At 48.0% G+C, this 60,948-nt stretch overlaps 1 protein-coding gene, 2 long non-coding RNA genes and 1 pseudogene across 7 annotated transcripts; all 4 read left to right on the forward strand.

Moving 5' to 3' along the window:
• The first annotated feature begins 10,419 nt into the window (after positions 1 to 10,419).
• LOC144299561 (uncharacterized) lies at positions 10,420 to 18,706 on the forward strand. Its single transcript, XR_013366252.1, has 3 exons — positions 10,420 to 10,556; positions 11,199 to 11,293; positions 18,416 to 18,706. It is a non-coding gene; the product is annotated as an uncharacterized LOC144299561 (long non-coding RNA).
• Positions 14,753 to 15,737, forward strand: LOC144299560 (peroxisomal trans-2-enoyl-CoA reductase pseudogene; annotated as a pseudogene).
• A 7,275-nt stretch (positions 18,707 to 25,981) lies between the features above and the next one.
• Positions 25,982 to 28,621, forward strand: LOC144299562 (uncharacterized). Of its 2 annotated transcripts, none has more exons than XR_013366253.1 (3): positions 25,982 to 26,085; positions 27,584 to 27,670; positions 27,843 to 28,621. It is a non-coding gene; the product is annotated as an uncharacterized LOC144299562 (long non-coding RNA). The 2 variants fall into 2 exon arrangements; XR_013366254.1 differs by having other exon boundaries at positions 26,007 to 26,993.
• Positions 28,622 to 37,358: 8,737 nt separating this feature from the next.
• On the forward strand, positions 37,359 to 60,336 carry TOP3B (DNA topoisomerase III beta). 4 transcript variants are annotated; one of them, XM_077874563.1, is made up of 18 exons: positions 37,359 to 37,376; positions 43,825 to 44,007; positions 45,123 to 45,254; positions 46,538 to 46,644; positions 47,295 to 47,369; positions 48,690 to 48,886; positions 49,335 to 49,491; positions 50,279 to 50,392; positions 52,086 to 52,176; positions 53,677 to 53,831; positions 53,988 to 54,093; positions 54,789 to 54,935; positions 55,050 to 55,223; positions 56,491 to 56,619; positions 57,102 to 57,251; positions 57,624 to 57,724; positions 58,528 to 58,729; positions 59,773 to 60,336. In XM_077874563.1, exons 2-18 carry the CDS (start codon positions 43,938 to 43,940, stop codon positions 60,252 to 60,254), a joined length of 2,589 nt encoding a protein of 862 aa, XP_077730689.1. In that variant the 5' UTR covers positions 37,359 to 37,376; positions 43,825 to 43,937; the 3' UTR covers positions 60,255 to 60,336. The 4 variants fall into 4 exon arrangements, with proteins under 4 accessions (XP_077730689.1, XP_077730690.1, XP_077730688.1 ...); XM_077874564.1 differs by lacking the exon at positions 37,359 to 37,376 and adding an exon at positions 37,510 to 38,177 and having other exon boundaries at positions 43,828 to 44,007; positions 57,666 to 57,724; XM_077874562.1 differs by lacking the exon at positions 37,359 to 37,376 and adding an exon at positions 37,514 to 38,177 and having other exon boundaries at positions 43,828 to 44,007.
• The last annotated feature ends 612 nt before the right edge of the window (positions 60,337 to 60,948 follow it).

A 60,948-nucleotide genomic window follows, 5' to 3' on the forward strand; every position in this document is an offset into this window, starting at 1 on the left:
GTCCCCGGGGCTGCACAGGTCTCCATCCTTTAACCTGTCTTGGGGACCCCAAGGCCACCAGAGGTAAGCAAAGGCAGGTTCAGAGTGCTGGATTGCCAGTCCTTATGTGCACTCTCCAGATGAACCTTAGGCTAGCAAGGAATCCTGTTTTGGGGGTTTTTTTGTATATTTTTTTATTGTAGTTTGATATGCCAGCATGTAGCATAACACCCAGTGCTCCTCCTAGCAAGTGCCCCCCTCGGCGCTCATCACCCAGTCACCCTGTTCCCCCACCCACCTCCCCTTCCACTACCCCTTGTTCATTTCCCAGAGTTAAGAGTTTCTCATGTGTTGTCACCTTCCCTGATATTTCCCACTCGTTTTCTCTTCCTTCCCCCTATAATGCCTTTCACTATTTTTATAGTCCCCAAACGAATGAGACCATATGATGATTGTCTTTCTCAGATGGACTTCACTTAGCATAATTAATACCCTCCAGTTCTATCCACATCAAAGCGAAGGGTGGGTATTCGTTGTTTCTAATGGCTGAGTAATATTGCATTGTATGTATAGACCACATCTTCTTTATCCATCCATCTTTCGGTGGACACCCAGGTGCAGGTATCCCGCCGTTTCCCTGCATCTGTATCATTGGGGTAAATCCCCAGCACTGCAATTGCTGGGTCGTAGGGCAGGTCTATTTTTAACTCTTTGAGGAACCTCCACACAGTTTTCCGGAGTGGCTGTACCAGTTCACATTCCCACCAACAGGGCAAGAGGGTCCCACTTTCTCCACGTCCTCTCCCACATTTGTTGTTTCCTGTCCTGTTAATTGTCATCATTCTCACTGGTGTGAGGTGGTATTTCATTGTGTGTGTGTGTGTGTGTGTGTGTGTGTTTTAAGAGTTTATTCATTTATTCATGACAGACAGAGAGAGAGAGGCAGAGACACAGGCAGAGGGAGAAGCAGGCTCTATGCCAGAACCAGACATGGGACTCCATCCGGGTCTCCAGGATCACACCCTGGGCAGAAAGTGGCGCTAAACCGCTGAGGCACTGGGGCTGCCCTCATTGGGGTTTTGTTTTGTTTTGTTTTGTTTTTCATTGTGGTTTTGATTTGTATTTCCCTGATGGCCAGTGATGCAGAGCATTTTCTCTCGTGCTTGTTAGCCATGCCTGTGTCTTATTCTGTTAGATTTCTGTTCATGTCTTTTGCCCATTTCATGATTGGATTGTTTTTTTCCTTGGTGTTGAGTTTAAGAAGTTCTTTACAGATTTTGGATACTAGCCCTTTATCTGATACGTCATTTGCAAATATCTTCTCCCACTCCGCGGGTTGTCTTTTAGTTCTGTTGTTTCTTTTGCTGTGCAGAAGGTTTTTATCTTGATGAAGTCCCAATAGTTCATTTTGCCTTTTGTTTCCCTTGCCTTCATAGATGTATCTTACAAGAAGTTGCCGTGGCCAAGTTCAAAAGAGGTGTTGTGTTGCCTGTGTTCTCCTCTAGGATTTTGATAGAATCTTGTCTCACATTTAGATCTTTCATCCATTTTGAGTTCATCTTTGTGTGTGGTGTAAGAGAATGGTCTAGTTTCATTCTTCTGCACGTGGCTGTCCAATTTTCCCAGCACCATTGGGTTGAATAGACTGTCCTTTTTCCAGTGGATTGTCTTTCCTGCTTTGTTGACTATTAGTTGACCCTAGAGTTGAGGGACAATTTCTGGATTCTCTATTCTGTTCCATTGATCTATGTGTCTGTTTTTGTGCCAGTACCACCCAGTCTTGATGATCACAGCTTGGTAGTACAACCTGCAATCTGGCATTGTGATGCCCCCAGCTCTGGTTTTCTTTTTCAATATTCCCCAGGCTATTTGGGGTCTTTTCTGATTCCACACAAATGTCAAGATGATTTTTGCCAACTCTCTGAAGAAAGTCCATGGTATTTTGATAGGGATTCCATTAAATGTGCCAATTGCCCTGGGTATCATTGACATTTTCACAATATTAATTCTTCCAATCAATGAACATGGAATCCTATAAATGACCTTATGTTCCTGGGCTCTCCTACAGGAGACCTCATCCTTTGGTCACATAAATTCACTTGCATCCCTTGCCCCATGGTGCCTGATGAGTCAGGCCGATCATGATTGTTGTGCCCAAGATTGCGAATCCGAGAAACCACCAAGGAGCCAACACCGATGCAAGTACACAAGGGTTTATTTACAAGTTCGAGCGTGGGTCCAAGTATACTCCACACAACAGAGCAGGAGCTTGGACCCTGAAGTGGGTTACAGCTGGGTTTTTCATGGGCTGGTCTAGGGAATTTTCAGAAGGGGTGGAGGAATGTTTTTTTCCCATTCCAATATGAGGGGAAAGGGTGGGGGAGTTTCTTAAGATCTGATAAGGGATTCTCTGAGCTCTGTAGTCTTTCTGATATGGGACTTCCTGCCAAGGGCGTTCTGAGCTTTGTTCTCATTCTAATATGGGGCTTAACTGAAGGAAGGTAAAGTTCAGCTCTTCTTCACAGGGCCTGAGATGGCTGTATTTGTGCTAATGCTGAACTTGAGGTGAATGGCCTTAATTTTCTCGGACTCCACAATGATCAGTTGCAGTTAAGTTTCCTGCCTCACCCTTGCTTCTCTCTGTTCCAGTACCTGGGGCCCCGTTTGCAAGCATGACCCCACAATAAGCGAAGGCCCTCAGGCGGGGGGAAAAGCCAATGCAGAAAGCCAGAAAACAGAAAGTGGAGCTGGTTAGGCTTAGGCCAACATTCCCTTCCTTTAGGGAAGGGGGATTGAGCAAACCTTTCTCCAGAAGCCTGTCAACCTGAGTCTTTAAGACCAGCAGCCTCGCTATCTGCCTTTAACTGGCTGACAAGTACCTGGTTTTGCTTTCTGTTACAAGAAGCGGTTACCGAAGGGAGAGATGTCACCCAGGAAAGAAAGGATAGAATCCACATTTACTCACCCTTTAAGGGGAGTGGCCCCCGGTTTGGGCACCAAAATGATACAGGAGAGCTTGGTTCTTGTCTCAAGGAGTCAAGGAATGAATCTAGAACAGACGACACAGAGTGAGCAAAGTGATAGAAGTTTTTTAAGCAGACATGCAGAGAAAGTTCTCAGAATTGAGACGGCCCCCCTGACAGGGGTGCCACTGAGGGCTTTTTATGGTCTTTTATAGGAAACTGCTCAGGGAACTTGGTAAATTTCTTGTCAGTATCTGGATGGATATTTAGAACAAAAGTGGTGGATTTGTAACTATCGTAATAACAAGATGTTCTTATAAATATCATGAGCAAGGTGTTCCTTTGTCTCTGGTTGATCCCTCCTCCATAATATTTCTCTACATCTGGGATATCTGTGAGCCTGGTCAGGTAGCCCATGAGCTTGCGATTCTTGTGATGTCTTGGTTTGAGCAGGGACTGTATTGAAAACATCTTAATGACCTATTTCTTTTTAGTCTGGTGAGTTTCTGTGATTACTTAGTAGCCATGCAAGGGGGGATAGTCCCTAGCATTTTGGAGTTAGGGAGCCACGTTTATTTCTTCTGTTTTTGCTGTCTTATGTCTGTTTTCTTGGGATGGGTAGGAGCCTGACTCTGGGGCCTTTCCTTGATCTTTCCCTGCTTAGGCCCCCATCTGCCACTAATTCGTTCCTACATCAATTCCATGGAGGTCAATTTGCAAATAACAGCATCAATCAAATTGAGTAAAATTAGTAAATAGGGAATATGTTGCCTTTGAGAACCCAAAAAGACAAAAAGATTTTCGACTTCTGTGCTGAGAAGGTTAACAACTGTTTCTTGACAGTGTCAGGGACGGTTTACCAAATAATTTTCAGGTACTTTAACTGAAAATGATGTGGTGGGACTTGCATTGTGTATGGAACATTGAGGACCCATCCTCCTTTTGTGAGCTCTGGGATTCATATCTTCATAACGAGTGTGTCAGAAGACTCTCTTTGGAGGAGGTATGTCATCAATATAATGTCATACCTGTGCGTGTCAAGAAAGTTGGGTCCAGTTAAGGGCTTGCCCTCAAAGATTGTATGTGATGGATCCCAAAGCTGTTGAGGTACCCATGAGGTACCCCCATGGGTAAAGGTGTATTGTATCCCTTGGGAGGTGAAGACAAACTATGGCTGAGAGGCATTGAAATAGACAACGAACAGAATTTATTAGCCAAATCTGTAATCTCAGAATATTTCTTTGTTACTGATGGGATGGACTTGGAAATTTCAATAATGTTTGGTAATGGAGCCTTAGGGAATGGGACCTCAGAATTAAGGTTGCAGTAGTCCACCATGAGGTGCCTGCCTTCTTTCCAAGTTTATTAACAGGCAAAGTTTAATAGGCAAATTTAACTTTTTAAACGGAGCAGTAGTAGGGGTAATCACTTCTTCAATCATTAGGTTTTCCCAAAGTTTCAATCATTGAAGGAAGGCGTAATACCAGCCTTGGACCCAGAACCCTGAGACCAAAACCTGAGCTGAGATAACAGTCGGACCCTGAACTGACTGAGCCACCCAGGTGCCCGAAGGAAGTCCTATTTTATTTTTAATTTTTATTTTGCACTGGGCTATATTAACTGTTTTAATAGATGAGGGGCATCCATGGGGATTCACTTTTGTCAAGCCAATTTGTTACTACCAAAGTCTTTTTTTATTATTATTATTTTTAAGGTAAGCTCCATGCCCAGCATCAGGCCCGAACTCATGACCTTGAGATCAAGAGTCACATACATGCTCTACCAAGTGAGCCAACCAGGTGCCCCTGTAATTACCAAAGTCTTTTATTTATTTTTAAGATTTTTAAAATTTATTTTTTCATGACAGACACAGAGAGAGAGAGACAGAGAGAGAGCAGTAGAGACACAGGCAGAGGGAGAAGCAGGCTCCGTGCAGGGAGCCCGATGTGTGACTCCATCCCAGGTCTCCAGGATCATGCCCTGGGTCCAATGCGGTGCAAAACCACTGAGCCACCGGGCTGCCCCCAAAGTCTTAATTTTAATTTATTACTCACTTGGGCAGAGCTTTCTCACCCAATGTGGGATATTTTGAGGCAATGGGTGCTATGACTGTGAAGATTTACGCAGGACAGTAATAGTTTGGATGATTAAGGTAAAACTTACCTATTTGTCCTCCACTTCATATTCAGTAACTCTACTAAAGGGTTATAATGAGTACCTTGGTTAAATTTTTGGGGTCTCCAGATACAACTATAACTTGAGCCTCAGGATTAAGGCTGTGAAGCTTTACCAACTGACACATTTAAGGCAAATATTAAAGAATCAAAAAAAAAAAAAAAAGAATCTGTGTTAATAGCGGCACAAAGCCAATGTGTGTCTTTTTGTTATTGTGCCCAAGATGGCGTATCCGAGAAACCACCTAGAAGCCAACACTGATGCAAGCGCATGAGGGTTTATTTGCAAACTAGAGCTTGGGCCAAGTATACCCGACACAGTGGAGCAGGGACTTGTACCCCGAGGGTAAGAGGCGTAGCAGTTTTATAGGGGCCAGTGGCCAATGGGATTGTAACACACACAGACTTGCACAGTCATGTCGGTCCACACGCAGGTGGCCAATTGAATTACAGTTTACCCTACAGTGACCATTTGAACTAGCCTATCACTCTGGTCAGAATTGGCGCGCGGGATTGGCAAGCAAAAGGCGGGGTTTACATTCTTTGCGGTTTAGGGGTTCCGCATTCCTATATGAGCCCGTTTCCAGTAAGGGTGTGCTCAGTGGCTTTACTAGGGTGGGGGGAGTGCAATAAGTAGGTCTTGTGGGGGTCATACATGAGATGGCGGATGTAGCACAAAATGGAGTTAGCCCTGCTCTGCTTGTCCAGGGGTAGGGGATTTTTGTTAAATTCCTTGGGTCCCACAGTTATCATATGAAATTTTTAGTAGATTTTGAATTTCCAATTGGATCAAGTGGTGGATCCTTATTTTAGCTTTGCTTCAGTTCCTCACTGTCAGGTTTCTTCCTTCCTCTAGACACTCAGTATACACTTCAGTGATTCTCCTACATTTCTTCTCATCTGTATAAATTTATTTCTCCAAAAATTTTCCAGTTAGCACCCTCAGGGTTAGGAGCCTCCCTCATGGTATGATGGCTTTATAGTGCTTAAGGACCCTGGGCTTCCAATTAGTTTGAATCAACCCCTTCACTGTGCTACAGGCATGCCATAAGTGTTTTTTCCCTATAGCCCCGACAATAGGGATCTTTGTTACAACAGAGGAAAAGGTAGCAGAAGGGTGCTGGACCCCTAACCCAATGGTCAGTGGATCAAGACCATCCTGTGCTACAATCCTGCTTTTTCTGCCAATGCCATTTTTTCTTCTCTTTTCTCTTTGTACAAAGATTATGTTGGGTTTCTGGCCACATAAAGTCATAGCTTTCAGTTTCTGTCTCTGTCCAGTCATTCCTACTGCAACTCTTCTGGGTAGTTATGGGAAAAGTTCAGGAACCCAGTAGCCAGGCTCATAGGTGGGTGTCTATTCCTCAAGAGAAGGCTAGTCAATCTCCCACAGAATGGAGTTCACATCCAGTAAGGTCATTTTGTCTATGGTATATTTATTACCTAAGCACTTATCTCTTAATTTCTTTCTAAGCACTGCTGTAGCTGTGCCCCGCAGCAGGGCTCTTGAACAACATGTTTGAACTGCAAAGGTCCACTTAACGCAAGGGTGGATTTTCTCTTTTTGGACAGATACAGTACAATAGTATAAATGTGATTTTTCTTAATGATTTTATTTTCTCTAGCTCTATTTTAACAATACAGTATATAATACTTGTAACATACCAAATGTGTGTTAATCGACTATTAGGTTATTAGTAGTTACATTTTGGGAAATCCAAATGTATATGTAGATTTTTGCCTGTGTGAAGGTTTGGTGATGAGAGGGTTAAATTTTTCAGCCTCATCCCTAACCTTCTAGGAGGGGAGAGGCATCAGAGATTGAGCTCAATCACCATGGCCACTGATTCAGCCAGTCACGCCTGTGTAATGAAACCTCCATAAAACCCCTCAAAACAAGTTCTAGAGAGTTTCTGGTTGGTGGGCACATGGATGTGTTGGTAGGGTGGCACCCTGGAGGAGCCCTGGAAGTTCTGTGGCACCCACCCTCTACAGTGTCCTATGCATCACTTCCCTTTGGCTGTGTCTGAGGTAGATCCTTTATAACCAGTCATTGTAAGTCAAGTGCATTCCTAAGGTGAGTCGTAATCATACCTGAGGGGTCAGGGGAGCCCCCACATTTGCAGTTGGCAGAAGCACAGGTAGCCTGAGCACCCCCCCCCATTCCTATCTGGCATCTGAAGTGCACATAGTCTTGTGGGACTGAGCCATTTAACCTGTGTGGAATGTGATGGTAACTCCAGCTAGGCGGTGTCATTAAATTGAATTTTTAGATACCCAGTTAGTGTCAGAATTGGTTGGTGTGGAAAACAACACATATTTGGTATCCGAGGAAAAAAACCACATTCTTCTCATCTTACTATTTTTATTCTGTTTGTTCCTTCCATTTTTCTATTCCTGTTTTCCCTTTCCTGCTGTCTTTTCCTTTCCTGGGTTCACTGTTAGAGGCGCCACTTGCCCAGGATGGGGAAGGGGCAGGAGGAGTGAGCTGGCTGAGGTCTCAGGCAACAGAGATGCTGACTTCCGGTTCTCCTGTCTCCCCCAGGACCTTGGAACCCTTCCCCCCATGGTGCCGCACATCAGAGGCTATTTTGTTGAGTTCCTCAGACTTTCTGACTCTGTGAGCCTTTTCGATCTGAACAATAGGCTTTTCTTCTCCCTGACAGGTGCTATTAAATTCAGTTTCTAGAAAGTACTTCTACCCCTGCCTAAACGAATTTAACAAACATTTTTAAGGACCTGAGCGATAGGTGGCCATCTCCCCGTGATATGCAGGGAGTGTTAAGTCCGCAGAGACCTGCTCCCAGCACCACTGAAGACAGACGACCCTGCTGTGAGTCCTGTTGGTCTTTGTTGGTGCCACCAATTCTTCTACCTACTGCTCACTTATACAAAAGATCTCTATCTTAAAGGGTTAATAGAAAAAGAAACTGAGGGACACCTGGGTGGCTCAGTCAGTTAAGTGCCCTCCTCTTGATTTTGGCTCAGGTCATGACCTCAGGGTCATGAGATCAGATCTTATGTTAGTTAGGCACCGAGCTGGGTGTGGTGCCTGCTTGGGATTCTCTGCCTCTCCCTCTCCCTCTGCCCTTCACCCTCTGGTCATGCTGTCTCTCTCAAAAAAATAAAAAATAAAATAAAATAAAGATTTTTTTAAAAAAGATCAAAACAAACTGAGGGCAGACCCCTCCTATTTGGATTGGTGGAGTTATTTTAAGTTTCATTCCAATCTCCTGATAGTGACCAACCCCTGCGTTTTATGGAATATAGGCTATTTATGGGAGTTGTGAAGTAGGCCACTGTATAGACAGGCCTCAGCTCCTGTGACATCATGGAATAGCATGAACTTTGAACCAGGTTTTGGATGCTGTCACTTACCACCTTCGTGCCAGGAGCATCTTGAGGTCAGCACATTCCCCTAAAGGGACTGCATAGATCCAGAGCAGCAGGGAACTGCACAGAACAGGATGCAGAAGAAAGCAGAAGTAGAACTATGAAAAGACGGGACAATCCGGTGAAAACGATGGACATGTATTTAGCCACCCAGGATCAATCAGGGTGATGTCCAGAGTAAAAGAGTCTGTGGCTAGGAGTACGCAGTGGACTTGGTGGATAAGAGGTTTACGTGTGCATTGCAGGTCATTGTTACCTGAACTAGGATAGTCAGTGACCTGGCTTGTGAATTCAGTCATTTGAGAAGTAGTTCAAGTGATCTTATAAAACCAACTTGAAGAATCAGTTCCCCTCACTTTTATGAGGAGAAGACAATAACAAGTGGCTCTCAGAAAACAGCTGGAAAAAAAAAAAGAAAACAGCTGGAGCCTGGATACACAGTGCCATCGTGCCCCGACAAAGCTGAACAGAGTGTCTGCTACTTTGGCACCCCAGTCCTGCATGAGACCCCCAGGACACCACAACATTCTATGATGGGATCAGGGTCTTCAAGGTCCACACCATCCCTATTCCTCTTGCACCTGAACTCTTCTGGTCCCAAGCTTCTCAGAAGGCTTCCCTTCAAAGTCACCGGAGGAATGGTCCCCTGAGTCCACATAAAGCACTACTGGAATGCCAGGCGCTGCAGCCTCTCAGGCGGGGAGCCTGCTTCTCCCTCTCCCTCCCGTCTCCTCTACCCCCCACTCCTGTGTGCAGATACTCTCCCTCTCAAATAAATAAGATCTTAAAAAAAAAAAGAAAAATGACTGGAGGACTCTATTTCAGGGTGGTCTTGGGAGTTAGCCTTTTGAGTTCTCAAACATATTTAATGGGAATATGGGAGGGGAACAGTCGATGAGCATTAAGCACAAACTCAGTATCCATTGCTGTTCCCCAAAATTAGTACCATAATAACTTGTAAGTTATTTTAACAACCAAGAAGGATCACAGTTCTCAATCTACATATCTCAGTCCTTCTTTGTTGCAGGGAGGAGATCATTGGGCCACAACAGGTTAGAGTTAGATATAAGCAGATGCCCATATCTTTAGGTCCAGAACACCAACTAGGGACCCAGAGCCTTAGGGGTCCTTGAACCTGAAGAAAGGAATAAGAGAAACTGGGAGGCTCCGTGGTTTCTGCTTATACCAGAAGCTGTGGCTCAGGGTGCAAGTGAGTGTGGCAAGTCGATCCCAGGGCTTTGGAGGGCAGCTGAGAGAGCAGACACACAGATCACTGGGCTGGGCCAGGTTCCACCTGCTCTGGGGTCTGAGTCCGAGGGGGCCGACCCATCTCTGAGGACTGTCCCTAAACTCAGTTCAGTGACAGGGCAACTATTTCCTGTTGAGGGAAAGAAGCTTAAGTTGACTTGCATCTAACTTGGGTTTACAACCTCCAGATGACATTAATTCATTCAAGCATATATTGAGTTCCTGCTATGTGTCAAGCTCTGTTCTAGAAGTTAGGGATATGGCAGTGAACAAACATCAGAGAACCTGCCATTCTAATGGAGGAAGGCAGACAATCTAGGAGGAAGTAAGATAATTTTAGGTAGTGATAACTGCTACCAGAAAACAAAACACATAATAGGGGAGAGATTTGGGGAGGAAGAACTCTGGTTAGGGAGATTCCCTAACTCTGGTTAGGGAAGTGATTTCCAATGGACCACCTGTGAGCAAGAATTTGTTCTCATTGCTAGGACAATAAGGGGATAGAATAGCCCCTTCTAGGAGAGGTATGTCTCTAATTATATATACACAATTGATAATATGATTTAAAGATTATTTATTTGGTTAGTTTGGTTCATTTTAATAATTTCCAAGAGCCTCAGTAATTTTCCATAGACTGACTAAGTTGAGTTTCTGGACTGCAAGTGTTGAAAGTCAGACTCCAGAATGGAGTACCCATCCCAAAGTGCTGCCGATGGACTCCTGACCAGAACATTGTCCAGCAACTAGGATGGCCCTATTACCTATTACAACATCATCCTGACCCACAATTTCACAAATGGTGAGTTAAAATTTGAACTGTGAGTACTTCTGTATTCCTAGTCTTAACCCTTTATTAATTTATAATCACAAAGTTGGAGATATTCTCACTTGTGTGCTATATGATCTTGAAGTACAGGAATTGAATAAAACGGTTGGAAAACCTATACATAGGACCCAGATATGCACAATTAATAACTTAATTGTTTTATTTGTATTAATATAATTTAATATTAAATAGTAATGATTCAATACTAATGGCGATCATATAATGACTACTTACTCCATGGCAGGCAGGAGGCTAAGGAAACAATGTGCCTCAGCACATCTAATCCTCAGAACTGCCCTTTGAGTTCAGTAGCATCCCCAGGGTGAAAAGAGTATGCAATGTTAAGAACCCCTAGCTCCAATTACTAGCTGCATGACCTCAAGCAGAGCATTCCTCAGCTCTGAAATGGGAATTAAGATGCTATATACCACATAAATTGTATGTGTGTGAAGATTAAATGAGATAATGGTTATAAACTAATATTGAACGTGCTTAATGGGAGCTTTTAGAGTTACTGTTGTAAGTCTAAAATGTTCTGTACTGAGTAGAAATTTGGTAGTCATTCAGTTCCATTTTCTTTTTGCTCTCCATGTTTTTATATGACCAATCTGGAAGGCTTCTGGCTGAATGTATGCCTGCTTACAATTTATCACAAAAAGAGCCTCGTGTGCACTTCCAGCCATTCCCCCAATCCCTGAAGCCGAAGGGAAGTAAGTATACGTAAGCCAGCTGGAAGGACTGTGTGAGCTAATGAGAATGTTTATAGCAGTGTGTGAAGAGTGAAAACAATAACATTTTGCTGTTTTTTCTTTAAGGTTTGTTTGGAGCATATATATCTGTTTTAAAAAGATTATTTATTTATCTATCTATTTATCTATCAATCAGAGAAAGAATAGTAGGGGGAGCAGCAGGCAGGCCCAACACGGGACTTGATCCCAGGACCCTGGCATAATGACCTGAGCCAAAGGCAAACATTTTAATTGACAGCTTCCCAGATGCCCCTGGAGCATATATATCTTAATAGATTCAAACACACTACAGAGAGAAAAAAATTTTTTGCTACACATAACTTTATTTTTCCTTTGGGTTAAGAAGCTTTATTACAAATTTGACAGCATGACCAAAACAAATAACACATGGATAATTACCATAAAGCTTTATGGATCTAAAAATATTTGCCATGAAAAATAAGTCATTGTGTATCTCTCGTTTTAAGAATCACAATGAGGAGCACCTGGGTGTCTCGGTTGAGCATCCAACTCTTGATTTTGACTCAGAGCATGATCTCAGGGTCATGAGGTCAAATCCCACATCAGGCTCCACATTCAGTGCAGAGACTGCTTGTCCCTCTCCCTCCTCAACTTGTGTTCTCTCTCTCTAAAAGAAATAAGTAAACTCTTTAAAAAAGAAAAAATCATAATGATACCACAATTTAGATTTATTGCCCACCTTTACAATTAAATATTAAAACCTTTTGGGGGATCCATGGGTGGCGCAGCGGTTTGGCGCCTGCCTTTGGCCCAGGGCGCGATCCTGGAGACCCGGGATCGAATCCCACATCGGGCTCCCGGTGCATGGAGCCTGCTTCTCCCTCTGCCTGTGTCTCTGCCTCTCTCTCTCTCTCTCTCTCTCTCTCTCTCTCTCTCTGTGTCTCTCATGAATAAAGAAATAAGATCTTAAAAAATATATATCCAGCAATTTTACTTCTGGGTATATACCCCAAAGAATTGAAAGGAGGGTCTTGAAGAATTTGTACAGCTGTATTCATAAGCACATTTATTCACAATAGTTAAGAGGCGGAAGGAACTCAAGTGTCCATCAATGGATGAACGGATAAACACGATGTAATATATAAGTACAGCAGAATTTTATTTCAGTCTTTAAAAGGAAGGTAATTCCTAACACATTGTAAGCATGGATGAACCTTGGGGACATTATGCTAAATGAAATAAGCTAGTCACTGAAGGACAAATACTATATGATTCCACTTGTATGGATCCACTTATACCCCTTGAGTTGGAGCAAGGTTATTTTAAACTGAAGTCATTTATGACACAGCAAATGCAGAAGCCTTTCTGGGTCTCATGTATCTGACTAAAGGCTTATCCTTCTGAGAGAGAAGCTGCCATAAATCCCTCTTTGGGGTAGTTTCACTCTCAGCCTGGACCACTTGCATCTGAGAAGTGGCAAACATGACAATATCATACTTTCCATTTGTTTTCCTAAAAGCTCCTTAGTCTTTTCCAGAGAAGCTCTTTCTTTGCTTTCCATCGCTTTCCCCTGTTCAGTTGGTATATAAACGTCTATCTCCAGCTCTTTAGGGAGCCTCTTCATCTGAATGTTCCTGCGTGAGTGTGTAAATTAATCTTGTCTTTTCTCCTGTAAATCTGTCAGTTAAATTTTTTTTTAATTTTTTTATTTATTTATGATAGGCACACAGTGAGAGAGATAGACGCAGAGACACAGGCAGAGGGAGAAGCAGGCTCCATGCACCGGGAGCCTGATGTGGGATTCGATCCCGGGTCTCCAGGATCGCGCCCTGGGCCAAAGGCAGGCGCCAAACCGCTGCGCCACCCAGGGATCCCAAATCTGTCAGTTAATTAATAGTCTCTAGATCACTGCATCTGAATTGGTAGGAAGTGTTTCCTCCTAGCACACTTACAAAGATATGTAGAGCGGTCCAATTTATAAAGACAGAAAGTTGAAGGGTGGTTTCCCAGGAGCTTAGGTGATAGAGGAATGGAGGGTTATTATTTACTGGGTACAATTTCAATTTAGTAGGATGAAAGAGTTCTGGGGATGGATGGTGGTGATGGGTGCACAATAATGTGCTTAATGCCACTGACCCGCATATTTTAAAAAATGGTTAAGATGGCAATTTTATGTATATTTTACATAAATATACATAATATAAATATATTTTTACAATAAAAATAGATTATTTAAAAATGATAAAATCATGACTCATGCAGATACAAAAACGAACAAGTGTTAAAGATTTATTTAACCGGCTAGTGAGGAGAAGTCAATTGAATAGGACAGAATGTACATGTCCAGAGACAAGAATTATTTTGCATTGCTATCACTTGTCTTCTGAAGTAGCTTAAAAACCATGAAAGACTAGGAAATAGTGAAGACTAGACTGAACAAGTAAGATATGAGCAATGCATAGTTTTTCACGGAAGTATCCTCTTTCCACCTATCACAGGATAGGGTCTGTCATTCAGCCAGCTCATTCACCCCAGACCACACTAGATTCAAGTCAAAGTCCAACACAGATCAAAATTGACAGAGCTATTTCACTAAAAAAAAAAATCCCAAACACAAATTCACAAAACGGTCTCTAAAAGAAAATTACAGACGAATCTCATTGATAAATACTGGTGCAATGGCATTGATAGTCATAATAGCATGTGACTAAGTGAGAAATACTAGAAATGCAAGGATAGTCGAATATGAGGAAATCTTTTAATAAAACTCACCATATTGGGGATCTCTGGGTGGCTCAGCAGTTTAGCGCCTGCCTTCGGCCCAGGGCTTGATCCTGGAGACCCAGGATCGAACCCGCATCGGGCTCCCTGCATGGAGCCTGCTTTTCCCTCCGCCTGTCACTCTCTCTCTCTCTCTCTCTCTCTCTGACATGAATAAATAAAGTCTTTAAAAAAGACAAAACCAAACCTCACCATATTGACACAAAAGAGAGGAAGAGATCCCACATGATCATCTCCATAAAGGAGAAAAAGATGTAAAGGAAGCATATACTCAATAACCTGAAATTTGGATAAAGGCATTTAACAAAATTTATTTCTGGGTTATTTATAGTTTGAAATTCAAAATAACTGTCAATAAGAGACTTCTGACGGAATATCAGTATTTAAAATGATAATCTATTTTTAATAAAATGAGATAATTTAGACAGGCTATTGATTTTTTTTAAACATAAAAATTTTCCTGTAGGGACACCCGGATGGCTCAGGAGTGGAGTGTCTTCTGCCTTCGGGTCACGGCATGATCCCGGGGTCAGAGATGGAGTCCCACATTGGGTTCCTTACAGGAAGCCTGCTTCTCCCTCTGCCTATGTCTCTGCCTCTCGGTGTATGTGTCTCTCAAGAATAAATAAAGTAAAAAATATTATTATTATTATTATTATTATTTTTTACCATGTAAGTGACTTTAGCACTCCTAAGACTCAGATGCTTGGTGGAGATGGGCACTTGGGACAAGGGCAAGAGCTGGCTGGTTGCTGGCTTGCTGCAAGACCAACTGGCCATCATCACCAGAGGGGACACAGGTATCAGAAAGGCCATCATGACCAAGATCTTGCAGCTGGGGTGTAATGTGGTCATTGCGTCACGTAACTTTGATTGACTAAAATCTACTGCAGATGAACTGAGCCCACCAGGCTCAGGTCACTCCCATAAAATGCAACATCTGCAAAGAAAAGGCGGTGAACAATTTGGTCAAATCCACCTTAGATATTTATGGTAAGATCAATTTTTTGTAAACAATGGAGGAGGTCAGTTCAGGTCTCCTGCAAAACACATCAGTGCAAAGGGATGGCATGCTGTGATCGAAACCAAATTGATGAGCACCTTCTACATGTGGAGAGCAGTTTACAACTCCTGGATGAAAGAGCATGGAGGATCCATTCTGAATAATATTATCCTTGTTTAAAATGGATTTCCAGGACTTGTGTATAGTGCAGCTGCCAGAGCAGGTGTTTACAATCTCACCAAATCCTTGGCTGTAGAATAGGCCAGAACGGAGTAAGGAGCAACTGTGTTGCCCCTGGCGTCATTTATTCCCTGACTGCTATTGACAACTATGGCTCTTTGGCAAAAGACGTATTTGGACGGTTAAGAAAATTCCAGCGAAGCAAATTGGAGTTCCTGAGAGATCTCCCTATTGGTCTGCTTCCTGCTGTCTCCTGTAGCTTCTCTTATCACTGGAAAATTGGTGGATGGGGATGGGGCCAGTCTTTGTATATGGGAGTGTTTGATATACAACTGGCCTTAGCGAGCGGGGGATATTTCTGTTGTCAAAAGGATGAGGGAGTCTTTCAGGAATAAAGCCAAGCTATGGAAACTACATATGTTTTTTATCCCCAAATGTCTTAGTATCTCCAGAATGCCCTTTGGTACTTTAGAGTTATAATAATTTGTACGGAAAAATCACTTTCTGCCTTTTTAATGTTATCAGTTATGCCCAAGCAGAAACTATTCCTGAAATAAATGCATTCTTAAGCCCCAACCAATGTTGTTTAGCCTGTGTTTAAAGACTTTTTTATGAATGAAATTAACATACTTTATTTATTATTTTTTAAAGACTTTATTTATTTATTCATGAGAGACACACAGAGAGAGAGGCAGAGACACAGGCAGAGGGAGAAGCAGGCTCCATGCCGGGAGCCCAATGTGGGACTCGAACCAAGGATTCCAGGATCACGCCCTGGGCCGAAGGCAGGCACTCAACGGCTGAGCCACCCAGGTGTCCCTCTAGAAAATTATTTTTTCACGCTATACGTCCACCTACCAAAAAGTCCTATTCATTGTGCATCATGGATACATCAGGGATTGGCATCTCAGTAATCAGTATGGGCCTTACCCTCACTGGGTGTTTTATTGGTAGTGGATTTTTTTCTTTCCTATGTGATGCATCTTACAAATTCTTTTTTTTTAAAGATTTTATTTATTTATTCATAGACACAGAGAGAGAGGCAGAGACACAGGCAGAGGGAGAGGGAGAAGCAGGCTCCATGCAGGGTGCCTGACGCGGGACTCGATCCCGGGCTTCCAGGATCACACCCCAGGCTGCAGGCGGCGCCAAACCGCTGCGCCACCGGGGCTGCCCGCATCTTACAAATTCATCTCTCTCAAAGCTATCCGATGTTTGTGAAGAGAGGAGCATTTTATTTTAAAGATTTTATTTATTCATGAGAGACACGGGGTGGGGGGGGAGAGAGAGAGGCAGAGACACAGGCAGAGGGAGAAGCAGGCTCCATGCAGGGAGCCCGACGTGGGACTCGATCCGGGGAATCCGGGATCATGCCCTGGGCCCAAGGCAGGCGCTCAACCCCTGAGCCACCCAGTTGTCCCTGAGACAGGGAAGCATTGCGGAGGGTTTGTTGCTGCTGGATTTGTGGGAAAGCTCTGAGAGTGGAGGTTGGAGGACGAAGAGTTAGCTGCCAGATTCTCCTGCTGCCTAAACCTTAACTGTGACAGGCAGTTTCCCTCACTTTGCTGAGCCACCTTTCAGTGGAATCTTCTCCAAAGAAGCTCGTCTTTTTGTCTTAGCTATCTGTAGTCAACAATCTGGATACTGAAGACTAGATCCTTCTTTTTTTTAAGATTTTATTTATTTATTCATGATAGACAGAGAGAGAGGCAGAGACACAGGCAGAGGGAGAAGCATGCTCTATGCAGGGAGCCCGATGCGGGACCCGATCCTGGGACTCCAGGATGGCGCCCTGGGCTGAAGGTAGGCGCCAAACCCCTGAGCCATGCAGGGATCCCCTGAAGACTAGATCCTTCAATAATACAGTGAGCTCTTGGGAGAGCTTCCTTTATTTATGTTCATCAGTTGGTTTTTGTTCTTGGGTCAATATTACTTTATGCAAATATCTGGTAAAGTTAGTATCTTTTAGCATTCTCTTATTTTGTTGTTTCTTCTAGATTAAAGTTATAATTATTTAGACAGATTACCAAAAATATTCTGATTATAACAATAAGTTAAGAATTTATATCTTTTCAATATTTGCTTTCTGCCCTTTGACAAGTCTTTAGTTTTGTTAATTTTATTCCATTACATCAATAATTTGCTATTCTTAATTTTATTTCACATATTTATTATTAATGTCATCCCTAGTGATAGCCTGGTTAGGGTGTGGTTTCTTTCATGTGTCTAAGTTACTTTGCCATTGTACATTTACTATTCAGTTCTTGCTGGATATACTCAACATTCCCATCCAGTCACATCAATAAAAATATTCTTATTATATTAGCCTTTAAAATTTTTTTTTCTTTTAGCTTTCTATTGGTAAAAAAGGTAGAATCATGACTCTCATATAGAGTTATAAAGTGAATATGTGAGGCAGATGTTATAGCCAATTCAAAAGAAGAATCCAAACAGTGCAGTTATATGACATAAAGGGATGGTGAGATGAATTATGAATAAAGATAAAACTGCTTTTCCACAGGTGGAAATTAGCGGAAAGTCACTACCAGGCTAGATAGAATTATATATCTATCAGTTACCTACAACATACAAGGAGTTACAAAATCGCACAAAGATAATGAACAGGAATCTGAGCTGATAATCTAGAATCTGATAATCTAAAAGGGTATACATTATAAAGGATGCATAGTTTTCCACTGAAATACATGGGTTTTTTTCTATCTCTTTTTCTTTTAATTGCTATTGAGAGCACCAGCATTACATGTCATATTGCATTGGCCACAGCTTTCCCAATGTTGATAGTGTGTATGCTTGTCCTAATTCAAACATCAACAAAATACTGATAGTGCTGCTCGTTCTGTCTTTGTTTCTCTTGGTTCTCATGATATGATCCGTGTCCATAGGTATAGTCACTTTGCCATTTCTAATTCTGATTAGTTCTTTTTCTCTTCTTTACAGTCTGCCTATTTTTCTCCTAATGCTGTTTTTCTGCTAATTATTTTATCTTCAAGTGCTCGTAATTATGCCCTTTGTTCTGCTGCCTTTGTGGTTGATTTTATTCTTATTAAATGAATTGTAGAGTTTATATGTTCAGTGTTCTTTAGTAATTGAAGAATCTGACTATGAATTTGCCTCTAACTAAAACCTTTACTTTACAGCAATGTCCACAATAGCCAAACTGTGGCAGGAGCCTCGGTGTCCATCGACAGACGAATGGATAAAGAAGACGTGGTCTATGTATACAATGGAATATTACTCAGCCATTAGAAACAATGAATACTCACCATTTGCTTCAACATGAATAGAACTGGAGGGTATTACACTGAGTGAAGTAAGTCATTTGGAGAAGGACAAACGTTATATGGTTTCATTCATTCGGGAAATATAAAAAATAGTGAAAGGGATTATAGGGGAAAGGAGAGAAAATGAGTGGGAAATATCATAGAGGGTGACAGCATATGAGAGACACCTAACTCTGGGAAACAAACAAGGGGTAGTGGAAGGGGCGGGGGGACGGGGGGACTGGGTGATGGGCACAGAGGGGGGCGCTTGACGGGATGAGCACTGGATGTTATACTATATGTTGGCAAATTGAACTCCAATTACAAAATATACAAAACAAATAACTTTGCTTTAGTCTCAAGAACTTTGATGTGTCCCTCGTGCCAAAAGGGAAAGAACACTTTCTTCCCCTGCTTTTCTTTCCAGCATTTCCTTTTGAAAATTTGTGATCCTAATCTTCTTTGTTCTTTTCACACATATGTAATCTTTTAAAAAGCTGAACAAGCCTTTTGCCAGTTTTGCATTCTAGGTGTGTCTTTCTGGAGCCACCTCTGTGAAAGGTGAACACAGAGGAGTGTGGGGTTCTGTCTCCCTAACTCTGTGGAAGTTTTGTCCAAGCACTTGGCTCCAAGTTTTAATTTTTCCTTTGGACTAAGACAGTTGTATGTATGTAATGGATTGTTTCTGCCTAGCTATCTAAAAGGGTGAGATTTCTTTATCATTCCAATTTCTTTAGCTGAATGCCTGTGATATGCATCATGGTCTGGTTTAATGCTTAATAACAAAACTTTCATTCTTGTCTACATTTTGTGAAGGGGTTGTACTGGGTTGACAGGAGATTTTTTTTAAAGAGTTATTTATTTATGATAGACAGAGAGAGAGAGAGAGAGGCAGAGACACAGGAGGAGGGAGAAGCAGGCTCCATGCTGGGAACCTGATGTGGGACTCGATCCCGGGACTCCAGGATCCCGCCCTGGGCCAAAGGCAGGTGCTAAACCGCTGAGCCACCCAGGGATCCCCTGACAGGAGATTTTATTTAATTATTTCTCCCCCCCCAAAAAAAAATTATTTCTCCCAACAGTGTACTTTTTTAATTACTTTATTTATTTATTTATTTATTTATTTATTTATTTATTTATGAGAGCCCAAGAGGGTGGTGGGGAGGGGCAGAAGAAGAGGGAAAGAGGGTCTCAAGCAAACTATATGCAGAGCGCAGAGCCTGGAGCCCTCTGCAGGGCTCAATCCCACAACCCCTGGGAGAAACCAAGAGTTGGACGCTCAACTGACTGCACCACCATGCAGCCCCCCAGCAGTGTCCTTTTGCTGTCTTAACAATCTGTGTGTTATGGTTGTTATTATCTAAAACTTATAAGAAAGTTAAAAGTCAATTTAAGTGATTGTCACGTTATATATACTCTGGTCCAAAATTTTGAAATCTTTTAAAGACATCTTGAGAAACATTTGTTGCTTTTATTTATTTATTTATTTATTTATTTATTTATTTATTTATTTATTTTGTTGTTGTTGTTGTTGTTGTTGTTGCTTTTATTAAGGACCATCTAGTACACTTGTGATTGGGACCTTATAATCATGACGATTACATTTTTCCAATGGTTGTTACTGATACATACTAGCACCACTGATGTCTATATGTCAATCTTATGTGACACAACCTGGCTGAACTCTATTATTCTGTAGGTTTGTCTAGGATTGTCTTGGATTTCCTGTGTAAAGAGTCATATGATCTACATTTATTAGCACTTTTGTTTCTTCTTTTCCTGTTCTCATACAACCTTTTTCCTTGTAAAAGTGTGACAGGATGTCCAGTACAGTGTTGAATAGAAGCGGCGATATGACATCTGAGTTAGTCCAGGCCCCACAGGAACCAGATGCTAAGATAGGAAAATGTGCAAGGATTTTACTAGGGGAGTTGTCTATGAAGGAAAATGAGGAAGGAGCCAAGGAAGGCTTGGAGAGCTACAGATGGACATAGGCGATGAGGCAATTAAGGAGGCAAGGTGAGGTGGAAGTGTGCCAGATCCACCAGGCACTCTCAAGCAGGTTCAGCAAAGTCCTTGGCAAGTCCTCAAACCAAAGTGTCTCCCAGGAGCTAGTCTGTTGCACGCAGTCCTTGGTGCAGAGCAACACATGTGAGGTGTGGCCCTTGCTCCAGGCTGCCAGGGATTCTTGTGGGCAACAGGGTGGGCCCTGGATCAGTGACACTCCCTGAATTGGACGTGCAGGGTGCATCAGGTGTGCAGGATGTGAATGGTGGCTCTTATTTGACTTTAAAGGCAGTGTATATAGAACACCACTACTAAATATCAGGTTCAGGAATTTTCTTCCTATCCCTTACTTGATTTTCCTGTCGCCATTGACACAGTTAAATAATTAATGACATTAACCCTTCTTGCATTCCTGGTATCAATCATACATGATCATCTTTTTAAGAGAACGATTTGTCAGTGTTTCATTGTTTAGGACTTTTACATCCAGCTTCAAAAGTGAGGGGATCCCTGGGTGGCTCAGCGGTTTGGCAACTGCCTTTGGCCCAGGGCGTGATCCTGGAGTCCTGGGATTGAGTCCCGTGTCGGGCTCCTGGCATGGAGCCTGCTTCTGCGCCTCTCTCTCTCTCTCTCTCTCTCTGTCTCTCATGAATGAATGAATGAATGAATGAATGAATAAATAAATAAATATCTTTATAAAAAAGTGAGATTGGCCAATAATTGCCAATATTCACTGTTCCTTAAAAAGGGATATATTATATTTCTCAGTTTTCTTGCCAACGCCATAATAGCATCATAGGAGTGGATTTCATAGCTTGGTGAGATTACGAATGAATGTTTCCTGTCTCTGACTTCTATAGATTCTAGTTTTGTACTGTCCAAAAATGTAGCATGTAGCTACATGTAGCTATTAATTGAAATTAATTGAAATTAAATAAAACTAAAAATTGAGTTAGTCCCATGAGCCACATTTCAAGTGGTCTGTTGTCACATGTGTCTCATGGCTTTCACATCAGACAGCACGGGTCTAGAAAATCTCTGTCACAGCACAAAGATCTGCTCTGTAGCCTGGGTGGCCTTGGAGGGTAATGGGATGGGGCTACACTTCCCTAGGAAGTGTAGGAAGAAAGCCTAGGAAGCCTAGGAAGAAAGGAGGGTTTAGGCCGTGGAAAGAGTATAAGTGACCTGAAATTAACCTGATGCTTCATGAGTGAAGAAAGAAAACCTCCGGTTAAGGACCATCCTGCTAAAAGATAAAAGGGTCAACCAGGAAATTAAGGAAGAATTAAAAAGATTCATGGAAACTAATGAGAATGAAGATACAACCGTTCAAAATCTTTGGGATGCAGCAAAAGCAGTCCTAAGGGGGAAATACATCGCAATACAAGCATCCATTCAAAAACTGGAAAGAACTCAAATACAAAAGCTAACCTTACACATAAAGGAGCTAGAGAAAAAACAGCAAATAGATCCTACACCCAAGAGAAGAAGGGAGTTAATAAAGATTCGAGCAGAACTCAACGAAATCGAGACCAGAAGAACTGTGGAACAGATCAACAAAACCAGGAGTTGGTTCTTTGAAAGAATTAACAAGATAGATAAACCATTAGCCAGCCTTATTAAAAAGAAGAGAGAGAAGACTCAAATTAATAAAATCATGAATGAGAAAGGAGAGATCACTACCAACACCAAGGAAATACAAACGATTTTAAAAACATATTATGAACAGCTATACGCCAATAAATTAGGCAATCTAGAAGAAATGGACGCATTCCTGGAAAGCCACAAACTACCAAAACTGGAACAGGAAGAAATAGAAAACCTGAACAGGCCAATAACCAGGGAGGAAATTGAAGCAGTCATCAGAAACCTCCCAAGACACAAGAGTCCAGGGCCAGATGGCTTCCCAGGGGAATTTTATCAAACGTTTAAAGAAGAAACCATACCTATTCTCCTAAAGCTGTTTGGAAAGATAGAAAGAGATGGAGTACTTCCAAATTCGTTCTATGAAGCCAGCATCACCTTAATTCCAAAACCAGACAAAGACCCCACCAAAAAGGAGAATTACAGACCAATATCCCTGATGAACATGGATGCAAAAATTCTCAACAAGATACTGGCCAATAGGATCCAACAGTACATTAAAAAAATTATTCACCATGACCAAGTAGGATTTATCCCTGGGACACAAGACTGGTTCAACACCCGTAAAACAGTCAATGTGATTCATCATATCAGCAAGAGAAAAACCAAGAACCATATGATCCTCTCATTGGATGCAGAGAAAGCATTTGACAAAATACAGCATCCATTCCTGATCAAAACTCTTCAGAGTGTAGGGATAGAGGGAACATTCCTCGACATCTTAAAAGCCATCTATGAAAAGCCCACAGCAAATATCATTCTCAATGGGGAAGCACTGGGAGCCTTTCCCCTAAGATCAGGAACAAGACAGGGATGTCCACTCTCACCACTGCTGTTCAACATAGTACTGGAAGTCCTAGCCTCAGCAGTCAGACAACAAAAAGACATTAAAGGCATTCAAATTGGCAAAGAAGAAGTCAAACTCTCCCTCTTCGCCGATGACATGATACTCTACATAGAAAACCCAAAAGTCTCCCCCCCCAAGATTGCTAGAACTCATACAGCAATTCGGTAGCGTGGCAGGATACAAAATCAATGCCCAGAAGTCAGTGGCATTTCTATACACTAACAATGAGACTGAAGAAAGAGAAATTAAGGAGTCAATCCCATTTACAATTGCACCCAAAAGCATAAGATACCTAGGAATAAACCTAACCAAAGAGGTAAAGGATCCATACCCTAAAAACTATAGAACACTTCTGAAAGAAATTGAGGAAGACACAAAGAGATGGAAAAATATTCCATGCTCATGGATTGGCAGAATTAATATTGTGAAAATGTCAATGTTACCCAGGGCAATATACACGTTTAATGCAATCCCTATCAAAATACCATGGACTTTCTTCAGAGAGTTAGAACAAATTATTTTAAGATTTGTGTGGAATCAGAAAAGACCCCGAATAGCCAGGGGAATTTTAAAAAAGAAAACCATATCTGGGGGCATCACAATGCCAGATTTCAGGTTGTACTACAAAGCTGTGGTCATCAAGACAGTGTGGTACTGGCACAAAAACAGACACATAGATCAGTGGAACAGAATAGAGAATCCAGAAGTGGACCCTGAACTTTATGGGCAACTAATATTCGATAAAGGAGGAAAGACTATCCACTGGAAGAAAGACAGTCTCTTCAATAAATGGTGCTGGGAAAATTGGACATCCACATGCAGAAGAACAAAACTAGACCACTCCCTTGCACCATACACAAAGATAAACTCAAAATGGATGAGAGATCTAAATGTGAGACATGATTCCATCAAAATCCTAGAGAAGAACACAGGCAACACCCTTTTTGAACTCGGCCATAGTAACTTCTTGCAAGATACATCCACGAAGGCAAAAGAAACAAAAGCAAAAATGAACTATTGGGACTTCATCAAGATAAGAAGCTTTTGCACAGCAAAGGATACAGTCAACAAAACTCAAAGACAACCTACAGAATGGGAGAAGATATTTGCAAATGACATATCAGATAAAGGGCTAGTTTCCAAGATCTATAAAGAACTTCTTAAACTCAACACCAAAGAAACAAACAATCCAATCATGAAATGGGCAAAAGACATGAACAGAAATCTCACAGAGGAAGACATAGACATGGCCAACATGCATATGAGAAAATGCTCTGCATCACTTGCCATCTGGGAAATACAAATCAAAACCACAATGAGATACCACCTCACACCAGTGAGAATGGGGAAAATTAACAAGGCAGGAAACCACAAATGTTGGAGAGGATGTGGAGAAAAGGGAACCCTCATACACTGTTGGTGGGAATGTGAACTGGTGCAGCCACTCTGGAAAACTGTGTGGAGGTTCCTCAAACAGTTAAAAATAGACCTGCCCTACGACCCAGCAATTGCACTGTTGGGGATTTACCCCAAAGATACAGATGCAGTGAAACGCCGGGACACCTGCACCCCGATGTTTATAGCAGCAATGGCCACGATAGCCAAACTGTGGAAGGAGCCTCGGTGTCCAACGAAAGATGAATGGATAAAGAAGATGTGGTTTATGTATACAATGGAATATTACTCAGCTATTAGAAATGACAAATACCCACCATTTGCTTCAACGTGGATGGAACTGGAGGGTATTATGCTGAGTGAAGTAAGCCAGTTGGAGAAGGACAAACATTATATGTTCTCATTCATTTGGGGAATATAAATAATAGTGAAAGGGAATATAAGGGAAGGGGGAAGAAATGTGTGGGAAATATCAGATAGGGAGACAGAACGTAAAGACTGCTAACTCTGGGAAACGAACTAGGGGTGTTGGAAGGGGAGGTGGGCGGGGGGTGGGAGTGAATGGGTGACGGGCACTGGGGGTTATTCTGTATGTTAGTAAATTGAACACCAATAAAAAATAAATAAATAAATAAATAAAAGAAAGAAAACCTCCATCCTCCGTCACCCTAAGCTCAATCAGTGGGATTGTGGTGAGCTTACAATGTGCAGACTTGCTCTTGTAATGCACTTAAAATATGCCTCAGTTGCCTATTATATGTTGGTCCCTCAGACTACAGCAATGATAAGAGCAGACACCTCTTTTATTTCATGGAGCTTACAGTTTAACAGAGATAGACAAGAAGCAATGATACGTGTGTGTGTGTGTGTGTGTGTGTGTGTGTGTGTGTGTGTGTGTGTTTGAACGAGTGGGTGGTAGGGTAGAAGTGGTAGTACAAGAGCTATGAAGCAGAGTAGGATAGAGTCATCATTAAGGGACGGGAGTGTTATCCTATGTGAGTGTTCAGTGTTCAGGGAAGACTTCTCAAACAAGGGGAAATATAAGCAGAGACTGAAAGAGAATAAAGTGAGGGAGCCAGCCAAGTGGATTTCTAGGAGAAATCTTCCAGGCAGAGAGAAGAGTAAATGTAAAGGCCCTGAGATAGTTCTGGGCCCTGTGCCACCAGTGCCTGGGGTGGGGGGTTGGGGGAGACAGTCACAGAGTCAGGTTTGCAAGACCCAAACTCTGGATGTGGAGTCATGAATGGAGGGTGGAGGGAGGTCTCCAGTTCCTTGGCTAACATCTGTCCTGCGATGGACATGAAGGACTTGGAGCCTCCGTGCTGACTTGGGGGGATGCTGAGGCAACAAGTCTCCTGACTCTTCACCAGGGCCATGGAGATGAGCAATCCTGCACCACCCAAGATCCTGGAACTTGCAGCCCACAACCTCCTGAGCAATGAGGCTTCACCCATACCTGCCTTGGAAGAGTTCACAGTCAAGTACTTCCCACCACTGCTCATGGCTGCTTTTGCCAAAAGGTGGCGGCTCTGAAGGCACTGGTGCAGGTCTGGTCCTTCCCTTTTCTCCACCTGGGCTCCCTGATTGTACAGTGGCCCAACCAAGACAGCCTGCAAGCTGCGCTTGCCTGCCCTGCCCAGAGGACTTGTCCCAGGTAAGGGGGTTGCTGGACTGAAGTATGGGTGCTGAAAGAGCTCTGAGTTGGAGGTAGAGCTGGGAAGGAAGGGAGGGAGTACTGGAATCTGCTAGGGCTGTGAGTGAGGATCTCTGCGTGAAGTGGTTGATGGTGTAGCTGAAGAGCATTAAGGGGTGTGCTTTTTACCTTCTAGGGATTGTGGTAGAGGTTGTGTGAGGAATAGGGACTGGAAAGTAGGAAGGGAAAAACCCATTAGAGAGGAGAGGACTAGGGGGGCACCTAGGAAGGGCTGATGCTGAGACTGGGGACTTAGACTCCACAGTGGCCCAGGGCTGCTGCTGCTGCTGCTGCTGCTGCTGCTGCTGCTCTGCTTACCCTGGGCCCTGATGGGCTCCCCAGATGTCAGCATCTCCTCACACCGCTCTCATCTCCACAGGAGGTCAGAACTGAGGGTGCTGGATTTGACCTTGGACTCCGAACAGGTCCAAGGTAAAGGCGCCTCTGAGGCCCTGGCCAGGTTCCCTTTTTGGTTACCATTCACAGTGATGCCCCCGGCCAGGGCCAAGCCCAAGCCAGCAGAGTCTGCAAGAACTAGTGGAATTACACATGGATCTTTTCCTATGAAGGCCCCTCAAGTTAGATACATTCCTCTCTGGCCTCCTGAATAAAGTGGAAGGGAGCTGTGGGTCCCTGCCTCTCTGCAGTAGAAAGTTGCATATTAAAGAAATGCCTTTTAATAGCCTTATAGGGATCCTGAAAATCCTGAACCTAGATTTCATTCAGGAGCTGGAGGTGTTTGACTGGTTCTGGGCACTGTCTGAGCAGAGCCTGTTTGCCACCCAGCTGGGCAGGATCTGCAACCAGCAAGGCCTCAAGCTGGCCTGCTACCACTGGGCCTTCTCCTCTGAGCCTGAGCAGCCCTCCAGGTACTTCCTGTCATAGCTCAGCAAGCTGGGTCACCTTCAGAAGCTCTACTCTTACTCCTACCTGTCAGGCAACCTGCATCAAGTGCTCAGGTGAAGGGGTGGGCAGGGTCCTCTAAAAAGTACCCAGGATGCCCCCTCAAGTCAAGTCAGGGCAGAGGGTAAGACAGGAAGTGGTGGCTCTCCTTACTTGCTCATGGCATCGCAGGCAGTCTGGGAACTTGGGCTTCCCCTGTAGCCAGTGGCTGGGATCTCCTTAGGAAGAGAAATTTAATGGGGAAAGATGCATGCAGCGATTTCCTCAACAATACTTTTGGGCTCTGCTGAGTGCCTGGCATTGTGCTGGGCCCTGAGGAAAGAACTAGAGACAACACAGATCAGTCCTGGTATTTGTGCTGCCCTGGAGAGGAGTGTGCACGGCTCCCAGGATGATTATGGGAGGGAAACATCTGCTCTGTGCTGCCTCCCAGAAATTTCTGGGTGGAGGCCTTCTGCACACCCCAGCCAAGCTAAGCTCCCCCAAACCCAAACCTGTATAAAAAACAAGCTTATGCTATGGATTCTTTATGGTCATATAATCTCTTTCCAAACAGCTCCTGTCAGCAGTCCTACCAGGTACTAATGTGGTCTCCATTTCACCAGAGAAACTGTGTCGGGGGCGTTGGAAGAGAACCTAGGAGGTAGGTCTGTTGAGACTGGGCCAATCCTTGGTACACCAAAGGACATACTCCTAAATCTATCGGTAAATGGCAGCCCAGGTGAGGTGCTTGCCGCAGGACTGGCCCCGACAGGGACAGGCAGGTGTTTGCCGGCCCGGCCCTCCCCTGACAGAGCCGCACCCTCTCTCCTCAGTCACCTGCAGGAGCCACTGCACTCCCTGGAGATCCGCTCCTGTACGTGGGCATCACCTACTTGTCTCAGAACTTTTCACACCGCCTCCCTGAAGAAGCTGGATCTGAGTGGTGACAACCTGTCGTACATGGTCCCTGGGCCCTTGGAGACTCTGCTGGAGGAGGTCTCGGGGACACCGCAGCACCTGTACCTGAAGCACTGCCAGCTGAAGGACGCCGACCAGGCTGCAGAAGCTGTTGGAGACCATGCAGTGGAGCTGCCCGTGTGGCTACTGCAGCTCCAGAGGGGCGGTTCGGGGGTGGAGGGGTCTGGAAGCTCGCCTGGGGCCCCAGGCTTCCTGGGGGGTTCTGTGCTCTCCTTCCTTTTTTTTATTTTTATTTTTCATTTTTTATTTTGTGTGTGTGTGTGTGTGTGTTTGTGTGTGTGTGTTTTTTTGTGTGTGTGTGGTTTTCTTTTTTTGTGCTCTCCTTCCTCAGCTGCAAGCCTCAGCCCGGTTCCGACACCCATTTGTTCCCGTCTCCTGGGCATGTGACAGAGATTCCAGGAGCCCAGCCCTCGGGGAGCTCTTCTTTTCCTCAGCATGCCCCTCTGGACACTCGTTGGTTTTTTTCTTCTTGTCTTTGCTTCTGGGTAGAAGGAAATTGGGGGGATCCCTGGGTGGCTCAGAGGTTTAGCGCCTGCCTTCGGTCCAGGGCGTGATCCTGGAGACCCGGGATCGAGTCCCATGTCGGGCTCCCTGCATGGAGCCTGTTTCTCCCTCTGCCTGTGTTTCTGCCTCTCTCTGTGTCTCTCATGAATAAATAAACAAAATCTTAAAAAAAAAAAGTTTTCTTATCTGTAAACATGGGCTATTATTTATTCGTTTTTTAAACTTATTTTTTAAAGTTTTATAAGTATCCCCATATAGGTTTTCAAAAACTTTTATAGATTTTCACTAGATATCTTATAATTTTTTGGTGTGGTATATAGTTTTTATTATTAAATTTTCTGCTTATTACTGGTATATAGAAATGTGATTGGCTTTCATGTATTGATTGTATAAGTCACCTTGTAAACCTCTCCTGTAATTTCTGTTAATTTTTCAATTGATTTTTCTCAGTATTCTAAGTAGAAGATCATATTATTGGCAAGTAATTATGCTTCATTTCTTCCTTTCCAAACCTTATGCTTTTAATCTCTTATTTCTTCTCCTACTAAATTTTACCAAATGCTTTTTCTACCTCTATTGAGATGATAGTATTTTTTTTCTTTCATTTATTTTTGACCAAACCTAATTTCATTTACTTCAGCCTATGGGTTTTCTAGTATTAAAATGCATTGCTGGAGTGAATATAACCTGATTATGACATGTCCTTTTAATATTCTGTTGGATTTGGTTTGCTAAATATTAGTTTTGGATTTTGTATATGTCTTTTTTTTTAAAAGATTTTATTTATTTATTCATGATAGTCACAGAGAGAGAGAGAGAGAGAGGCAGAGACACAGGCAGAGGGAGAAGCAGGCTCCATGCACCAGGAGCCCGATGTGGGATTCGATCCCGGGTCTCCAGGATCGCGCCCTGGGCCAAAGGCAGGCGCCAAACCGCTGCGCCACCCAGGGATCCCTGTATATGTCTTCATTAGGTGATAACAGCTAATTGACACAGCTGTACTAATCACCCACCATATAGGGGTTTATTAACTCCTCCCTGTAGTTTTATCAATTTCTGTTTTATATATTTTGAGAATATTTTATCATGTGCATACATGTTTAGAATTATTACATCGTCTTGATAAATTGATCTTCCCCTCCTAGATAGTTCTATTCTAAGGGTCACAAAGCAGTTATTCCTGCATGCCTGGGGGAAGAGGGCCAGAGACTGAATGACTCTCCTCTACCCTGTCCTACCCACGTCTTGAGGATTTGGTCTGTTTCTAGTAGGGATCAATCTCAGTACTGGGGTGGGAACTCCACCTGGTTCCTGGAAGCCCAAAGTATTGGGATGGTCCTATTCCCCAAGAGGGGGCCTTGCCTCTTGGCTCCTACCTGATGATCGAAGGCAAGACATCTACCAAAGGAAGCCAGTCAGAAGCCTTTCCCAGACCATAGCTCATGTTGCCCAGGGGGCCCGAATCAGCTTCACTTCTTCCTATGTGTGCCTCAGCTAAGTCTGCCCAGTGAGGGCTCTTCTAGCCTCACATGCCCAAGCTTGGCATCTTCAATTTTCCTGAAATTATACAGAACACATTTTCTGGGGTTCTTGTATTGTGGGGCTCTATCACTAGGCAGAGGCAGAGTTGAGGATTTCAGGTTCTAATGCAGAGTTAGACCAAGGTTAGCACAGCTCTGGCTTCTCCAGAAGCAGCTTCTGAAGAGTATGAGTAGAGGCTTGAGTTTTCCTTCCCTGTCTTATGAGGGACAACATGCCTTGTAAATGTGCTCTCTAGAATTCTGTTTTACCCTGCAACAAATTCCATCCTGGCAAGGAACCCAGCCCCTTCCATGCACTTGGTACGTGCGATCTGGAACATGCTGGGAGGCAAAGCCTCAGCTCTTAGCCACCTGGAAGAGTTCCCCAAGAGCCTCTTCTCACCTCTGATTCTTGCTGCTTTTTCTAGTTGACCAAAGAGGCAGTGAAGGCCATGGTGCAAGTCTTACCCTTCCTCAAGATGGAGCTTGTTTCCATAACATTAGGGTTGAAGGCAAGTAGAGAAGGAGAGTCAGAGAGTTAGAGCCATGTGAGAAAGGAGAGGCTGAGATGGTACAAAGCTGATTGGGCCAAGGTTGATCAAGATGAGATTGATTAGTGAGAGCTATATACCTCCTATAGGTGGTAATATGGATGAGTACTAGGGATGGGAATGAGGGAATATCTGAGAGGGAAGAAGGATGGATGAGGTAGAGGAGGGACAGGCTGGCAACAGGGACATAGGCCTAAGGAAAAGGAATCTGGCCCTTGCTCGAGGTCTCCAACCTCTGCTGGGTTTATTGTGTGGGGGTACACTGTCCTAAAAGGCAGCCTCTCAGGCCAACCTCTCCCATCCCCACAGAAGGTCAAAGCTGAAGAATTTGACCTGATTCAAGACTTAGAACAGGATCCCTAGAACACATAATCATCTGTTCCCAAACAACAGCCATAATTGTGCAGTCCAGCCAGTGGCCCAGCCAGAGAGGAGGCGAGCCCAAGGCAGGGGAAGCACAAAGCAATAGAAAAATGCACAGATCTTGTATTGAGCTGTTTATGCAAGATGGATGAGTCATAGGTGCCTGGGTGGCTCAGTCAGTTAAGCATCCAACTCTTAATTTTGGCTTGAGTCATGATCTCAAGGTCGTGAGATCGAGCCCTGCGTTGGGCTCTGTGCTGAGTATGACACCTGCTTGAGATTCTCTCTCTCCCTCTCCCTCCCCACTTGCTCTCACACTCTCTCTCAAATAAGTAAATCTTAAAAAAACAAAACAAAAGATGGACAAGTCCTCTATCTCCTAAAAAAGATCAAACTAAGCCTTGGCCCTCTACTCCTCTGCTGCCAGACTGTGTGGTCAAGATAGCATCAGAATCTTCATCAAGATGGTGTTGTGGGTGTTGGACTGGACCCAGACTTCCTCCAGAAGGCAGAGATGCTGGAGCGGGACTTTCACCCTTTTGCTATGAGAAGGCTTTGCCAGGCATGGCACCCGTGACCAAACTGAACAGGGCCACGATTCCACTAGCATCTCTCTGGGAAAAAGGGGTAGGACAAGATCTCAGCAACCTTGTTGTCCACCTTAGGAGTCTGGGCTACTTTGAAGCAAGGATTTTTTTCTCAGGTGAGCAGGGAACAAGTGGAAGTATCCTTTTAGACACAAAGGCCATGAACCCCTTGAATACTCTGAAGTATTCCCCCCGCCAAGCCAGGTGGGGACTATTCAGACACTCATCATAACTGGGAAGTTGCTGTCCTGGACTAGTTGGGGGTAGTAACCCAAGGGGAGGAGAAAGTTATGTCTGAAAAGCAACAGTCCATTCATTATTCTTCCAGTGAACATCTCTTCCAGAGACCATGCTAAGCATGAAGATTTCAGGGGTGCTGGTGGCAGCCTTGCCTTTCTGGAGGATCCAGTCTCCCCAAGGAAGGTGAGGGAACAAATAGCTAAATGGCAGAAGCCCTGCCTTATCAGTAATTGCTTTAAATGTAAATAGATTAGGGATACCTGGGTGGCTCAGTGGTTGGGCAACTGCCTTTGACTCAGGGCATGATTCTGCAGTTCTGGGATCGAGTCCTACATCGGGCTCCCTGCATGGAGCCTGCTTCTCCCTCTGCCCATGTCTCTGCCTCTCTCTTTGTGTCTCTCATAAATAAAAAAAAATCTTTTAAAAAATGTAAATAGATTAAATTTTCTACAAATGGCAGAGATAGGCAAAATGCATTTAAAAAATTATTCATAGATATGGTTCATTTGAGATATAAAGACTCACGAGATACAGAGACACAGAGTTGAGATAAAAGAGTGGAAAAATATATTCCATACAAATAGTAACCAAAGACTGAAGTAGCTTATGTAGCTCTGCCAATATCAGAAAAAGTGCATATTAAGTCAAAAACAGTCTCGAGGGGATCCCTGGGTGGCGCAGCAGTTTGGCGCCTGCCTTTGGCCCAGGACGCGATCCTGGAGACCCGGGATCGAATCCCACGTCAGGCTCCCGGTGCATGGAGCCTGCTTCTCCCTCTGCCTGTGTCTCTGCCTCTCTCTCTCTCTCTTTCTCTCTCTGTGTGACTATCATAAATAAAAAAAAAATTTAAAAAAAGTCTCAAGACAAAAGTGGACATTATATCTTGACAACAGAGTCCAAAATGTATGAAACAAACATTGACAGAATTGAAGGGAGAAATAGTTCTACAATAATGGAGACTTAGTTATACCTTTTTCAATAATGAATAAAACATCTAGACAGAAGATCAACAAGGAAATTGAGGACATGAAGAACACTGTAAGCCAATTCAACCTAATAAACATCTATAGAACATGCCACCCAACAACAGAAGAATACTCATTCTTCTCAAGTGCACATGGGACATTCTCCAGGTTGACCATATGTTAGGCCACAAAACAAGTCTTCATAGATTTTCAAAGACTGAGGTCACCCAAAATATCTTTTCTTATCACAAAGGAACGAAGCCATAAGTCAGTAACAAAAAGAAAAATTTACAAGTGTGTGGAAATCAAACACTCCTAAAAAGTCAGTGGGTCAAAGAAAAAAGCTACAAGCGCAAGGAGAAAATAGTGGAGAGGAATGAAAAAGGAAACACATAATGGCAAAACTTATTTTTTAAAAGATTTTATTTATGCATGAGAGACACAGAGAAGGGCAGAGACACAGGCAGAGGGAGAAGCAGGCTCCGTGGAGGAGGCCCGACTCAGGACTCGATCTCAGAATTCCAGGATCGCGCCCTGGGCTGAAAGCAGGCACTAAACCGCTGAGCCACCCAGTCGTCCCCATCATGCCAAAACTTATGGGATGCAACAAACACATCACCCAGAGTCAAATGGAGAGCTGTGAGTGCCTATATTAAAAAAGAAGAAAGATCTCAGATCAGTAACCTAACTTTATCTTGAGTACCCAGGAAAAGAAGAGCATCTAAATATAAAGCTAGCAGAAGGGCAGCCCTGGTGGCTCAGCGGTTTAGCGCCGCCTTCCCTGGGCATAATCCTGAAGACCGGGGATCAAGTCCCATGTCGGGCTCCCTCCACGGAGCCTGCTTCTCCCTCTGCCTCCCTCTGCCTCTGTCTGTCTCTGTCTGCCTCTCTCTGTCTCTGTCTCTGTCTCTCTCTCTTTCTCTGTGTGCCTCTAATAAATAAAATCTTAAAAAAAAAAAAGCTAGCAGAAGAAAGTACCTACCTAAGCCCTGTCTTGGGTCCCACAGGCCCCCCACTTCTACGGTGCGACTCCACCCTTCCCTCCCCAGCACCCTGGGAGAAAGTCATCCTTTCTGCACAATGGTGCCCCTCCCCTGATCCTTTTCATCCCCACCCCACCCCACCGGCTGGGACATGGCCCCAGGGACCCTTAGCAGAGGTTGGCATGCAGGAAACCAGGGGCCTGATTGCCCCACTGTGAGTGGACCCCAGGGACAGCCCCATGAGCCCCTGCTGCTTCAGGGCCTAGGCCCTGACTCTACCCCTAAAGAACACTCTTGTCCCCACCCCCAAAGAATAATGCCAAGTGATATCCACAGAGAGAAATGAAATTGGAGTGGAAATGGGAAAAGATGGAGAACAACGCAGTCTTGGAGAGGGAGGAGCTTAAAAGAATAATGTAAGTAAATTCATGTCCATAAAATTGACAACCAAATGAAATAGACAAATTCCTTGAAAACAGATTTCAAAAGGTAACAGAATACACATAGAAAATCTAAAATGTCCTATATCTGCTAAAAAAATAGAATCTCTGATTTTAAATTTTCTCACAAAGAAAACGTATGCCTAGATGGTTTCCCTAGTGAATTTTTCTAAGCATTTAAAGACCTAATACTAACCCTATCTCCAAGGCCCCACAGCTGGAGATGAGCAGTCCACCATCTCTCCTATTCTCCCAGTGAGGCAGGGAGATTCTCTTTGTGCAGATCAGCTCCCCTCCTTAGCACTGTGCTCTATAGGGAGGTGGTCCTGTGAAGGGTGGCCTGGGTAGGGGCTGGAAGACAGCTCTGGACTCCAGGGAGCACTGAGCACCCACGGAGTCAGAGTTGGCGTCCTATTGCCAACACCCTGGGCATCTATCAAGGACATGCCCACAGCATCCCCAAGAAGAGATTACAGGCCCTGCTTCCTCAGTGGAGCCTGAATCCACACTGAACACACATGTATACACACACACACACAGAGCACAGGGCAAATTCAACCTTTACCAGCAGAATATGAGGGAGTACTGACTGGGCAGCCACTAAGAGTCCCTTTTGGGGTGTTGGAAATTTTCTTTGTCTTCATCTGGAAGGTGGTAACACAGGTGTTTGCATACAAATGGAATCATCATGTGTACATTAATGATGACTGCCTTTGCTGTCTACAAATTTTACATTAACTTTTTTTAGTCCATGGAAATGGAAGTTTACTTGTTTCCAGCACCACTTATTGAAAGGACTTTGCTTTCTCCTATTGAATTGCTCTGGTGCTTTTGTGAAAAATCAATTGATATTACATATGTTCATCCTTGACTGGCAGCTGTATTACATTTCATTGAGCTGTCTTTGTCTTCTCCTTATGCCCGCACCATGCTGGTATAAGGAGACTTGCTGGTTTTCTTTGTGAGAAAATTTGATGACTGCCTTATAGAAGGGTTGAGGACAGGTTATGTAAGTTCCCACCTGTGTTCTTCTCATTCAAGTATGTAAAATAAGCAGACTGACAAAATAAATTTGAGAAAAAAGTTACAAGTTTAGAAGATAGGTGCATACACACACAGATACACACACACAAGGAGCCAACACCTGTATAATATAGGAGACTCTGAAAAGAAACAAGAGGATAGTACAAAGTCAAGTACAAATAGTACAGATTTGAGAGACCTTTCCTTAAATTAGAAAAAACATCTTTGAAACCATATATTCCAAGGGAAACTGTAAACCTGAGAAAACTGATCCAAGTGACCGACACCAGGATGTATTCTAGCAAAAATCAATAAACTTAAAAAGAAACTTGGAGCATTGAGGCAAAAAAAAAAAAATCACAAGAGAAAGAAAAATCAGATTATCAGACTTCTTGAGAGCAACATTTTATACCAGAAGAAACTAGAGTGATATATTTAAGATATTCAGGGAAGGAAAACATGAGTGAAGGATTTTAGGTCCAGCTACACTGACTTCCAAGGATAAAGACCACAGTTACCAATACGCCACCAGCAGCCAGGAAGGCAGAGATGCACGTGGAGCCAGCATACGTAAGGTGTGAACACTAAAACCACAAAAATGCCAGAATTGACTTAAAATCATCATGGTGACAAGAAAGTAAGATTTACCCAGCAGATGTCATGAATGTGCTAGAAGAGCTAAAAGGTTTGTGTGTGTCACTTACTCTGGGGTCTGGAACTCTGAGCCATGCAGGCTCAACTGAGGCGTCATAGGATTGACAGTAGTAACTAGCTTTGTCCTCAGCTGAGAGCCCAGCAATAGTCAGAGGGACTGTGGTGCCCAAATTGGAACCAGAGAATGAGTCAGGAATCCTAAGGACTGGTTGTTGTTCTTGTAGATGAGGACTTCGGGGACCTGGCAGTTGCTGATGTGGCTTAAGATAACACATCCTGCAATGTTGCTGCCCCTTCTTGTGGAGGATACAGTGACCTTGTCTCTCAGGGATCTGACCTTGAGGCCAGCTGAGTCAGCATTGACTGGGCTTTGGCAAGAACGCTCTTGAGATCCCCCAGAACTGAGCACGCCGTGCCCCCTGCTGGGTCCAGGCCTCAGATCTTACCTCCTGGTGGGCAGAATGATCCCCAAATGGAATTAAAGAATAAAGGGGCTCTGGTGCTGCCTCTCTGCCAACTGGTCTCACCCTTTAAATCCAGTCTTAGACCTGACCGCTAGAATAGTGTGGGAAACAGACCATAGTGCGCAGAGTGGAGACTAGGAGACCAGGAGGGAGATGGGCTTGGGTCAGGATGGTGGCCGTGGAAGCAGGGAGGATTGATTGCATCTCAGATATATTTTGAAGACAGGGATGGCAGGATTTTCAGATGAGAAATAAGCGAGAAAAAGAGAGGAATCCAGGACGCTGTCAGACACTGGACTTAAGCAACCAGGAAGATGAAGCTGCCATTTTGGAGACGGAGACCTTGCCAAGGAGTGGGTTTGGAATCAGTTCCGTTTTGAAAATGAGTCTCATTATGACTTTTAATTCTTGGCATTTCTCGCCCTTAATTTGACCATAAGATGTTTCTTTGTCCAGAGCATCTTTCAGGGCTCCTACTCAAAAAAGGCAGATTGGAGAAAAAGCCTACAGGGAGCAGGGGAAATGTGTGTCTGCTATTACTTAAAACATATTTAGGGACACCATAAAAGATATTGAAATAAGGCCATGAAAAGTTTTTTAAGCCTTCCATAATCCTAATGCTTTAACACACAAAAAAAGTTGTTTTTATTGCCCAATTCATCTTCCAGATGGATTTTTTTTCAGATAGATTTTCTATTCATTCATTCGTTCATTCCACAGTCACAGCATTAAAAAGAGTCGGCTATACGCTCATCTGCGAATTTGATTATTTTAATTATGAACAGCATATATATTTTCATATTTATCATTCCGTTTTTACGACCATTGTAACAGCTGCCTTTCTTGCTTTCCCGGTGGCGGAGAAGAGTAAGGTGGGGGGTTTGGGGAGGCCGCGGGGAGGGGTCAGGAGGCAGGGCCGGTACCCGCGAGCCACGGAACCCGCGGACGCGGACGTGCGCGCCCCGGAGGACAGGCGAGGGGACGCCAGCCGCGGGGACGCCCGCCGCGGCCGGACCGGAAGTGGAGGCTGCCGAGTCCGCCCCCCGAGCGGAAGCTGCGGCGGGAGCCCCGGCGGGAGCCGCGGCGGGGCTGCGGGTGAGCGGCGGGCGGCGGGAAGCGCCGGGGAGGTGGGCCCCCAGCCCCGGGGCGTGGGAGAGGAGGCGGCGCCTCGCTTTCCCGCGCCCTGCTTCCCGGCGGGGGCGCCCGCACCCCGGGGCTGGCGGTGGGGGTGCCGGGAGGTGGTGAGGGGCGACCTCCATCGACCCTCCCGCGGGGCTCTGAGGTGCGGGCTGCGGCCACAGGTGGGGAGACGGAGGTGCGGGGGGCCGCCTGCCGCCCCGGGCCCGGCCCGGCCTTGAGGGCTCCGGGTGTGTTTCTCCGAGTTGTTGGTGGACAGACTCGCCGGATTCAGTTCTCGCAGGTGAAAGGGAGGACTGGCCTTATCCTGCCTCTTTGCCACTCAGCCTTCGGGAGAGGACGTGGGAAGGTCCGCCCAGAGTGGGCTTGATGGCCGCGGAGCCCCGAGGTGCCCCTAGAGCCGCGGCAAAGGTCGCCTGGGCCTCGGCCGCATTGTTCTGAGCCTCGGTCCGCTCGCAGTCAGAAAACTGCCCAGGCCAGCCTCGAGGCGTGACGGGCCAGGCTGGAGAGAGCGGCGGCGTGCGGAGCGGGCTTGCGTGCAGAGGAGGGGCTTGCTCTCCGGACCCCGCGGCACCGGCTTAAGTGGCCAAGGTGGAGATCCTGCTCTCGGTGCTGTCTGCGCCACCGCTGGGCCTCCACCCCCAAGCCGAGTTCCGTTGTTCGTAAGACGGACAGGGGAGGACTTGGTGTACCGCGACCCCCGAGGGCACCCACCGTTGCTGATCCTGCTGCCGAGAGGAGAGTCCCGACCGGCAGTAAGTGCCCACCTGACGCTCTCACTTTACAGTTCCAGTGTGTGTTGTTTGCTGTCAACACGCCCTCAGCACTGGCTGATTCTCCCTTTTGAAATGAGAGAACCAACTTCAGATGCAGCTTTAGCAGGCGACGAGATCAAATGTGATGAACCACATAGGTTATGGAAAAGAAGGCGATCACATTTCCCTTTAAAAATAACAGACATTTAAGATTTTATTTATTTATTCATGAAAGAGAGAGAGAGGCAGAGACACAGGCAGAGGGAGAAGCAGGCTCCATGCGGGGAGCCCACGTGGGACTCGATCCCGGAGCTCCGGGGTCCCGCCCTGGGCTGAAGGCAGAGCTAAACCGCTGAGCCACCGGGGCTGCCTTAAGATTTTTTTTTTTTTTTAAGATTTTTTTTAAAATTTTTTTATTGATTTATGATAGTCACAGAGAGAGAGAGAGGCAGAGACACAGGCAGAGGGAGAAGCAGGCTCCATGCGGGGAGCCGATGTGGGACTCGATCCAGGACCCCAGGATCACGTCCTGAGCGGAAGGCAGGCGCACTTAACTGCTCAGCCACCCAGGTGTTCCAAGGAGAGAGAGAATCTCAAGCAGACTTCCCACTGAGTACAGAGCCGGATGGATGGATACCAGACTTGATCCCAGGTCCCAGGACCTGAGCCAAAGTCAGACACTTAACCTGAGCCACCCAGGCGCCCCTCTTCCGTACTTCTAAATCGTAGTTCTTTTTGACCACTTATGTGTGTCTACTGCACTAAATGTAACAAGTAAAAAAGGAAGTATGGTTAGCAGAAGGCCCCCCCAGGTCCAGCTTCCAGACCCTAACCCCACTCTTGCCCCCAGGTGGTTGCTTTGCCATTTCTTGAGTGTGTGTGTGCACGCATCCATAGATGGCAGTGCTTTGTACAGTCACACACTTCACTTCTTCATGTAATTTCTCTGAAACTCAATTCACATTAGTATTTACGGAGCAGATGCACTTCTTTCTCATTGCTGCTTGGTGTTCCATTGTCTGCCACACTTTATTTAACAGTTCCTTGTTGGCATACCCTAGAACGTTTCTAATGTCTTCTGACTGATAATGCTGCAGGGGATTCCCCGGCGGTGTGTTACCCGCTGTGTCCTGCCTCAGGAACCCAGTGTCCACGTGGACAGTCTTGCCAGCGCCCACTGCTTACTTCTGCAGTCTCCTGTCCCCCTGCGGCCTCATCCCCCACGCCATTCAGGCCCCCACACCAAGTGCCCAGGCACCTTGCCCTCTGACTTTTTTTCTTCTTCTTCCACCCCTGCTCCCCACTCTAGCACATAAAGATTTTAGACCCCACCAGCGCATGCCCTGCGTGGACCTTCCCACGTCCTCCCCTCCTCCTTGCCCATCCTAGAGTATCTTTCCCCTCACCCTCTCACTCCTACTCACCTGGCACATCCCATCCCTGCTAAATCTAGCCCTTCCCCTGCTGGCAGCCTGCCCCCAGTGCCATCTCCTGTCCTCACTGCTGACCTGCTGACATTTGTACTTCTTAGAGGGGCCCTCTGGCCAAGGACAGCCACTGCTTCCCACCCAGAGACATCACTCCAGCAATTCCCCCCTCACCTCCTGCATCTTGTCTTTTCCCTCTACTCTACTACTTCTATCCTCCTTACAAACATGCTGGTTTATCTTCCATCTTAAAATGTAAAAACCTACTCACTGTTCCTCTTCCCTCCTTCCAGGTCCTCTTGAGCTCACCCCCCTCAGGCTTTTCCCTTTGGCACTCCTGCATGAAACAGCTCCCATCAAGGTCACCTGGCGCCTGTAGGTCTCCAGACCCCAATGTCAGGTCTCCATTATCACCTCCCCCAGGCTGCAAGTATCTGTAGCCTTCGATGTGTGATGTGCAATGACTTCCTGCCTCCCCTCCCGCCCTCCTCACCCCCGCCACCAACCCAAGTGCCTCTTCTCTGGCCTTTGAGGATCTCCCCTCTCCTGAGTCACCTTATCTCCCCAGCCCCCAACTTGGGCTCCTTTCCCTGCTCCACATGCCACCACATGCCACCGCCTCCTCCATGGCCCAGCTGGCTATTAGGCAGCTCACATTTAACATACCTGACAGCTCCTGCATCTTTGTGCCAAACTGCTCCTTCCTCCTAACTTCCCATCTCAACAAATGGGAATCCCATCCTTTAGCTCCCTAGGCCAAAGGCACTGGAGTCATTCTGCACTTGCCTCACTTCCCCTTCTCAGTCCTGTTTGGCTCTGCCTTGGGAATCAGCCCCAGACCCCAACTTTCCCTCAGCACCTCCATCGCTGCCCCCAAGGCCCAGTGACTCCCTTCTTAGAGCCAGAGGGATCTCTTGAACACTTGAAGTCAGGTCATCAGGCTCCTGTGCTACCTCCCAGTTCCCTCAAAGCAAACCCAAAGTCTGAAACTGCCCTCCCCACTGTCCCCCAATCCTCTGTGGGTCTTAATGCCTGGACTTTGTCCCACGTGGCACATAGCAACACATACTGAGCATGTAGTATGTGCTCAATAAATTCTGGTGGGGTGATTGAATTCATTCCCAGGGGTGGGATTGCTGGGGATGTGCACTTGTAGTTTTGAGAGAGATCGTCTAATTGCTCCGCACAGAGGTTGGTCCAGTTTTACTTCAGCCACCTACCTTCGTAGTTTGCCTGTCACCAGACCCTCCTCCACGTGTGCTCATCCTGTGATCATTGCTAGTGAGATAAGCATGAGCTCATTTTACTTCTAATTTGCCATTACAAGTGTTGTTGGCCATCATATCACAAAGGGCTAATTTCCTCATTATATAAAACAATTACTAAAAATGAGAAAACAGCAGTCTGGCTGGGGAGAGAAAGGGTAAAGAAATAGGAATAGACCATTCACAGAAAAAGAAAGCAAATGCTTTCAAACATGAGATATGTTTCTGAGCTTCTGAAATCCTTATGTGTCTTTCCTTCATACCAAAGTTTATGTTTTCTTCTAGTATTTTTCTAGTTTTTTTTTTTTTTTTTAAGATTTTATTTATTTGAAAGAGTGATGGAGGGCAGCCCCAGTGGCTCAGTGGTTTAGCGCCACCTACAGCCCAGGGCGTGGTCCTGGAGACCCGGGATCGAGTCTCACGTCGGGCTCCCTGCATGGAGCCTGCTTCTCCCTCTGCCTGTGTCTCTGCCTCTCTCTCTCTCTCTCTCTCTCTCTCTCTCTCTCCCTCCTCTCTCTCCCCCCTCTCTGTGTATTCTCATGAATAAATAAATAAAATCTTTAAAAAAAAAAACCCTTTAAAAAAACAAAAGAAAGAGCGTGATGGAGAAAGAGCACAAGTGGTGAGAGGGGCAGAGGGAGAGGAAGAAACAGGCTCCCCACTGAGCAGGGAGCTCGATCCTGGGACCACAGGATCATGACCTGAGCCAATGACAGACACTTCACTGACTGAGCCACCCAGGCACCCCTAGTATTTTTTCTAGTTTGATCTTTTTGCGTAAATTTCTGCCAGGTCTGGAATCTGTTTTGGTGGCAATTCTAAAGTAGGAGTCTAGGGCAGCCCCGGTGGCTCAGCGGTTTAGTACCACCTTTGGTCCAGGGCATGATCCTGGAGACCCGGGATCAAGTCCCACGTTAGGCTCCCTGCATGGAGCCTGCTTCTCCCTCTGCCTGTGTCTGCCTCTGTGTGTGTGTGTGTGTGTGTGTGTGTGTGTGTGTGTGTGTGTCTCTCATGAATAAATAAATGATATCTTAGATAAATAAATAAAGTAGGAATCTAGCTTTAACCCTCCCAGCCCACCCAGAAGGTTGCCCAGTTGTTTAAGTAGCAGTCATGTTGTTGGGTTGGTTTTTTTTTAATACAGTGTCATATTTGTCAATGTTAAGGCCATATATATAGTGATCAAAAAGACAGCAGGAAGAAAAAAAAAAAGCAGGAATTAAATGTCCTGTAGCAATCATGGAACCAGTTGTCACAGTGGCCGGCAGTGATCCAGACCTCAGGCAACTCGTGCTGGTGTAGAATGAGACAGTAACTAACCGTGGCGTGGTGCGGTCTATTGTAACGGACTTGGGGCAGCAGGAAATGCTTTGTCCCGCCCCAGGGTGTTGGGAGAGCTCTTTAACCAAGAGTTGGCACTAGAGCCAGGCCTTCAGACAGTCAAGCTGCATTCTCTGGGCTTGGTGGTACATTCCGAGCAAGGGAACAGAGGCTTAAGAATATGTTTTTCTTTAGATATGGTGTCCAGTTTAATTGGCCAGAGCATGATCTGCAATGCTAGAGATTGTGAAAGGCAGGCAGGAAGGTAGATTGGAGCCCATTGGAAAGGGGCTGTCGAGTACTACTGGGGTCTGGACTCCATTGTCCAATGGGTCTCAGGCCTATTTTGGATCAGAAAGATCTAGGGAACATGGCCTGGCATCTGCATTTTATAAAATGTCCCAGGGTGGGGCGCCTGGGTGGCTCAGTCAGTTGAGTGTATGAGGACTCTTGATTTCAGCTGGAGTCATGATCTCAGGGTCCTGGGATCACGAGCCCTGAGTTAGGCTCCCTGTTCAATGGGGAGTCTGCTTCTCTCCCTCTGCCCCTCCCCCGCCTGTGTACGATCTCTCTTTCTCTCTCAAATAAATCTTAAACAAAACCAGAAAATGTCCCGGGGCATCCCGATTCTCCGCTGAGGTGGAGGTACTGCTCTCAGCCCTGGGGAGCAAACAGAAGTGTGCCCTGGGTGGAGGGCTGGCCCTCTGCGCTACCCCAGCCTGTCAGTCCAGATCCAAAGGCCCCCAAGTTATCCTAGCACGGATTTGGTGACATGACTGACCTGAGGTCAGGGAGCCACATCAACTTCTGCCAAAGGAACCCAAATTCCCAAGGTGTTCGTTTCTAAGCCAGTTCCATTGCCCTGGTTTATCCCATGTCTTTTTTTTTCTTTTTCTTCAGGTTTGTTTGTTTAAGTAAACTCTACACCCAGTGTGGGGCTTGAACTCACAACCCTGAGATCAAGAGTTGCATTCTTTACTGACTGAGACAGCCAGAAACCCCTATGTGTGGAGTTTGGGTTTTGGGGGGGGGTTGTTTTTTTTAAGTAGGCTCCATGCCCAACGCGGAGCCCAACACAGAGCTTGAAAACTCACAACCCTGAGATCAAGACCTCAACTGATATCAAGAGTCAGATGCTTAACTGACTGAGCCACCCAGGAATCCCAAAGAAATTGTGTCTACTTGTGTTTTGCTTTTTGGGTTTTTTAAAAAGATTTATTTGTTGGGCACCCGGGTGGCTCTTTTGGGTCCTGGGATTGAGCTCCTGTTCAGCGGGAGCCTGCTTTTTCCTCTCCCTCTGCTGCTACCCCTGCTTATTCTTTCTCTTTCATAAATAAATTAAAAATCTTTTTTAAACATTTAAAAAATATTTATTTACTCGACAGAGAGAGGGAGCATGTATGAGCAGGGGTAGAGACAGGGAGAGAGAAACCCAAGCAGACTCCCCACTGAGCATGGAAACTGAGGCAAGGCTCCATCTCACTACCTTTAGGTCAAACTTGAACTGAAACCAAGAGTCTGATGCTCAACCAACTGCACCACCCAGGCACCGCTGGTTTTTGTTTTTTAAAATGAGTTTCCTTCTTGGTAGAGTTTCCATTAGAAGCATTTGTTTTCTGTGTGTCTTTCTTCTCTTTAGGAGTCAGCTTTGATGGTAGTGTTGAGCTGCAGAAGAACAGTTTCTGAACTTCATCTCCATCCCTCTGAAACTGGAGTGTGAAGGGCCAAAGCCCCGGGCAGCTTTCAGACAAGATGAAGACCGTGCTCATGGTTGCAGAAAAGCCATCCTTGGCCCAGTCCATTGCTAAAATCCTCTCTCGGGGTAGGAAAGACAAACCGGCGGGTTTGTGGGAGGACTCACTAAACATGGTCATTTCTTTTTTTCTGGAGTGTGACTCCAGCCCTCTGGAATTGACTTGGTTCAGGACAGTGGGTGTTACTGAAGCATCTCAGTATTAGTTTTTGTGGGTGCATTTACTGCTACATTCAGTGTGCGGTCCAGGACTCCCAAAAGGTACAGACACCATTCACAGCGTAGCACCGGGCAGTCCACTGTTGCTCATAAAGCAGCACCCAGCCCTGGTAACTTACACAGAAAGAGAATTCACTAGAAGGAAGAATACAGAGCCAAGATCTCGCCCTGGTCTAAGTCTGAGGCCATGCCACAGACCGTATCGCCACAGGAGCTTTGCCACTGCCCTCAACCACTATAGCTGCAGCCTGTGTGCCTCATGTCACTCAAGAGCATCATTAGGCTGGCCCTGGTATATAGCCCTACTGAGACACCAGGGCACTAAGAAAGGGGACATCTGTCCCTTAACTCCATCCTGGCCACTGGGGTAGTTGGTGGGGTGCTCCTTTCCTTCCTATCTCTGACTTCCCTCCAGATAGGAAGGGTGCTTGGGTGCTCTGGGTACCTAGAAATGGCCTATGTCCACCGTGACCTCCCCTGGGTCAGGACAGTGGGATGGTGTCTCTTTGAAGGGGAGGGGAGAGCTGAGAAGTGCCCGATCCACAGAAGCTAAGAAAGTTCAGCTGAGAGGCTGTCAGTGGGGAGCGGGAGCATGAGAAGACGTCCAGGGACCTGGTAATGAGGAGGTCCATGGAGACCTAGTGAAGTTTGAAAGAAGTGGGGCAGAAATGAGAGGAAGGGCCCAAGTGTCTGCTGTGGAGAGCCTTCAGAGAGGGTGCTCCTGGCCTTCAGCTGGCCCAGGGCCCTGCGTGGTGAGCATACCGTGCTGGTTGGTTAGCAATGAGTGGTGTTCCCCGGAGGACCACGACATTCGTCAGCACTGTTACACGCAGTGGCCTGAGGAACGCTGCCACTGACTGCTCTGGGGAAGGGGGACTCTGGCCCTGTGAGTGGTGGCTTCTGGGTCTGGGGCCTCTGTGGTGGCTGTGGCCTGCTGGAGCAGCCATCACTGTGCTTCTCTGCAGGAAACATGTCCTCCCACAAAGGGCTGAACGGAACATGCTCCGTGCATGAGTACAGCGGGACCTTTGCTGGCCAGCCCGTCCGCTTCAAGATGACATCCGTCTGTGGTCATGTGATGACCTTGGATTTCCTGGGTGAGCCCCCTGCACCCTGCCCAACCCCTATCCCACTGAGGGAAGCCCGGCAAAGTGCTGCCCCAAGTCTAGATGGAGCCAGGGAGGGCTCCAGGCAGACAAATTAGTGCAGAACCCATGAGTCCTGAGGCCAGCAGGTCCTGGGTCATCTAGAACCCAGGTTTTAGAGCTCAATGCCCGTGGGTCCCCATCCCAGAGGCACCCCTTAGTCACTGCATGCCCTATGCTCCTTCCTGTGCTTCCTAGAGGTGGTGGATGCCCACCTCAGAGGGGCTGGCCCATGCAGGCATTTGGGAGGTGAATGTGACTGTTGCCCAGTGGTCGTTTGGTGGCTGTCATTGTCATCTTTGTTATCTGTTACCTTGGAAGGGCCAGCATTAGTGACCCAGCAGAGCCACATGCAGGGCCCTGTGGTTGATGAGAGACTCCAGCCTAGGCTCTGTCTCATGCTCTACAGGCTCATGGGCTGGGACTGGAGCCTCTAGAAATTTCTGTTCCAAAAAAAAAAAAAAGAAATTTCTGTTCCACATGTGTGATGTGAGTCTTACGATAGTGCCATCCACTTCCTAGGATTGAGGACTCAGTGTGACGGTGAAGGAAGAGAGCTTAGTGCACAGCAAAGTCTCAATACTTCTTGTTGCCCAGTGACAACAAGGACATTGATTCAGTCGTGTGGCCAAGCATTTGGACTCTTGAGTTTTATCACCAGCCAGCAGGTGGGGAGCTGGGATTTGAACTTGACTCTGTATGACCCCGTTCTCCCAGGCTGTACGAAATGGGGACAAAAAGAAAGCCAGAGGGCTAAGCTTGCAAGCACTGAGCACTGAGTAGAGAAGTAGGTGGATGTACCAGACACGAAGCCCAAGAGACTGATTCCCCATGGGGTTCCCCTGAGCACCTGTCATGTGTGCAGTCAAGTGCTGGGTAGGGGGAGAGTTGCAGCTATTCAGGCTGGAAGAGAAGACAGAGGTAGGAGGGGTGTGGTTCAGTGCTCTGGCAAAGTGAGCCAGCCCAGGAATGGCGCTCCAGCCACAGGGCATGTCCTGAAGTGAGGCTGGAGCAGCAGCAGCCCTGCCCAGCGGTGGCTCCTGGAGGTGACCAAGGTGTGGTGTCACCTCAGCAGCCCAGGGGAATGAAAGCCCAGCTCTGCCTCCAATTGTGGGGTTCCCTGGGCAAATTGTTCTCCAAGCCTCCCTCTCCTCCTGGGCCTATGACAATTGGAGAGATCAAGCTTGGTGAGCCAAGAAGTATGATTCAGCTGTCACTGTGGCTATGGTTTGTAGGAAAGTACAACAAATGGGACAAGGTGGACCCCGCAGAGCTGTTCAGCCAAGCCCCGACAGAGAAGAAGGAGGCTAACCCCAAGCTGAACATGGTGAAGTTCCTGCAGGTGTGTGGGCGTGCTAGGGCATGGGCACCTGAGAAGCCTCTACTCTGGGCCCTCTGCACTGCAGGTGGTCTCCAGAGTCCTCTCTTTCATGAACTGGAGGCCTTTGCTGGAAGCCCTGGGTGGGCCTCGCAGCCCTTTCTGCGAGCTCCCCCTGCTGGCCCACGAGGCACCTTTCAGACTGTTCTCACAACCATCCACTGGCCCACCTGGGCAGCCGGGTCACTCAGCCCTGGAGAGCAGAAATTCTGCTTTTTAAACTGTTTGTTGGTGGTGGCGGTTTTTCTAATCTTAAATGCACACACATTATGGAAAATATTAAAAAGTAGAAGGAAGAAAAAATATATAATCACACTACCTAAGACAACCACCATTAACATTTAAGCTTATTTCATTTCAGCCCTCTTCCCATGCAGTTTTGGGGGTTAAGATCATTTTGCATTTATAATTTCTTTGTGTCCAAAAAACAAAGTCCTGAGTGAAGTTCTCTGAGTGGCTAAGGCAGCCTAACTGCGTCTAGCGCCGCTGCTCAGCCCGGGCCCAGTCTGGGTGGCAGTCCTGCTCCATGGGGCTCAGGGTGTGGTTGGGAGCACCGTCGGTGGGCACTACGGGCCGGGCCACGGAGGGGCCAGTCACTGTGTACTCTGTGGCAGGTGGAGGGCAAAGGCTGCGACTATATTGTGCTATGGCTGGACTGCGACAAGGAGGGAGAGAACATCTGTTTTGAGGTAAGAGGGGGCCTACTGCTGTCCTTAGTTCGAGCCTTCCCACTGACCTGTCCTCGCATTTGCGCCATGCCGGGGGTGCGGCTGGGAATCTGCTGCGTTGCCTTAGAAATGCCTTTTTTCCTCCTTTAGTTTGGAAATTGCATAGACACTTTGAAATGTATGGACTCTGCCAAGGGCAGAGGGGTATTACCTATTCCCCTACTCGGGTGCACTGTGTGAGCAAACATACAGACAGAGGGCAGAATTTTCTCAGTGGATAGGAAGGTTTTCAGGCCTTCTGGGCACCTCTCAGGGACCTATGGCCAAGGCTGGTTGCCACTTAGCTACCTTTCTTCCTGCTTTTCTCACTTCCAGCCTTCACCGTCCCCTCCAAGATGCCATCAAGCCTCCCCCTCCCGTCTTGTTTCCACCCTCCCTGCAAGGACACAGGTGTCTGCCTCTCTTGTGGCTTGACGCCCTCACGCAGCTCCTGACTGCAGGTGTCCCCTGGTGCAGCTCACGCTCCTGCCTCTTGCACCCCCAGTTCTCACCCGGAGCCTGTTACACTTTGGGGCTTAGGAAATGCTTCCTGTGTGGCCAGGGAGCTCAGGACACCCCAAGTTCCAACACAGCACCCTCAGTCAACATGATCACGCTTTGTCCCTTCCTAGGCACTCTTGTCCCGGCCCCACCCCTATGGGACTGCTCCTTCCCTGGGGGCGGAAGCTCGGGGGCTTTCTCCCCTCAGCAACAAAGGCACCCCCCACCAAAGAATCTACATGGCCAGGGTCCAGTGTGACTCCCCTCCCACTGCACAGCCTTCATAGTGAGTCTGGCTCCAGGCCCCCTGCTGGGCTTAGCCCTCAGTCCCTAAGGTGGGGGTCCCCTGTGCCCTCCCTGCTCCTGCCCTTTGTCTTTTCCTCTTCATTCTGTTTTCCCTCCCTGGCTTTTCTTCAGCTTCTTAAGAGTTCCACCCACCCCTCCTTGCACTCTGCCCTCTAAAAAGAAGGGAAATGGGTCAAGTGGGGTGGATTGCATGACTGAGTTTCCCTGTGTCGTGGCATTAGCATTTCCTGGTTTGGCAAGGGTGAAAGCAGATAAGAGAAAGGATGGTAGTAAGGGGGGGTGTTTGAACAAGTTTGTCAGTGGAAGGAAAAGAAGCCATGTAGCAGGAGTGATGTGGAGAGACAGACTTCTGGACAGGCAAGGAGGTGGAGGAGGGTCTGGCAGGATGGAGAGGAAGTCACACCAGCAAGGTTCAGCCCCAGAGAGGAGCCCTCACACGAGAGGCGTGGAGGCAGAGATTTGGAAGGTGAGTGACAGCTGGGCTGCCTCCCCCAGGTCCTGGACGCTGTGCTGCCCGTCATGAATCCAACCCATAGTGGCGAAAAGACCGTGTTCCGGGCCAGGTTCAGCTCCATCACAGACACGGACATCTGTGCTGCCATGGCCCGCCTGGGCGAGCCAGACCACAACGAGGCGCTGTCGGTGGACGCCAGGCAAGAGCTGGACCTGCGCATCGGCTGTGCGTTCACCAGGTGCCGGCTGCCCTCCCTTTGGCCAGGGCTCCTGCCTCATGGGTCCCCATTTGCTGCCCCTGGGCCTGGTTAGTACTAGGCCAGTGTCCATATTCTAAAAACCCTGAAGGCAACTGTCTCTCTGGCAGGGTGTTTGCCTCACTGCATGGGTCTTGAGGAGAGGGTGGAGGGCATAGAATAGAATAGAAGGGTTTCCCAGCCCCAGGATGGGGGAAACTCTTCTCTCTTGCCTTCCGTGCCATGTGTGCAAACACATGATTCCTCTCTACCCACACACACCTTTCCCGGCCCCTGTGCTGAGCCACGTTCTTACTCTGTCCCCTGTCTTCTGAGCAGGGGCACTGCCGCCAGCTGGCCCCATGCTGGACTCAACGTGGGTGATTAACGATGGTGGCTTTGAGTGCATACGTGACCAGAATATCTTTCTCTACCCCATGCCTCCTTGTAGATTTCAAACTAAGTACTTCCAGGGAAAATATGGCAATCTAGACAGCTCCCTCATCTCCTTTGGGCCATGTCAAACCCCTACCCTGGGCTTCTGCGTGGAGAGACATGATAAAATCCAGTCCTTCAAACCGGAGACGTACTGGGTGCTGCAGGCCAAGGTTTGCTTTCCCTTCCCTACACACGCTGGGTCTTTCCAGGTTCGGGCTGTGGACTCTGAGGGTCTTCTGTCATCATCCGGCCCATTAAACCCCCGAGGCCAAGGGCACAGGAGGGACGCCAGAGTGGTCTGTGGGGTGCTCAGGGAAGGGATCCCAGCCTTCATAGGCTTGAATGCATTGAATTTAGAGAGGCAAGAATGAACTCAGCCTTGAGGGGGAGGGGGCCGGGTAGATCATGCCTCAGAACAGTCAGCTGTGATGGTCAGGTCCGAGGTTTGGACCAAGGGCCATAAGCCACTGACTTTCAGACTTTTTGAAGTCTTAGAACCATTTCTCCAAATAATGCCGTCCGTGTAAGCTTCTTACAAGATTTAAAGCAATACAGAGCTGGTCTGGTTGACATAGGGCTGGGGGCCCCTGTAAGGACTACACCTAGTGCTGGCCAGGTGTCAGAGGGTGGGCAGGGATGGCATTTGTGACGGAGGTTCCAACACCCTTAAGGATACAGCAGCCTTGGCTCTGGGCTCCCCTTACGAGACTACTTGCCGAATCTCAGGGGAGAGGCCTGGAGTCAGGGCAGCCTTTCCTTGGGACAGGGCTGGGTCTCAGCCTACATATCTGTGCACCTCTGCACACCTGTATAGGTATGGCTGTGAGACCTTAGAGCCGGGACCATTTTCTTCCCAGAGGAGGACCAGCTTCATCTACCTCGATTCTCTTCCCTGGCAGTGTGTGCTCACCTGGACATTTTCTTTCCCGTCTTCTGCCTTTGTACTTTTTCCTATAGGTCAATGCCGATAAAGACAGATCTCTTCTTTTGGACTGGGACCGAGTACGAGTGTTCGACCGGGAGATCGCACAGATGTTTTTAAACATGACAAAGCTGGAGAAGGAAGCCCAGGTGGGCCTGCCCCACGTGTATCTGTCACGTTTGCTCGGGGCAGGGGTAGACCTTGGATGCCTCTGGCTAGAAGAGTAGCTCGTGACCTAGGGTCCCATCTTTCTTTCCTTTCTGGAAATAGACATCTTGTAGAAAGATGGACAGTTATTGATGCAAGCGGTAACTGTGTGCTACATCCCTGCTCTGTACCAGGCATTGCCCCACATCCACGACCTGCAGCCCCTATCCATGTGACCCCAGGGGCATTATCTCTTTTTGGCAGGACTCCATTTCACACCAATGTGCCTTTTCTGTGATACGGACGCTAACAACTCTAGAGGGACCTGTGTGCATGTCAGTGAACTCGGCCGAGGTCACACAGCTAGCATGGGATATCCCAGACTCAGTCAGCTTTCCTGGCCTTTATGGTGCTGTGTTTTTTACTCAGGTTTTTTATGAATTTGAGAGTCATGTGCTGGGCTTTTAGGAAGAAGGTGATGCCACCTGGCAGGGGGCTGGCTGCCTGGGGTGGGGGCAATTCCACCGCCACTGCAGTGGCCCACAGCCTTACCAGCTACCACAGTCGTGCAGGTACGGCCTGGCCTTCTTCAGCTGCCTTCTCGTCCTTTTCAAGCTTTCCTTGGGTGCCCTCTGCTTAGACATGCAATTGATGCAGGCTTCCAGAACTTCCTCCAAAGCTGCTTCACACTTTTTCTTTTTTTTTTTTTTTTCTTAAGATTTATTTATTTATACATGAGAGACACAGACTGAAAGAGAGAGGCAGTCATAGGCAGAGGGAGAAGCAGGCTCCTTGCAGGGAGCCCAGTTTGGGACTCGATCCCAGATCCCAGGATCACAACCTGAACCAAAGGGCGCTGCCCAATCGCTGAGCCATCCAGACGTCCCTGCTTCACGCTTTTATCCTTGATCGTGTTCTCAGGATACCCCTCACCACCATCTCCAGGTCTCACCCATAGTGATCCCAGCTTCCACTGCAGCACACACCCATTTTGGACTAAATTTGCCCCCACATTTGTCCTTCTGGAATCCACAAGGCACTGCCCTGATGCATGGCTGGTCTCTGTGGTGTTAGGAGGGGCAAAGCATCACAGTTGTTTGGATTGTTTTAGCCACAGGCAAGACAGTCCTCTCTTCTGACAACCGTTCAGCCCAGAGTTTGAAGCTGATTGATATTTTATTTAAACTACATGCTGTTTACAAACATTTCAAAACAGTTACCAACATTGGAAAATTACAAGATGTCACATAAAAGGCCTGATTTGCAGCTTTTGTTGACAAACTGGAAGATGTAGCAACACCAGTAACCCCTGGTGGGAGCACTTGGGTGCACCGAGAGGCAAGTGGCTGCCCAAGGTGGGCCTGCACTCCGTGGCCTGCCGCAGGCCTCACCTGCCGTCCCAGTGGCCTGGCTGTTTCTGGCTCCTGTAGGATGAGTTTGTAACCCCTTCTCCTGGCTCTTCCCCATTCTTCTATGTTTCCTCTTTCCCTAGAAAGTTCCCCAGAAAAGAATTTTCTTTTTCCCTTCCTCGGACTGAATACATATTCAAGTCTTGAGACCATGGTGAAGAGTGAAACTGAGAAGCAGGGAGACCAATTGAATGAAACCAGACCCTTTGGCCCACACATCCTGATTCTCTATTGTGGTGTCTTTGCCCCTGCCACCCCAAATCCCTGAACCTATTCTGTCTTGTAGGTGGAGGCCACAAGCAGGAAAGAGAAGGCCAAGCAGAGGCCCCTCGCCCTTAACACTGTGGAGATGCTGCGTGTCGCTAGCTCTTCTCTGGGTATGTAGGAACGTTCCTCTAAAGCCCACAAAAGACTTCCTGGGTGGGACACCGTGAGCTATTCAGCCCTGGTGCAGCGCCTGGGGTTGCAGGGCAGCGCTGATGCTCTCACCTCTGCCGGCACTCTCCCTCCATGCTCACCTGTGCCGAGTGTTCCCCCCCCTCCCCCGCACCTGTGCTGAGTAGCCCCTTGCATGTTAACCTGTGTCAAGCCACAGCCCACCTGCAGTATCTTGCAAGGCTTAGTGGGAATCTGAGCCTAATGCTGAGCTAATTTCTCTTAAATTCCAGAGTGGAAATAACTAATAACAAACTAACAAACATGCAGGAGGATCCTATTTCAGAGGATTATTGGTTAATACTCAACAGCTTCTTTGAATTTACGTGGAGAAAATTCAGACTGTTTTTTATTACTAGACATCCATGCAGCTGCTGCCAGGGCTGAACACATGGAAGGCCGTGGTCAGGGACCACCTGTAGGGCAGGCCCTCGCATGTCATTGGCTCAGTAGAGTCCCCATAGAGGCATTAGACCATGGAGTTCCAGCTCCGGACTGAGGTCTGGTCCGATCTCAGCTTGGCTACTTGCTTTCTTGTCCCAGAGCCTATTTCCTCACAGGAAAACAAGGCGAACACTGTGACCATCTCTGTGGGTGGGTTCTGAGGATGAAGTGGTTGAAATGGCGCATCCTCACAAGACCAGAGGCAATGACAGCCACTATCCGAGAGGGGCATCCTGGCATTAGCACCCCAGAGCATCTTCCCCAGGGTAGGGAGAGGCCAAGGGTAGGAGGTCAGCGCTCCAGGCTTGTGTCCTGCAGGGGTAAGTGTGACCAGCGTTGGTATACTTCCCTGAGCCTCGTTTCCATGGTCATGAGAAGGGGTGTTTGGCAATCTCTGACAGCTATGGGCCTCAAAGCATTGGTGGCCTCTGCAGCCTGAGGAAGCTGGCCAGTGTCCTTGCAGAATGGCCCCTTCGGGGATCCTCAGGGGGCAACAGTGACATTGATGGATAGCTGAGGGCCAGCCCCTGCTGATCAGGGAAAAGCAGAAAGACAAGCCCTCCTTCAGGGGTCCCAAAGTGCCTCAAGGACAGAAACACCCAAGGGGCTCAGAGCAGAGAGCATGTGCTAATAATTTTCCTGTCCGACTGGGACATCAGCAAACCCGGAGGCTGACCCCATACACTCCATGGCCAGGGTGTGAGAGATCGGCAATCTCAGGGCACATTTCATCAACATAGCCACTAGTGTCATGATAGTGACACTGGAGCATCCCTCTCCTAAGTCCACCTTCACAGGTTCAGGGCCTCGGCCTTGGATAATCTGCACAGACACAGGTGGCCATCAGCTCTGGGCTCTAGCTGTGCCCATTCAGAACCACCCTCACCTACCAGGAGGCTCTGGCCACCTTTGGTGGGGAGCCTGAGTGCCCCGGCTTATGGGCAGGGACCTAGTCACCCCTGGCATCCTGATCCAGCTGAGCCTGCCATCTCTCACAGGCATGGGGCCACAGCATGCCATGCAGACCGCTGAGCGCCTCTACACGCAAGGCTACATCAGCTACCCGAGGACTGAGACTACCCACTACCCCGAGAACTTTGACCTGAAGGGCCCTCTGCGGCAGCAGGCCAACCACCCCTACTGGGCCGACACGGTGAGCAGAGCCACTGTGCACACTTGTTGCCGGAGTCTTGGGACCGGCCCGGACACTTTGGCCAAAGCCAGAACTGATGCTGGCCCCCTCCATGTTGGGGAGGGGCAGGGGCAGCTGTGCCCAGACTCACACACTGTCTTGTCTTCTCTCCCTCAGGTAAAGCGCTTGTTAGCCGAAGGTATCAACCGGCCACGGAAAGGCCATGATGCCGGCGACCATCCTCCCATCACCCCCATGAGATCTGCCACAGAGGCTGAATTAGGTATTGGGCACTCCTCCCAACACTCAACACACACACGTACACACAGCCCAAGCTTCTGGGTTGGAAGCTACAGTCACACGGCCCCTTTGGACAGTGTCAGGCCCCACTGGCAATGTGGAGGCTCCCTCCCTCCCCCACCTGCCCTTGGCTGTGGCAGAGGGGGTCACCTGAAAGTTGTGTTCTGTGGCATGAGACAAGGCAGGTGAAGTGGTGGCAGCAAGTGTGTGATGATATACCTGAGTGCAGGGGGCAGGTGGCTGCTCGCAGGAGGCAGGACAATGAAACAGATGGGCAAGGACAGAACAGAACAGGACCGAGATAGGGAGTGCTAGGGCCCAGTCTTGCCACCTGACCAAGCCAGTGCTGGTGGCCTGTGTCCTGGGAGGAGGCAGAGAAAGGGGGAACTGTACAGGGAGAGACAGGAGCTTCTGTGCACAGCCCAAGTTTCAGGTGATGGTGGCAAGTCACTACCTGTGGACTGATCAGGCCCTGAAGAGCAGTCCCACCTAAAAGCGGGCTGGAAGATGGGAGCCTCGCTTTCCCTTCCTGTGTTTCCTCCTCCTCTCTCGAGCTTCAGTGCAGGCCAGCCCTACTATCCCGTGCCGACAGCCAGGGTTCTACTGCCTGAGTGAGAGCACTGGGAGTCGGTAGAGCCAGAGCCCCCAGCCCGTGACCAGCTCCCATGCCTGTTGCAGGGAGTGAGGCGTGGCGGCTCTATGAGTACATCACCAGACACTTCATCGCCACGGTTAGCTATGACTGCAAGTACCTCCAGAGCACCATTTCCTTCAGAATCGGGCCTGAGCACTTCACGTGCACGGGGAAAACCGTCATCTCTCCAGGTAAAACTGCAAGTGCCAGCGTGGCTTCTCCCAAACCTCCACAGACGGAACATTATCCATCGGGCCTGGGCTGCCTGGGATGGGACCCTGAGGGGCAGCACCCTGTCTCCCCAGGCTTCACGGAGATCATGCCTTGGCAGAGTGTGCCTCTGGAGGAGAGCCTGCCCACCTGCCAGAGGGGCGACTGCTTTCCTGTGAGCGAGATGAAGATGCTAGAGAAGCAGACCAGCCCGCCCGACTACCTGACGGAGGCTGAGCTCATCACACTCATGGAGAAGCACGGCATTGGTGGGTGCACCTGCCCTGCTGCCCGCCCCAGCCCCGGGCCCAAAGGTCTCCATCCCAGGACTGGGGTCCAGGAGACGGCGCTTCCAGAGCTTCCCAGTGACCCGTCTGTGCCCAGCACCTGGTAACTGGGACCCAGGTTGTGGTCAGCTCCCCAGGCAGTGTTCATTCTGATGGGAAGTGCCTGTTCCCTGATGTCCCGCACCAGCTACACAGGCTCTGTACCTGATGCTATACCTGGCTTCTGCTCTGTCACTAACAATCGTGACAGGTGACTGGCAGGGAACATCCCATCTGAGGCTGGGTTTCTGGTGACAGTGGAGGCCTCAGCTGAAGAGCTGAGCCTACTTCTATCAGGGGCCTGAGTCCTCAGGTACAGATGCTGTGGTGTGTGGGTGCTGCTCCCCCAGCATCCTCTGTCTTTCCCCATTGACAAGACATCCATGGCTCCCTAGGCGCCATGACCAAAATGAGTTTGTGCCTGCAAAGAGGACTCTTGAGATTTTCTGAACAACATGGGGGGCCAGGAGCCCCCACGGCTGCATGAAGAGGCTCTCCCTAGGGGGGAGCTGCTGCTCCAGCAGCTGGCAAGAATGCAGCGGGTACAGCAGGGTATGTGCTGGGTTCAGATCCCAACCCCAACATCATCCTTCAAGTGTGGTACCTCGATGGTCTCCTTAGCCTCTGAGCACCATCTAAGGAGGTTTCTCAGCACGGGGGTGGGGGGTGGGGGTGGGGGTGGGGAGAGAAAGGCAGCATCTGGCAGTGCCAGGTGACCCCAAAATCTCTGGGGGAGATGTCGCCCTAGAAACCGATCACGGGATCTAGGAGCCAGAACATGGGCCATACTGAGCAGGTTTCAGGGGTCAGTTTGGCAGCGAGCATGGGAGTCTCTGTGTTCAGGGGTTTTGAGTCCTGGTTCCAGAAGGATGGGTGGCTCAGGATTGAGGCAGGAGAGACCAAGGAGGTCATATTTACCAGGTGTGAGGGGCAAGTAGAATGAGCTCCCGTGACCCTGGTGGAGTTCCTTAACCTCTGTGAGCCTCTTGTCTTAGAGGAGAATTAAGCACCCGGCGCTGGCCCTGGGAGGGCCATTCTTGGGTTCATAAGATGATTCTTGAAACACACGCAGTGGTGCCCTGCACAGTACTAGCCAGAAGCAGAGGGAGGGGGCTGTGAACCAGGGGTCCTGGGGCAGGTGGGGCAGAGGTGGAGCCTGGCGTGGCGGGGAGCAGGTGGCAGAACAGTGGGGCGTTGGCTTGTGTTTCAGGGACAGACGCCAGCATCCCCGTGCACATCAACAACATCTGCCAGCGCAACTACGTCACTGTGGAGAGCGGGCGCCGCCTCAAACCCACCAACCTGGGCATCGTCCTGGTGCACGGCTACTACAAGATTGGTGAGTCCGGCTGGCTGCTGCTCCTGGCTGCCGCCTGGGCTGTGGCACCGCATTTTTCAGCCCACAGTCTCTGTAGGGCCCCCTGTGCGAGGCCCCAGCTCCCACTGCAAGGATGCCACACCAGCCCCCTCAGGATGTGCCCCAGGAGGGACTCCATGCGGTTGGTGGAGGAACGGACAAGAGCAGAGAATCCAAAACAGGAGGTGTTAGGGGGCTCCGGGTGGGGTGTAGGTCCTCCTTTGGAATTGTGCGCTCTGTTCCCCGAGAGGTTCCAAGGGGACCAAGGAAGATGGCAGAGCACAGACCTGGCCCGAGGAGTTCCAGGACTGTGTCACAGTCCTAGAGACGGGGTGTCCCTGGCTCCTCCACACAGGATTTTCTGGGTAGACCAGGAAAGGCCTGGGGTCTCCGGGCTCCAGCCTGAGTTAGGGGCGGCCACGGGCACGCGGTGCGCATGCTCACGGGGCCCCCGCCACTTGCAGATGCAGAGCTCGTGCTCCCCACTATCCGCAGCGCAGTGGAGAAGCAGCTGAACCTGATCGCCCAGGGCAAGGCTGACTACCGCCAGGTCCTGGGCCACACGCTGGACGTCTTCAAGAGGAAGTTCCACTACTTCGTGGACTCCATCGCCGGTGAGGCTCACCCTTTCCCTACCACTGGGCCAGAGGCTCCTGGGCCAGGGCCACCATGGCTGTGCGGGACCAGCATCCAGATTTGGGCTCTGGGCTCTGGGACTCCATTGGGAGAGCGAGGCCGTGGGTTCTGGGCTGTCTTCGGGGCTAAGGAGCGGACGTCTTAACACCACTCACGAGGCACCCAGCTCAGGTGACCAACAAGGCTGCAGCTCTGCCATCCTGTTCCCCCCGCACCCTCGGGGATGGAGACACGCTCACTCAGATCCGTGCCCACTCACGGTGCCTTCCCCTCCACCCGCCTGTCGGAGGTGGAGGTGGGCTGCCGGGGGCCCGGAGGATGTGACTCTTCCCTGCATTGCTTGCCCTCAGGGATGGACGAGCTGATGGAGGTGTCTTTTTCACCCCTGGCAGCCACGGGCAAGCCCCTCTCCCGCTGTGGAAAGTGCCACCGGTTCATGAAGTACATTCAGGTAAGTGGGGGTGAAGGGGCACCCACTGCCCCTTCTGGCCCCTGGCCCCCTTACTCACAGACTCGGGTAAGTCTGGCCACCTCCAGAGGCCTCTACTTTACCTTTGGTCATGCAGGAGTCTTTGTCCTGGCTGTCATTCAGGCACGAGTGGCCTATGACAGCCTTGCCCACAAACACCCACAGTGCACCCCTGACCCCAGGAACATGTAAAGCTGTGAGGCTGCTTAAACACACTGGCTGTTTTTTCCTGACAACACATTATTTGCCATCCTGGGTATTAACATGCGTGCAGGGATTATTAGAACTGCTTTTCTTCACTCATGCAGCAGGTATCCTGAGACTGGTGGCCCGGGGTCCTGGCCTGAGAGGTCGTTACCTGGCAAAACGTTACACATTATGCATTATGTATTGTATGTTACGTATTACCCTGTGTCTGTATTCCTCGTTGTGTGTGGAGGTATACACGTGAATTATGCATGATGTCTTACGCAATACTCCTGTATCATGTAAGCAGTGTATTAGGCTGCATATATGATATATGTAACTGTATTTATTACATGGTGTATTTTCTGTATCATGTATAACTTCACTTGATCTTAGCCAAAAGGCCGAGAAGCGATGTATCATGTATAACTTATACACGACTTGTTACATGTTGTATGTTTGTGTCACGTATCATGTTATATATTACATATTATATATGTTAGGCATTACATGTTACCTGTTACTTCCATATTCTGAGAGGGTGGGCAGGAGAGTTGGGGGCCTCATGACCCCAGGCTCCCTCCCTGGTGTCACTGCAGGCCAAGCCAAGCCGCCTACACTGCTCACACTGTGACGAGACCTACACCCTCCCCCAGAATGGCACCATCAAGCTCTACAAGGAGCTCCGGTGTCCACTGGATGACTTCGAGCTGGTCCTGTGGTCATCGGGCTCTCGGGGCAAGAGCTACCCACTGTGCCCCTATTGCTCCAACCACCCACCCTTCCGAGACATGAAGAAAGGTGAGTGCCAGTCTCTGGGCCTCAACTGCTTGCCCCGAGGCAAGGCTGCCCCATCCCCCCTGGGTGTCTGTGGTGCCTCTTCAGCCCCAGCCCCTGCCCCACATCATGCTGGATTCTGAGGGGCCTTCCCCTGTCCCAGCCCCCTCGCTGGCACAGGGATAGGAGACCTAGGGTGTATTTGGCCTTGCTGAGGCATAGCCAGCCGGCCTGCCACTACCCATCCCAGTCCAAATTGAGCAGGCAACTATAGTTAGCTCACTCGGGATCTGGGCAGTAGGCACGCTGAGCCCCCCTCCTGGGCTAGGATGAGAGAGGCTACAGCAGGTTGAGGGGCCCTCGTGGCAAAGGGTGCACCCTCAGTCAGCATTCACCACTGTTCTCTATTCTCCCAGTTATTACTGGAGAAAGGAGAAAATGTGTCCAAGTGGGACGAGGATCTGGGGGCGAGGGGGTTCCAGAGCCCAGATCACTCACCCTTGCTGTGCTGTCTCCATTAAACCTCATTCAGCCCCTGTGGTATCATCATCCCATGCTATAGACAAGAACAAGGTATAGTGAGAGGCATCTACCCACATTCACCTGGGGACCTGGGGAGCCCTCAGGGGTCTCAATGCACTCCTTCTGACTCAAGCTTCACTTATGAGACAGGGGCAGTCTGCATTTGAGCTGCTGAGGTCACTGAGGCCCTTCCCTGACCTCCAGCATCTTCCAGGGAAACTAATGGCCACATGTGACCTAGTGGCATAAGAGCTACTTGGAGCTGCTGGGAATTAGCTGTGGAAGGGGAGGATGGACGTGGCTGGAGGCCACCAGGAAGGCCTTCTGGAAATGATTGAGGGGTTGGTACTCAGAGGTTGAGGAGGTTTTAGAGAAACAGAGAAGCAGGGCCAATGGCAGTGGGGGAATCCAGAGCCAGGGTGAGCAAGGTAGAGAGGAACACTTTCTGTTAGGATGAAGGATCTGGACTGTGAGGGCCTGGGAGAAGGCCCTGGGGGGTGAGAGGGCCTGGGGGTGCACATCACGGGCTGTCCTCTCCCCGCCAGGCATGGGCTGCAATGAGTGCACACACCCCACCTGCCAGCACTCACTGAGCATGCTGGGCATCGGCCAGTGCGTGGAATGTGAGAGCGGCGTGCTGGTGCTGGACCCCACCTCAGGCCCCAAGTGGAAGGTGGCCTGCAACAAGTGCAACGTGGTGGCACACTGCTTTGAGAATGCCTACCGTGTGCGGGTGTCTGCCGACACCTGCCCCACCTGTGAGGCTGCCCTGCTTGCCGTGGACTTCAACAAGGCCAAATCCCCGCTCCCAGGTGACGAGACACAGCACACAGGCTGCGTCTTCTGCGACCCTGTCTTCCAGGAGCTGGTGGAGCTGAAGCACGCAGCCTCCTGCCACCCCATGCACCGGGGAGGGCCAGGGAGGAGGCAGGGCCGAGGGCGGGCTCGGGGCCGGCGGCCCACAGGGAAGCCCAGTGCCAGGCGGCCGAAGGACAAGATGTCAGCCCTGGCTGCCTACTTTGTATGACGGCCCCGCCAACCCTCACCAGGCTCCACATAGTTTCCCGTGGGCCTCGGAAATCATTAAAATGCAATTTGTCTTCTTCAGAGCAAGCAATTCAGGACCTCTCACTGGTGCCAGAGGGTTGTGGTGTCCTCACTGCCCATCTCTTCCCTGCCCCACCTCTCCCTTCATTCTGCACACATCTCCTGAGTGCCCTTGCTCTGCCCGCACGCTGGCGGTGCTTGTAGGAAGGCCACCAAGTGCAGAAAGGGGGATGAAGCCCAGTCCGAGGCTCGCATCATATTTCAGTATGTGTGGGATGGCATGGTCGCTGTGTGCACAAGTAGCGTCCCGATGTCTGCAAAGAAGAAAGTAAGGCACCAACTGCCTGTCACCCCAGGCAGATGTAGGAGGGAGGCCTGCCGGAGGAGGCCAGGCTGAAGGAAGTCCTCATTGGACCTTGGCCGTCGCTGCAGCTGACTGGAGTCAGATGGCGGCTCTGAGCAGCTCTGTGTGTGGTGCATCCAACCCTGATGGCCTCCCAGGACCTGTTCTGATTTCTCACATGAGCCCTTATTGTCCGAGACAGAGGCAGGCCAGCCACTTACCAGGAGGAACTGGGCAGGGGTGCCATGGTCAGTGATGGGGAGCCCCACTGCAGCCATCTGCCTGCCTGAATCCATCAGCCAAACTGCTCTGTAGCCTGCCCTCCCCAACA

This window comes from Canis aureus, chromosome 27 (genome assembly GCF_053574225.1).
Source record: "Canis aureus isolate CA01 chromosome 27, VMU_Caureus_v.1.0, whole genome shotgun sequence".
Taxonomy (NCBI): domain Eukaryota; kingdom Metazoa; phylum Chordata; class Mammalia; order Carnivora; family Canidae; genus Canis; species Canis aureus.

Excerpts from the sequence above, each read along its gene's own strand:
- TOP3B (XM_077874563.1), top strand. The coding sequence starts at position 43,938 with ATGAAGACCGTGCTCATGGTTGCAGAAAAGCCATCCTTGGCCCAGTCC. Across the intron at positions 49,492-50,278 it reads ACTGGGTGCTGCAGGCCAAG|GTCAATGCCGATAAAGACAG; the intron begins GTTTGCTTTCCC and ends TTTTTCCTATAG. Across the intron at positions 56,620-57,101 it reads GCACGGCTACTACAAGATTG|ATGCAGAGCTCGTGCTCCCC; the intron begins GTGAGTCCGGCT and ends CGCCACTTGCAG.